General features: G+C 40.6%; 1 protein-coding gene and 1 non-coding gene across 2 annotated transcripts; one reads left to right on the top strand and one right to left on the bottom strand.

Annotated features, from left to right (window-relative positions):
- Positions 1-39,891: 39,891 nt before the first annotated feature.
- LOC123461128 lies at positions 39,892-39,998 on the bottom strand. The gene has a single exon (XR_006637446.1). It is a non-coding gene; the product is annotated as a U6 spliceosomal RNA (small nuclear RNA).
- Positions 39,999-42,425: 2,427 nt separating this feature from the next.
- Positions 42,426-42,977, top strand: LOC101597866 (keratin-associated protein 11-1). The gene has a single exon (XM_004654434.2). It carries the CDS (start codon positions 42,426-42,428, stop codon positions 42,975-42,977), a length of 552 nt encoding a protein of 183 aa, XP_004654491.1.
- Positions 42,978-72,089: the final 29,112 nt, after the last annotated feature.

The raw sequence follows: 72,089 nt of genomic DNA, 5'->3' as shown, positions 1-72,089 counted from the left end.
TGGTCATAAGAACTAAGCAACTAATACAAACTGGTATAAAGAACAAAGTCCTGGAGAATAAACAAGGCATACAGAATGTGTGTAGGACTATAAGGAAACATGAAAGTCAAAACAATGGAATTATATAATGTGATGAAAATGAAAAGAGCAATTTCAAGTAAGACATTAAACAATACTGTCAAATCCTTCAGAGGGTTCCAAGAATATTGAGAAAAGAAATATTGCTTTTTAGAAAATGAGTTATTATTCAACAGTAATGATGAATTAAGTAATTTGATCAAATCTTTCACTATGAACAACTACAAAATCAAGACAAAATGGTTTTAGAAAAGTTTACATATTCTTACTGATTGAATGGCCTCGGGGTCCTGAACTCCCACACCCCCTGTTCCAGAGGGCGCACACGCGCGCACACACACACAATGAGTAGGCCAGACCTCCCAGCTCATCCCCCACCTCCCTGTTCTCTGGTCTCAGTACCCCTGCTGCTGGTGTGGGCAGCCTGGTCTCTGCCTGTGTGCTGTGGAAGCAGGTCTTTTGCTTTGGTTTCCTGACTGACCCTGTCCCTGGATCCCCAAATCCCTATTCCCTGGCTCTGGAGGGTGCATGCGGAGAGTAAGTAGGCCAGAGCTCACAGTTAGGCCCCTACCTTCCAGTTCCCTGGTTCCAGTTCCCTAAGTCTGCCTAGTCCCTGTATATGTGCTATGGAAGAAGGCCTTTTTCTTGAGTTTCCTGATTGACTGCCACTTAGGTCCCCAAATCCCTATTACCCTGAATAAGAATGTGTACAGGCCACAGTGGGACCTGGCCTCTTTCCCCTGGCACCCCAGATACCTGGCTCCTCGGTTTCCAACTCCTGCCCCCCACCCCGGGCTGAAAAGTGTGTACAAATGGAGTGAGTAGGCCAGAGCTCCCAGTTCCTCACCTCCCAGTTCCCCAGGTACCTTTGACGTATTTTCAATCTCTACAATCTGTGCATGTGCATTTGTAACCCCATCACTCCCCAATCTGGTTTACAACAGTCACTGAAAATCCTATAAGGACAAATACTTGCTTCCCCCTCAATAAAATAAAACTTTCCCCAAGATGGGTAGACCTCAGTGCAAAAACCCAGCAAAAGCCAGAAAACTGAGACATCTCCACCAAGGATGCCTAGTTCCACAATGGAAGCCTCCAAACAAATCATAGAGAAAATAACATAAATTGAATCCCAAAATGAAAACACAACAGGCTGTGTAACCCTGATCAAAAGAGGTCAGAAGAACTGCTGAACTGAAAGCAACACATCAAAAATTGAGCAATAGCATAAGTGAAATCATCTCTCAGAGCACTCAGCTTTTGTCACAAGGCTGAACTTAATTGAAGAAAACCATACAAGTCTCAAAGAACATATAAATGAATTGAAGGTGAGTCAACAAATAGAGGATTTCAAGAACAAGCTGATTAAGCTTCATGAAGACATGATCAAATGCAAAAATGAATTCCAGGAAGCATCAAGAAAACCAGACCTTGAACTGAAATTGTACCTCAAAGAAGAGATGGACATGATGCAAAACAACACAACAGAAAACAAGAATCAAATAGCACTTTAAAAACATCTCTCTACAACCCCTCACTATCAGAGTCACTCTTGAGGAAGATAGTACCTCTGAGCTGGAAGACAAGACAGAAGAAATTGATTAGGAGTCCAAAAACTTTGGTAAATTAAAAAAAAAAATCATGAGAACAGAATATGAGGGAACTGTGGGATACTCTAAAATGACCAAACATCCAGATAATGGGTATACCATAAGGAGAGGAAATCCAGGCCTGAGGCAAAGAGAACATAGTCAACAAAATTATTGAAGAAAAATTTCCCAATCTTTCAAAAAAGAGGTCCATCCACATATAAGAATCCCATAGAACACCAAACAGACAGGACCAAACAGGAGGAACTCTTCATGATAATAAAGTGTGGAAAGACTTCCTGAACCAAACCTGTAGCCCAGAAAAAGTAAACTATCACTCAACCAGTGGGATCTCATGAAGCTTTAAAGCTTTTGTACAGATAGACATACAATAATCAAAGTCAGTAGATTACCCACAGAATGGGAGAAAATTTTGATCAGCTTAAAAAAATTTAACAACCCTCTCTGAAAATGGGCCAGAGAACTGAATAGGGAGTTCTCAGAGAAAGAATTTCAAATGGCTAACACACACTTAAAGAAAATATTCACCATTCCTAACCATTAGGAGAATTAAAACAACTATGCAATTTCACCTTACTCCAATAAGGGCAGAAATCATTAAAATATTAAACAAGGGCTGGAGAGATGGCTTAGCAGTTAAGGTACTTGCCTGTAAAGCCAAAGGACCCAGGTTTGATTTCCCAGGCCCCATGAAAGCCAGATGAACAAAGTGGTGCATATATCTGGAGTTCATTTGCAGTGGCTGGAGGCCCTGATGCACCCATTTAATAAAAAAATAATTAAACAACAACAAATGTTGGCAAGGATATAGGGAAAGAGGAACCCTCATTCACTGTTGATGGGAATGTAAACTTGTACAACCACAATGGAAATCAAAATGGAGATTTCTGGAAAGGATGAATATAGGGCTACCAACAGACCCAGTTATTATCTTAGTGGACATTTATCCTAAATGCTCCATGCATCACTACAAAGATATTTGGTCAACCATTTTTATAGCTGTTCAATTTGTAACAGTTAAGAACTGGAATCAACCCAGGTGCCCATCATTGGATGAATGGATAATGAAGTTGTGGTACATTTACACAATGGAAATCTAAAAAAATGATACAATGAAATTTGTAGACAAATGGACAGGCTTGGAACAGACCATCTTCGGCATACTCACACAATCACAGAAAGACAAATGCCACATTTCCTCACTCATTTGTGGCTCCTAACCTGGGTCATCTTGAGTTGCTGACATACCTGACAGGCAACTCAAGGCCCAGACAATAGGGACGGAAGGGCTTGGGGGGAGGGGAAGACAAGGGTGGGGGACACAAACAGAACTAAATCCAAATTAACTGGTACCACAGAAACCTTTATCCTTGAAGATAGACTAAAAGATATAACCTTCAACAGGAGTAATGCGGAGTACCTGAAACCTGAAATCCTGGAGAGGGTGGAATGAAGCCTAATTTTTTTTTTTTTTTTGGTCTCTGACTTGTAACTCCAAACACCAGAAATCCGTTGCTACCCACGAGCTGTTGAATAGAGAGGCCTAGGAGGTTCCCAAAACAAGACAGGCTTCTGTCAAAGCCCTTGATTACCTGCCTGAGGCAAAAAGTGAGGCCCTATTGCTGAGGACACCATATGCGGCTCACACAGAGCATGGAGACACCTGGCTGGAATCCAGAAGAGGGCCAGTCCCCAGACAGCCAGCCTGTCTATTGCTGGAAAGTGCTATGTGAGCTACTGTGAAAAAGTGGCTGACAAGGGTCTGAGCAAACAGAGGTCTAAACTACTCAGAAGCAAACACCCTGACAGGTGTACACGCTAGTGCAATAGTGGCACACAGCCCTGGAGGGTGACCAAGAGCTTTCTGCTTGGCTGGTAGATCCTCTCAGTGTAAAAGGAACTCATGTCTGCAACTGGGAACCAGAGCAGAATCCTATGGAGACAGAGATTATGTTCTCCATTGTCAAGCTTTCACTCCTCTTTGACTAAAAAGGGGTTACCTACATCAAATTATCCCTAAATTAATTTACACTATGCTGACTTCACTCTCTACTGGGGAATGTTTTTCTTTTTCAGAAGGTAGCAAGACCAGAGGAGATAAATTACCCCTTGTACTTCAGTCAAGCCACAGCTTAAACCACAGAGGAATTGGGGAGACAAAGTGCTGCTTCCATGGTGAACCTGACAAGCAGTGCCAGTGTGAAGGACAGATCCTGGTGATACCGAACAACTACCAAAGCAGAGATCCAGATGCTCCTTAGAACTCATCACTGAAGTAGACTTAAAAACAGACTCAACATGGCTCAGGAAATTTTGCAGAAGAGGGGGCAGAAAGACTGTAAGAGCTATAGGTTGAGACATCATGGCCAGGGACATTGCCTCCCCTACAAAACTGACTTCTGCTCCCATAATGCATAACCCACAACCCCAGGGGGAGTACCTGCAATCCCAAGGAGGAGGATTCCCAGTGGAATGGGGGTAATTATGAGGGAAAAGAGGGTACCAACACATGATATATCCATACAAAATATGCTACCAACAATAATTTATAAAGGAAAAAGAGAAATGTTTATATGTTTAAAGTTATTGGAGAAGTAGCTGGGTTGACTCACTCATAGAAGGGGGTTTGTCCTCGAGGCCTGTTTTGTAACTTAGAGGTATCTCCCTATTACAGAAGAGTGGACTGAGAAGGTTAGATAACTGAAGCAAAAGTTTTATAGTTGAGAAAGAAAATTGAAGTTCAGGAGCTTCTGTTGGGAATATGGCATAATTCTTGGCTTGGGAGCTCAAAGAATTATATTCTGGATCCAAGATGAATCAGATCAGCCTTTGAAATGACAGAAGTCATATTCTGAATTATCTTTGTCTTTGAATTCAAAGTGATTCCAGATTGTTAGTCGTCCTGAACATATAACAAAACAATGAAACATTTTATTGTGGAAGATAGCAGAGAAATTATATGTGTATAATTTATTCAATTTTATAACTTATTGATAAACACTGCCTGGCACTTCATAGAAAATAACCAGGTGTCAAGATAACATAGGTCAAAATAATGAAAGAACAGCCCTGCAGGGGCTTCAGATAACAATATTAGACGTGAACTTCCACATAATGATGCTTCATATGCTTCACAAAATAAAAAGTGAGAATGTTTGCAAAAAAAAAAATAAGTATGAAAGCAAAGCATATGGAAAAGTCTATAACTGAAGAATAAAAAAGTGAATTGTGGAGAATTAACATTGTAATATCTACTGAAATAGAATCGGAAACACTTCTACTTCCCCAAAATGTGAAGTGAATCACATTTGAATCATCTCTACTGATTCAGAGTTAAGAGAACAATAAGCTGACTGACTGGGATGTGTTGTAACACAATATACAGAAATCAAAAATGAATAGATAATACTAAACGTCTTCCGTGGAGCACAAGCCAAAGACTTTCTCAGAGCGGGAAGCTGACTGTAGACCAGAAACACCAAGGTCAAGACGTCCTGGCTTGTCATCCCCAGGGGGTTTAAAGTCATGTTAAGCAACTGCTACTGTGAATGCCACACCTGGAGAGAATACTTCCAAAGTAAGCAACGTGCTCAAATAGATAAAAGCTGGAAAGTAAAGAACCTGTAATTTATACCGAAGACAGAAGGGACATTATCCAAGTTCCAAATTTGAAATGCCAGGAGGGATGAAAAAAGTGAGGAACAAGATACAAAAAACCAAATTTTAATAAACAGCGACTAATAAATATTAGTAAAGTGTTGTGAGAAAATGTGAAATATAATGTCACAATTCCCTGCTTTGATATGGAAGGGTGAAAAAAGCTATGAAACGGGCTGGAGAGATGGCTCAGCGGTTAAGCGCTTGCCTGTGAAGCCTAAGGACCCTGGTTCGAGGCTCGGTTCCCCAGGTCCCACGTTAGCCAGATGCACAAGGGGGCGCACGTGTCTGGAGTTCGTTTGCAGAGGCTGGAAGCCCTGGTGCGCCCATTCTCTCTCTTCCTCTATCTGTCTTTCTCTCTGTGTCTGTCGCTCTCAAATTAAAAAAAAAAAAAAGCTATGAAACAATATTGGACTTTAATAAAGTAAAAATGAATACTGTATTCTTTATGGAAACTAATAACAATGAAAAAAGAATAATAAAATACAACAAGAGAGATAAATAATGAAGAAAAGTTAAGGTAAGCAAAAAGGACTGAGTATGTAGTAGATGTACACTCAAATATACCACACATTATTTTAACTGTCAGCAAACCATATTCTCTGTAACATAAAGCTTGTCAAATGTCATAAAAGCTAACTATTTGTAATCTATAAAAGATGCGTCAAAGATACAAAACATAAGATGATACAAAACAAAAAGTAAAAAGAGAAGAAAAGCATCACTATGCCAAACAAACTTTAGCCAAAAGAATCTTTTAATAGGGATGGGAAAGCAGCTCAGTTGATAGTGTTTAACTAGCATGCACAAGTCCCGGGTTTGATACGTAAGGCTGTGTAGAAGCTGGCATGTTAGTGCACATCTGTCATTGCAGCATTAGGGAGTTGCATGTAGGTTACGTAGTGAGTTTCAGGCTAGGTTGGGCTATATGAGACTCTGCCTCAAAAACAAAACAAAACACAGAAAATAGAAAAATCACTCTCTTTATGTATATAGACCAGCTGCCATATCGGGTAAGGTAGAAATGGAATAAAATCAGGTGTTCAAAATAATGAGATAGGCATTTTACCAAAAAGATAAGAGTTAGGAGGATCACTATGAATTTGAGGCCAGCCTGAGACCACATATTCCAGGTCAGCCTGGGCTAGAGTGAGACCCTACCTTGAAAAGCCAGAAAAAAAGTAAATACTATTTTTGTGTATATTTATGAGCATGGACTTCCCCAAAATAAAAAAAAAATTCAGAAGTGGAAATACTTCTAGTTATAATGGAGATTTTAAAACTGCTTCTCTTTTTAGTGACTGAGCAAGCAGAAAAAAGTCAGAAAATAGAATTGCAAAAACATAAATAGCTATTACCAAATTGGATATATAGAAGTATACACAGATAATTGTAAAGCTACCTATTTTTCCAACATACCTGGAATATTTTCATAAATTTATTACATATAAAATCCTAAAGTAAGTCTCATAACATCTCAAAGTTTGGAAATCCTGTGGAAAATTTGACTGAGTACAGTTATTAAACTGAAAATCAGTAACAATAAAGCTAAGTAGAATGTAATCAATTTGTGATCACCAATGGATAAGAAAATCTAGAAACAATAGGGTACAAATTTAATCAGATTTAATTTTGATTTTTATAAATAATAACTCAATGTACAATGGAATATGAATTACAATAAGACAATGTTCATTTGACATTGGGAAATATATATACAATAAAGAAACATCTAAAAAATCATTTGGTCCTCTCAATAGATGTAGAAAAGGCAGACAAAACCAATGACTCATTTATAATAATATGTAGAAACAAAATCTAATAGGATGAGAAAGGAACATGAGTGCATATAATATCATAGATAATATAATTATATGTGTGGGAAATTAAACACAAATATACAAATGACTGGAGTAAATGAAATTAATATTTTTTTCTGTACATAAGGTCTCTGACACAATGAAAAGAATGTTTGCATTCCAATAGCAAGTGGAGCATAAAATAATACTGTGCATGGAAACATAAAGTATAAAATTCAAGAATAAACCTAGTGAAAGATTAGACTGCATGCCAAAAGACCATCAACTATTATGGAAGCAAATGAATAGATGGCTACATCACTCCCATGGATTAGATGACTAACAATTATACAGGTGATAATTTCCTCACACATTGATGAAAATATAAATAAATGCAAAAGGCCAAGAATAGCCAACATATTTTGAAATAAAAGAGGCTGAGCCGGGTGTGGTGCCTTTAGTCCCAGCACTCAGGAGGCAGAGGTAGGAGGATTGCTGTGAGTTTGAGGCCACCCTGAGATGACATAACGAATTCCAGGTCAGCCTGAGCTAGAGTGAGACCCTACCTTGAAAAACAGAAACAAAAAACAACAACCAAAACCAACAAAAAAGTGGATAGTATTTATGTTACCATATATCAAGACATATTATAAATCAATTCTAGTTAAGACCACATGATATTAGCATAAGGAAAATTATCTAAAGAATAGATAAACATTCTAGGAATTAAAGTTTACTTCTACCAAAGATGGCAGAGCAGAACCATGGACAGAAAATAAAAGTTTCAAAAAATAACATTGAGGCAACTAGATATTCACAAGGGAATTTTTTAAACCTCTATTTCACATGATATATAAGAAAATCTCAATTAAAATGAAAAGTGGACCAGAGAGATGGCCAGCCATTAAGATACTTGCCTGAAAATCCTACCTACCTGGGTTCAATTCTTATGACCCAGGTTCAATTCCCTAGTACCATGCAAGCCAGATACACAAACTGTGCATGTATCTGGGGTTTGTTTTCAGTGGCAAGAGGCTCTGGAAGCCTCATATTCTCTCTCTGTCTGTTTGCTTCTCTCTCTCTTTCTGTATCTTTCTGCTTGCAAATAAATAAATAAATAAATATTTTTTTTAAAAAAATTAAAGACATGAAGCTTATAGAAGTTAATATAGGACAATATCCTTTTTTAAAAAAATTATTTATTTATTTGAGAGAGACAGACAGAGAGAGAAAGAGGCAGAGAGAGAGAGAGAGAGAGAGAGAGAGAGAGAGAGAGAGAGAAAATGGGCTCTCCAGGGCCTCCAGCCACTGCAAACGAACTCCATATGCATGCGCCCCCTTGTGCATCTGGCTAACATGGGTCCTGGGGAATTGAGCCTCGAACCAGGGTCCTTAGGCTTCACAGGCAAGTACTTAACTGCTAAGCCATTTCTGCAGCCCCAGTATCCTTATATATTATAGATAAAGATTCATTATCCTTGATCCAAGATACACTAAATATAAAGAAAATGTTAGTAGATAGGACATCATCAAAATGAAGTTGTTCAACTTAAGCAAGTAAAAATAATGAACCATGCATGGAATGGCAGAATTATTTGAATAACATGTGTTGCAGTCCGGTTTGCATTGCTGGTAGAAATCACCCAACCAAGAACAGCTTCTGGGAAAAAGAGATTTATTTTGGCTTAAAGGCTCAAGGGGAAGCTCCACGATGGCAGGGGAAAACGATGGCATGAGCAGAGGGTGGACATCATCCCCTGGCCAACAGAAGGTGGATCACAGCAACAGGAGGGTGTGCCAAACACTGGCAAGGGGAAACTGGCTTTAATACCCATAAATCTGCCCCCAACAATACACTCCCTCCAGGAGGTATTAATTCCCAAATATCCATCAGCTGGGGAGCTAGCATTCACAATACCTAAGTTTATGGGGGACACCTGAATCAAACCACCACAACATGTAACTGGCAAAGAGCTGGTATCAGAGTACATTAAGAATCACCACAAGCCAATACAGGTTAAAAGTTAGTAGAAAAGCAGGCAAAGACATGGAACAAGTAAGTCTTTCACAAAGAACATATTCAAATGTCCATGAACCTATGAAGAAGCTGCTACCATCAATAAATGAGAAATTAGGGCTATTCTGAGGTACAGTATGAAACACAGGATGGCTAAGATCACAGTAGCTGAAGGTACCAAATGTTGAATGGGATATGGGCTTATAGAACTTGGTGGTGGAAATGGAATCAGGGAATTTATTACCTATTAGGGTTAATAGACAGATATTCTTTGTCCTTACAACTTTACTCTTACTTACTCAACAGACATGTGGATGAATAGATTGTGTAAAAATGTACATAGTAGCATTACTTATTGAATCCAAATACTGGGAGTGATTCAAATACTCATTGATAGCAATATAACTTGTGCAATAGTCAAGCAATGAGAATAACTACATAACCACAGGAATGAATAAAACACTGCTGACTGCAGTGTCAGAATGCATCTCGCCATCAGGCTTAGAGACACCAGCCAGATCCTTTCACAGCAAGCAGACATGTGAATCTGTTCATCCATAGAAAACACATAGGTCTGGAGAGATAGCTCCATTGGTAATTTGCCTGCTGTGCAATCATAAGGACCTGAGTTTGGATGTCTTGCATAAAAAGTTAGGCACAGTGGCATGAACTTGTGAATTGTAGCACTGGAGAGGCAGAGGCAGGAGGAACCTTTGAGCTTCCTGGCCAGTCAAGTGATTAAGCTCCAGGATTATAAGACACCCCATCTCAAAAGTAAGGCATGGAATTGTTGAGGAAGATATCTACCACCACCCTACATTGTCACATACATTCACACGTATGCCACACACATACCTAAAAAAAAAACAAAAAACCACCCCAAACCCAACAACAAACAACCATGGCCATTACATTATTGAGCTCTCAGTAGCTATGATGATTCACCTGCATAAGATTTGCACACGAGAGGGCCGTCACATTCTATCATGATGAGGAGGGAAGGGCTCACAAGACCCTGGCCCTCCCTGAGGATTCATAGGCAGGTAACCACTTCTGGAAGAAGGTCTCATGTAGTTTCTCCTTCCCCAGGATCTAAAAGCAGTTCAAAGTTGCTGAGGGAGGGAAGGAGAGGCCTTTTCTTTCAGTCATGCAGCCACTGATAAGTTGTCTGTGCTCCTGCAAAATAACCCTAAACTCAATGGGCTGACAAAAAAAAAAAAAAAAAAAAAAAAAAAAAAAAAAAAAACCAAACCAAAATAAAACAAGACGTGAAAGCAGAAGGGGGACTAATTAGAAAAAGGAGAGGGATCAGTTGGTAAAGAGGGGCTAAGAGGCGGTAATGGGGGTGAATGTGGTCAGAGTACATTATACAGGGTTGGAGAGATGGCTTAGCCATTAAGGTGCTTGTCTGTGAAGCCAAAGCACACATGTTTGACTCTACAGATAACAGGTAAATCAGAAACAAAAAGATGAGGCAAGCACATGCCCACTAGGTGGTGCAGTGTCTGGAGTTTTCAGTGGTTGAGGCCCCTGGCTTGGCAATTCTTTCTATCTCCCTATGTCTTTCTCTTTTTCTCTAATAAAAACAATTGAAAGAATACATTATATAGATGTATGAAAATTTCATAATGAAACCCACTATTAGATATAACTAATATAGGCTCATGAACTTCCTAAGAAAGTGAAAAACAGGGAAAAGTAAACTTCAACATTGGGCATAGGGACAGGACGGTCTCTCTCCCCTAGGAAAAAGAGATGCTTAGTGACTGGAGACAGCCTGAGGGAATTCTCTCAGGGATGCCCATAAGGTTCTAATTCCTGTTCTGGGAGGCTATCTGTCATACAGGTGTTTTATTTGTTATAATTTGTCTGTGTTTATTTTTCTTTTGTCAGGTTTTCTGTTGATGTGTTATACTTCACAATGTACAATAGTCGCTGGATACTCTCCTGAGAGTAATTTAAACAACATTGGGGAGACAGAAGAGAGTTAATAAAGGAACATCTCCAGGCTATATGGCAGTTCCCAGACACTTTCAGATATGTTTAGCAAAGAGAACTATAATGAAAAAATAATCGCTTTTTTTGTTTGTTTGTTTGGCTTTTCAAGAAAAGGTCTCACTCTAGTCCAGAGTGACCTGGAATTCACCATGTACTCTCAGGATGGCTTCAAACTCATAGTGATCTTCCAATCTCTTGCCTCCTGAGTACTGGGATGAAAGCATGCAGCACCACGCTCAGGTTAGTAATTGCTTTTTTAAGTTATTGTGGTCTATTTTAGCATCCAGACAATCCTGCTTTCAAGAACAGGAAAACATAAATGTGTCTCCTTATTTCTAGATACCTTTTCATAAAATTCTTATGATGAAAGCTGCATATCTTCTCTTGAATGTCTATTCAAGTTGTACTAATAGATTGGGGTAGAAAAACCCTTAAAATAAGGCTGTTTTCCTATTTTTGTTCATTCTAGTCTCATATAGAAAACTTAGGGAAGACAGATAATGTCTCTGTTACAAAGAGAAAGATACCTGTAGAACATTTTCCTTTCCCTTTTTAGGGTTCCTGAGGAGATGTTAGATCCTCGCATTGCAATTCTCTGTGGCTGCGGTGACTGCTGGATTCTGGGCTGCCAAAGTACCTTTGCGCTGTCTCAAACAAGCCTTGTGCTGATTACAAGAAAACTGATGAAAGGAGGCCATGGCTGGGAAGATGGTTCTCATGCAGGACTGTGATGTTTCCACATTTCAGTCTAAAAAAAAATAAAAGAAAGATAAATAAAAGGAGACTTAGAATTGAGACTGTAGCAATTTCTTAGTGTTGGGTCTTGTCCTAGATATAGAAAAAAAATGGATCATAAACCAGAAGGAAGTTTTTACAGACCACAGTAAGAAATCATTGAGCCCAGAATAGGGTAAAATTCTGCACCCTGTGAAAGAATTGTTTTATTCATACTCCTTCTGGCTGGAAGTAACTATAATTACCATGACTTTCATCAGAGAGTCAGAAAAAATGAAAAGATATGAAAAAAACCTAATCAGTTTTTGTTTAATGATCTCTAAGAAATATGGCCCTATAAACCAGCCACAGCTGATGAAACAATCAAACCATCTCATCAGGTTGTGTTTATAAGCCATATATAGATAGTTTCAATGGCCAAGAAATGTTTTACTGAATTTAGTACAAAAGCATTAATATTAAGAATTTGACTTATTTAATCACTTTTTTTTTTGCTATGGAAACTCTATTAGTTATTTTATATTTCTGTGACCAACTACCTGGCCATAAACAGCTTAAGGAAAGACAGTTCATTTTGGCTTACAGTTACAGAGGGGTAGAGTCCATTATGATGAGAAGGCATGGGAGGAGTGGGGAGCAGTCATCACACTGGAAGTCAGGAAGCAGAGAACAAACAGGAAGTGAGATGAGGCTACAAAACCTCAAAGTCCACCTCCACCAAGACTCCACCTTCTAAAGGTTCCACAACCTACCTTAACAGCCCTAGCAGCTGAGTGTTGAGTGCTCAAGCATATGAGCCCATGGGGTCATCTCACATTCAAACAACAGCACAAACCTTTATCACATGCAGTCAAGCAACTTGGGCTTCCTATCTCAGCACCCGGAGTGGGAAATACACTCCAGAATAGGACTCAGAAATTCATATAATCCAAAATATGACATTTAGCTCTTCAGAAAAAAAAAAAAATCTCCAATCTTTGCAACAAATAAGACAAAACTACTCATTCTGCTTCCAGCATGGAGAAGATTTTGAAGGGACAGAATTTCTTCCAGTGCAGCCAACCATGAGATGTCTTAATACCACTATCTTCAGTGTATGTTTGATGCATCTTCGAATGACCATTTTGGGGACATATGGCTTTGGTTTCCAACTTATTTTCTCACATTAATATTAAGAATGCTGATGGTTTTTGTTACTGCCCTCAGGATTGATTTTGCATGGTGATTTCTGGGAACCTTGTTTCGTTCTGTGGTTTACACCTATCTTGTAAAGCCTCCCTGGGGCACAGCGGTGATTTAACATGAGCCTTTCTACAAACCCTGCTGCTCAGGTACAGAGCATATTTCACTGTGGGAGACTGGAATAAATGAACCCACCACAACCTCGTGCAACTGGGATATGAGTCCATTTTATTCATATCTATTAGAAAGTAGATTTATTTTTCTGTGTGGCATACATGTGTATATGTGTGGGCACACATGTGTGTCTGTGGAGGCCAGAGGTTGATGTCGGGTGTCCTCTATCACTCTGACTTTTATGTACTGTTGTAGGGTCTCTCCCTTGAACCCAGAGTCCTCTGATTTGGCTAGTTTAGGTAGCCAGCTTGCTTAGGGATCCCTTGTCTCCACTGTTCTGCCTTTATAGATGAGCCACCAGGCCCACCTGGCATTTATGTGGGTACTGTGCATCCAAACTTTGGTCTTCCCACATGCTCAGCAAATGCTTTTTTTCACTGAGCCATCTCCCTAGCCTTTGGTAAGTAGATTTTATTCATTGGTAATTGTAGTTATTCAGTGGCTTGCTAAGTTGGGATAGTTGACTCTATCTATCTATCTATCTATCTATCTATCTATCTATCTATCTATCTATCTATCTATCATCATCATCATCATCATCTATCATCTGTCTATCATCTATCTGTGTATATATGTTCTGTATGAGCTATGTATATGCATATGTTCTCTTTTTTTTTTTTTTTTGAAAGAGAGAGATTGAGAGAAAGAGAATTGGTCTGCCAGGGCCTCAACCACAGACAAGGGTGTTCAAGATCAGCCACCCTCAGAATGGAATACGAGCCCAGCTGAGGCCTGAACTGCTTAGCTGAACTCAGCCTCAGTACACAACCATGAGCCTCTGGAAAAATTACGTGCAGAGTATTTGAGGCTATTGAGATTTGAAGTGGTGCGTCACATAGTATTCTTGGAGACAACTGGTAGACCTGGCCAACATCTAGTTCCTTGGCTTACGTGATGGTGCAGAACTCTACAAACTCATTCGTTTCCTCAGCAGATGTCAGAGCTGGTCAGATGGAAGCTTCTGGCCATCTGAAAGCTAATTGCTCAGAGGTAGGTGCAGGAATATAAGATAAATGAGGTGATGATATGATAAAGATGGTTAAACTTCTAAACCCTCTGCCCGGAACAGATCTACACTTACTTAAAAATAATCTGTAAGGCTGAGAAGATGGCTCAGTGGACAAAGCCCTCACCACTCGAGAGTCAATCCCTAGAGCCCATGCAAGAAGCTAGAAGTAGGCTGTTACAATTTTATCATGCAAATGCTCATGGCGACAAGAGAGACAGAGACAGGAGAATTTCCGAGAAGCTCATGGTGAGCACAGCAAAGAACAGAGTGCAGAGTGAGAATCTAAAATGAGAAACCCCACCTTGAATGAGTAGGAAGGTGAGGTCTGACCTGAAACAAGTCAGTCCTCTGACCTCTACACAAGTGCCAAATCATGTGTGCATCTGCTCTCTCTTTCTCTCTCTCTCACACACAACACAACAAATGCAGGTTAGTAAAGAATCCTGATAAGTCTATTTAGCAAGAACCTTTGATATCTAGTTATCTTGGTTACTTTGATGTCTGCCCCTGCTGCTGATCAAACTTCCCTCCCACCGTCATCCCTCAGGGGCTGTCTGATGATCCTGGCTTGAATTCAACAGGCATCCTGTTAGATGATATATATATATATATTAAAGAATCCCTCTCATACATTGCTGTGATTTGAAATAGAAATGTCTTCTCAGGCTCATGTGTTTGAACAACTGGTCCCCAGCAGGTGGTGCTCTTTTGGGAGGTTGTGGAACATTTTAGGAGGAGGGGCGTAGCTAGAGGTAGTGAGTTGCTAGTGGACCTTGAGGGCTTTGTTCCAGGTAATCCCTCTTGTTCCTGGGAGCTGGGAGCTGGTCCTGCTGCCATACCTTCATGGTGGATTATAGGCTCCCTTATTTTATCACAGCAACAAATACATTCATTGGGTTAGTCTGCTTTCTGTTGCTATGACAAAATACTTAAGACCACAACTTAAAAGGAGGAAATGTGTGTGTGTGTGTGTGTGTGTGTGTGTGTACATGAGTGTGTTCATATGTACGTAAGTGTGAGAATATGTGTGCTGTGGTGCACGTGTGGAGGTGTGAGGACAAATGTTCAGGGTGGCCCTCACCTTTGCATCTCAATGGAGGTTGGGTTTTTCTCTGCTGTTGTTCCTGGCTGACACTCACCATGAGATTTTCAGAAGTTCTCCTGTCCCTGGCTCCCATCTCACCATTAGCATACTGGGATTATAGAAGCCCACCCTGGTTTCCAGCTTTTTGAGAATTGATCTTGGATACTCAGTGCTTCAGGAACAAAACCATCTCTCTAGTCCAGAAAGATTTAATTTGGCTCATGTAGAGCTGGGAAGTGAAAAGAGAGAAGGGAAGGGCCTGGGAAGGACCCACTCCCAGAGAGACCCCAGCTCCTGAAGGTTCTACTACCTCGACCTCCCAGCAGCATCACAGGCTGGTGAGGGAAGCCCTTAGCATCTGGATCTTTGTGGGACATGTGAAATCTAAGTCACAAAAGTTCTGATGCCTTCTTTTTTTAAAAAATATTTTTATTTATTTATTTTTGAGAGATAGAGGCAGATCTATCTCTCTCTCCACAGAGAGAGAGAGAGAGAGAGAGAGAGAGAGAGAGAGAGAGAGAGATTGACAATGGGCAAGTCAGAGCCTCCAGCCACTGCAAACAAATGAGCTCCAGATGTATGCACCACCTTGTACATCTGGCTTATGTGGGTCTTAGGGAGTTGAATCTGTCCTTTGGTTTTGCAGGAAAGTCCCGTAACCGTTAAGCCATCTCCTCAGCCCAGTCCTGATGCTCTCTAATAGTTTTCCATGTGCTGCCCATTACCTTGCTCCTTGGCTATAACTTCACATTTTTCAAGTAGTACTTGAAGTTGAGACCAGTCTCTTTTTCTCACTGCAAAATCCCATTGTCATGGCTCCTGTAACTACCACAGATGTTCCTGAATGAAGCTTCTTTTCTACATCTTTTTTTTTTTTAATTTAATTTATTAGTTTTCTTTTCAGTAAATACAGGCAGTTTGGTACCATTATTTAGGCTCATCTGTGATCTACCCCCTCCCATTAGACCCTCCTTATTATTGAAAATGGGTCGTGCATTGTGGAGTTAGCCCCCAGTTATTAGTATGATAAGTGTCTCTGAAAATCATGACCCAACATGTAACTCTGACATTCTTTCCGCCCCCTCTTCCGCAAGATTTCCCTGAGCCATGTTGGGTTCATTTTTGGTCTGCTTCAGTGCTGAGGTGTTGGGGGCCTCTGAGGCTCTGGCTCTCTGATTTGGTAGGAGTTGATTTTTCTCTGAATTGATCTCCTTCCCCTTTGTGCTGGTATCCAGTTCGCAGGAAAACATTACCCTTGCTTATTTCGCCAGTTGTCCTTAGTTTCAGTTGGGCCCCTTCTGAGGTATGTTGGGGCAGCTCTCTTCTTAGGATCTGCATCTATCTGGAAAAGAGAAGCAGATTCTCCAACGGAGAGTGAGTTAGCACCCAGAAAATTGAGATAACACTTACTTTTTTGATAGACAGTTTGATAGGTGTAGGCCCTCTTATACCCCGTGATTGATGGTAGCTTGATATTGTAGAGTGGGCTTGTGTTTGGGTATGGTTCTGACTTGTTTCCCAGCTCCAGCTAAGGGTCTAGTACCACTGAGTGGATCAGTTAGCCAAATCAAGAGCAATTGATTCCTCACCATGGCTGTGTACCACTATTGCACTTGTATGGGTATCACATCCGGTTAATTGTTGCTACTTAGGTTAAACAATGTGTTGCTTGGACAGATCTTGGTCACTTCCCCCAGTCGCCTATGTAGCGCCTTCTGGCACTAGACACGCTGACTGTCTGGGGACTGACTCTCTCCTGGCTTCCAGCCATGTCATTCCATTTTACGTGTCAGCTGCGTATGGAGTCTTCAGCAATAGGGTCTTACCACGAGCATCATTGAATAGTCTTTGATCCTAACAGTTGCCACTTTTCTTCTACAATTGAGTTCTACATTTGGGAAATGGAGAGCATTGATTTAGACTGTGGGATGATGACAGCATTGCCTTCCATTTTGCTATAGACAAACTCATCAGCCCAGGGTCTTATATAAAGTGGCTGTTCATCCTTTGTGACCCTCAGGCTCTAGTTTTAGTTTTCATTGACTAGCCAGATATATGGTCAGTTACTGGAAAGAGAAAGCCACTAAGAACTATTCTCTCTCTCAAGAAGCTTTTTTTTTTATTTGTTGCTTATTATTATTTATTTATTTGAGAGAGACAGACAGACAGAGAAAGAGGGAGGGAGGGAGGGAGGGAGGGAGGGAGGGAGGGAGGGAGAGAGAGAGAGAGAGAGAGAGAGAGAGAGAGAGAGAGAGTGAGTGAGAGAATGGGCATGCCAGGGCCTCCAGCCACTGCAAACAAACTCCAGATGCATGTGCCACCTTGTGCATCAGGCTTATATGGGTCCTGGGGAGTAAGCCTCAAACCAGGGTCCTTAGGCTTCATAGGCAAGCGCTTAACCACTAAACCATCTCTCCAGCCCCCCTCGCGAAGCTTTTGAAATGCATAGACCATGTTTCTATACTTTCTAAGTGTTTCAAATTGTTCAACAGATCACAGGGGAATCTGGGAACATATATTTTAATATTGCTGTCTTTAAGAACTATGATTAGCCGGGCGTGGTGGTGCATGCCTTTAATCCCAGCACTAGGGAGGCAGAGGTAGGAGGATCAGAGGATCATCATGCATGAGTTCGAGGCCACCCTGAGACCACATAGTGAATTCCAGGTCAGCCTGGACCAGAGTGAAACCCTACCTTGAAAAACCAAAAAAAAAAAAAAAAAAAAAAAGAACTATGATTAATTCCATTGTGATTTTTTTCATAGCACAACATGCACCAATGTATGTCTATAGGCAGGTTTTTATTTAGCAATGATACCTTAATTTTATTTTTTCCCTGGGGGTAGCATTAAAGCTCCATGTGCTCATCTCAGCTAAGCTGGTCAGGGAGACAATAAAAGCAAAAAATAAAAAAACCCCAAATGATAGCAATAAATATTGTCTGGGTGCTTCTGCTCACAAATCATTATATCTTACAAGATTCTGGGAAGCTTCATCGCTATCTACTGCAGTGGGGTCATTTTGCAGTTTCAGTTTTTGGGTGACTCACCTGAAAATTGAACTAAAAACAGACTAAGTAGGATGGTTCACCAAAATGACAGAGGCACCCGAGGCAGGCCATGCTCGAGGTTCTTCAAGGCATTTTCACCTCACTCTCATTACTCCTCATCCTTCAAGACCGACCTGTTCATGACATTTTGGAACCTTTACCGCATTGCCTGATTTTAAGAAGATTTATATTATGACTAAAACAGATACTGTCAGTCTGGGCAATCATGACCCGTCTACCCTTGTTCTTCATGGTAATAACTGCCAATTACTGAAGCACCAGATACTGTCTCTGGGAATCATGGGAAGGATTGTTAAAGAGCTGGGACTACTGTTTACCTTCTCTTATATTTGAGGCAAAGTTATTATTATTATTTTTCCCTGAAATGAAGCCAGGCAAAAATAAAACCAAAAAGACACGGTGCTGTCTGATACTGTCAGAACCCTTCTCCTATGCACAGGTTGGAAGGAGGAGCTGCACAGGCTGATGCATTTCCTGAGTAGGTGAAATGTGTGCACTTGACTCTGGCTGGAAGTGTGCCTCAGCAGCACACGCAAGTGCAGGATCAGGAGACATCAGAATTCATGAAGGATTCATGTCAGAAAGCTGCCAGAGAGGTGAGATGTCTTGCAGATAACTCCAGTGCTTTCTTCCACTCAGGGTGGTAAACAGCAGCCCAGGAAAGCAAATTGGACAAGATTCAGCATGAGTCTAGAATTGTCAAGGAGCCAAAGAGCACACAGGCCAGAAGCCGATCCCCAGTAAAGCGCATCAGCAGGCAGAAGGAGCCTCCGAGACAGGCATTTCAGTACAGAATGGAACTTAGAGCCACTAAGCTTTTGCTTAAAGTCTGAAAATGAAATTTTAAGAAAAACAGATTGAGAGGAATGCAAAGACCTAAGCCATTCTCATAAAATATGCATGTAGCACCAAACAATGCCTCAATGCAGCAACATGGAAGAGGTTCTGAAATTTGAAAGGACCCAGATGAAATGTTTTTGAAACATTCAACTCCTAAGGATAAGAAACAGATTAAAGAGGAAGGGGTGATAGGAGGGAAAGCTAGAGGTGGAAGGAGATAAAGAGTTGGGGAGACAGAGGGAGAGAGTAAGAGAAAGAGAGAGATTGAGTGCAGTAGAAAAAGAAACCAACTATAAGGAGTAGCTGATCTCAAATCTGGGAGAGGAGAATCTGCAGAAGTGCTGAAATGGGGATTTCTGCATAATGCAATGAACACTGCACGGCGAGGAGACGCTTTCCCAGCCTTCAGATGAGGAGGATAAAGCCAGGATAATCACGGGGGAGTCTCTGCCCTCGGATTCTGGAGCTGTGAGGGAGGAAGCGTGACTTGCGGGACAGTGTGGACCCCCCTCCGCCCCAGACTGCAGTGTCTTCTCTGAAACAGCAACCGCAGGAAGACATAAACAGCACCAGAATTCCGAGGAAAGGATTATGTTTGCCTTGACATTTGTACTCTATTAGATTTTTATTTACATGAGCATGCAGTCAAAATACATTTCAAATACTAGTTGGCCAAGACGTATGTCTTTTTTCTTGTGAAGCTAAGAGAAATAAGAAAGAAAAATGTAAATTAAAAATGGGTTTCTATTTGGCAGGAAATAGTAAATATTGAAAAGTATAAATATAATTAAATCAAAATGAGTTTCGTGGTCATGGTTGTGAACTCAATTGAGCAGGTCTCAAGTACTTACTAAATGGTACTAGAACTAGAAGCCGGGCTTGGTGGCACATACCTTTAATCCTGGCACTCAGAATGTAGAGGTAGGATGATCACTGTGAGTTCAAGGCCACCCTGAGACTACATAGTGAATTTCAGGTCAGCTTGAGCTACAGTGAGTCACTAACTTGAAAAAACAAACAAACAAATAAACAAGAAACCAGTTCACACTAACCACAATATCAAGTAGGAAGTTTTAAGAATATAAGTCTTCAAGTATGGGAGGGAGAGGACAGATAGATATATGTTTTCTGGCATTAATATCTTGAAATGGTGAATTTGTTTCATTATAAGATATGATGTTTTAGGCAGTGTCACACAGGTGTGGAACGAGGCTAATACCATCTCTAAGCAGTAGACTTTGTTCCTTCTTGATGATCAGCTCATTTCTTCCAATAACAAGGTGACTATCATGCACATTCCCTGGCCTTCACATAGGATCATTTTGCCACCTAAACAATATGGCTTACTTTGGCATGCTTTTGACATTATGTAAATACAGTTAAACTCAGTATGCATGTTTTCTGTGCATTTTGCTTTATTTTCCATTCAGTTATCTGGGTCATTCATGTTGTCCATCCAGTTCAATTGTTTGAGTTTAGCACTTTATAGGATTTTCTATTCACATGATGTATTTATCCCGATGATCACTGGTGGGTCTTTGGCTTTGATTTTTTTTTTTTTTTTTTTTTTGCGGTTTATACCTGTAAATATTTTGAAAGATGATGATACATAGAATTAAATACAAGAGGTTTGCCTAAGGAATTGGGGAGATGGCTCACTGGACAAAGTGCTTACTGCACAAGCTTGAATTCATACCCCCAGCCCCACATAAATGCCAGGTGGGCATGACTGTTAACTGTAGTCATGTCATTTGGGGGATTCCACAGGCAGCCTGACTTGTAAGGCAATCTGAGTCATGAGTCCTGGGTTCAGGTGAGAGGCTCTGCCTCAGTGAACCATAAGAAGAGGGATGGGGGGAGACACCCACTGTCACCCTCTGATCTCTACATATGCGTGTGTAAACATGCTCCTCACCACGTACACTCACATACATACATACATACACACATGCACACCACACACTTGCACAAAAAGTTGTATGGCTAAAATGGAATCCTTACCTAAAATAATGAGACAAGAAGTAAGGCAGTTTCATAGAGGATCTACAAAATGACAGAACCAAATAGAAATGTGAAATAAATGTGAACACATCACCACTTGTTAAATGATAAACACTAGGATTAGGTCAGAAGCAGTGACTATGTTTTTACTTGGCTGTGGTGCTGGCTATGAAACCCATGGCTTCGTGAGAGGTGAGTGCCCTAACACTGAACTAGATCCTCAGCCCACGAAACAATATCCGAACGTAAGCTATTTATCACAGGAACTCATGAAACAACACAATTCAAGGTGGCCAAGCTTAACAGAGTAGGAAAAAACCGCATTAAAAATCAAACTATAATCTTTAACAACTAGGTTGTAAAGTATAATGAAAATCTGATTAATTAATTAATATCTGGAGCATGTGTGTATAGTGCGTGGTGTATGCACATGGGTATGCAGGTGTGAGTTCCCAATGTACATACATGAGGAGGACAGGGGCATATATCATATGTCCTCTATCATTCTTTTGTCTTATTTCCTTAAGATGGAATCTCTGATCTTGGAGTTCTTCCAGTTAGACTGTTTGACTAGCAAGCCCCAGTAACTCTCCTGTATCTGCCTTTGGGCTGCAGTCACAGGAATGTATGGCTGTGCCTGGCTTCTTATGTGGATGCTGTGGCTGCGATTCAGGTCCTCCTGAGTACACAGGAATCTCGCTTACCCTCTGAGCCATCTCCCTGGCCCTTAAAGTTTTGTGCAAACAATAAAATTATAAATAACAATTAGAAATTCAAGAACTATCTAAAATGTAATACAAATATAATTCTCTTTTCAAAAATATTTTATTTATTGGAGAGAAAGAGGCAGGAAGAGAGAGAGAGACAGAGAGAATGGATGCACTAGGGCCTCCAGCCACTGCAAATGAACTTCAGATGAATGTACCACCTTATGCATCTGACTTTTCATGGGTACTGGGGAATCAAACCTGGGTCCTTTGGCTTTACAGGCAAATGTCTTAACCACTAAACCATCTCTCCAGTCAATCATTCTCTTAATATTTGACAGATTGGGAAATACATAATCTCAAAGACATACAAATAATAGGAGATCAAATTATTTAATAGGTATGAACTTATTTTCCTATAACAAAGAGTGAAATATGATGTTTAGTATATAACTAAAACATTAGATAAATAAGATGCAGTTTACAGTGTAGGAAGGAAAAACCAATAAAAATAGCAGAAATTAAGAAGCTGAAAGACTAACTAATGCCTAGAAAAGGTAAATGCAATGGCAGATATTGAGATTCAAAACTCTAAACTAACACTATTTCTTTTTAAAAAATATTTTATTTATTTATTTGAGGAAAAGACAGATAGAGAGAAAGAGAGAAAGGGTGCATCAGGGCCTTCAGCCACCACAAACTCCAGATGCATGCACCCCTTGTGCATCTGGCTTACATGGGTCCTGGGGAATTGAACTGGGGTCTTTAGGCTTCACAGGCAAACACCTTAACTGCTAAGCCATTTCCCCAGCCGCAACTCACACTATTTCTAATTCTATTAAAGTTTTAAATATCTCATAAATCAATGAAAATGAAAAGTATGAATTATAAAAAGGAAAAAAATGAAAAATCTGAGCGTATGAATAAATAATTCAGGTAAATATTGAAAATACTTTTTTCAAATTACTTTTTGAAAGTATTTTGGGCCTAGCAAACTTAAGTGGTGATGTCTGCTACTTTGCTTAGAGACAGGTACATTATATATGTGAGTATAATTATTCTCTATGAATTTTTACTATATTTGATCTTAGCCAAGAGGCTGAGAAGTGATATTTTTATTTTATTATGTAAAATTCTTTACTTATTTATTTGAGAGAGAAAAGGAGAGGAATGGGTGTGTGAGGGGCTCTAGACACTGTTACCTTGTACAACCAGCTTTATGTGGGTACTGGGGAATCGAACCTGGGTCATTTGGCTTTGTCAGCAAGCACTGTAACCACTAAACCATCTCTCCAGCTTCTTATGAACTATTTTATGATGGTCAGGTGGCTAACATTATGTTACAAACTAATATCACCCATCTGCTTATAAAAGTATATAAAACACCAGAAAATCTCAGTGTAATCTCAACATTCTAAGTGAAATTATAGCAAATAAAATTGCAAAAAATTATTGCATTACATATCAACAACAAGTTTATTAAAACAACTAGTAGAGAATATTGGTGACTTTTTGGAGGAGGAAAGAAGTTTAAGCCAATAGTGAAGGAAGAGGTCATAAACATTCAAGTGTTTGTAAGTTTATGTCCACAGTAGAGTGATCCAAATTAAAACATATGAGCCAAAGAAGAAAAACTTGCCAAACTTGTCAAGAGTCTGCGTGCTTACTATAAAGAAAAGTGAGGGCTTTAATAGGAAATTGGGCATAGATGAAAGTAGAGAGCTTATCAAAAATGTAATGGACATTAGGCAGTAAGTAGCAGTTCCTCTTATAATGAAAGCATTTAAAATTAAGTCAGCTGGGGCTATGGAGAAAGCTCGGTGGTTAAAGTGCTTATCTTGGAAGCATTGGGAACTGAGTTTGAGCTCTGGTGTTCATGTAAAATAGCTTGGCACAGAGGCATGACGGACAGAAACTAAGTAAAAACAGGCTGAGTGTGGTGGCATGCATTTGTAATCGCAGTACTGGGGAGACAGAGATAGGAGGATCCCCTGGGGTTTGCTGGCCAGCCAGTCTGGCAGACTTGCTGAGTTCTAGGCCCGTGAGAAACATTCTCAACAAAAGTGAATGATATCTGAAAAGTGACATCTGAGGTTGACCTTTGGCCTCCACATGCACACGTGTCATGCACCCGTGTACACAAGTGCACTTGTACTCACACGAACATGTGCTCCCACACAGACATAGTGAAATAGCCACTCAGCACCAAGTTACGATCTGCTCATTTAGAATGTGTGCAAGTCCTGATTGATTAGGCTGTAATGTGGACCTAACAGTGCTTCTATTCTCAGCAACCCTCCGACACTGTGTGCCAACATCCGGGAATTGTTTTGGGAATCGATTTAATGCCTGCTCCATTTTGTCAGCATTATGTCAGTGAAATGTGCAAGTCACGCCATTTTCAAGGCATACACATGCAACGCTCATATGCACACAAAGGCATGTATGGACACATACAAACATGCACACACACACACACACACATGCACACATGACTTGCTAGTACAAAGCACCCACATGGCTGTCAGAGGAGAAGAAGGGGTGCACACTGCAATCCCATCTTATCTATACTTGTGCTGTTAATCACAGTCACTGAAGCCCAAAATACTAAGTAGGTTATTTCACATAAACATGAACAACTAGAAGTAACTTGTAAGCTGCCTGCAGTTTGGAACAGCGTAACAAAATCAAATGTCACGTATTCTGTGTTGCTAGAGCGTTTGCCGTCTCTCTATTCAGTGGATGCATGCACAGTTCTGTATTATCCTGCCTTCTTGCTAGTCACTTAGCAGCTGTCTGTGATACCATAAAAAATACCACAATATCCCCTTGCTTACATTCAAGTAACCCTTATTTTATGATAAGCCAAAGAGAAGTTGTAAAAGGTGTTCACTTTAAGTGAAAGATAAACACTGTCAACATGGAAAACGAACAAACAAACAAAAAAATCAGATTCTGTGATGGCTAAAATAAGCTTAATTTCTTTTTCCCTTGCACGTGTATGTGTGTTGTATGGTGTGTTATGTGCAGTGTATGCATGTGTGTGTGCAGAAGTGTGCATCATGCCCATGCATGTGGAGGCCAGAGGGGAACTTCAGGTGTCCTTCTCCATTGTGCCCTGTTGTACTTGCTTGAGATGAGGTCGCTCCCTTAACCCAGAGTTGGCCCCGATCTGGTCTTCACCCCATCCCTCCCACAGTGCTGTCATTATATATGTGCATGGCCGTGCCCAGCTTTTTCACCTGTGTGCTGAGGAGTTGAACTGGGCATTCTTAAGCCCTCCCAGACCCTCACGTCTAAAACAACAAGGGCTCTTAACTGCTGAGTCAACTCCCTAGCCCAAGGTTAATTTCTTCTTGTGTTTAAATCATAGATTAAATTTTTTTTTTGTAAATATAAAGTTATAGGGGAAAATGTTATTGTATACATAAGGTTCAGAATTATCCATAGTTTTAGGCATTCATTGCAAATCTTTGAGTGAGCCCCCTCAGACAAAGGAGCTCTACTGTGTATCTATATCAACAACTTTGACATCTTCACCCTGGGAAGCAGAGATCTCTGTTCTTGAAATTTCCTTCATACCAGTACTTTTGGAAGGTTTTTTTTTTTTTTTTTTGGCCTTTTGCAGTGACCTGTCTTCACTTTGAAATATGGGATTGGCTCAGCACAGTCTTTGTCATTTCTCTCTGTTTTGACACTTTTCCATTTTCCTCCCCAGGAACTCATCTTGTGCCAGTGGGGAACTGTTTAGCTGTCTCTATGCTGCCCTTATTTCTCCTGAGACCAGTGCTTTGAGAACCTTATCTTCCACCCCAAGGAATTTGTCAAAGCAGTTTCCTAAGGGAGATAGTTAGGAGCAAGTCATTCATTACACAGAATCAACTCTGCCATTACCTAAGACAGAGCTTTGGGTCTTCAAAAATGTCTGTCTTTGCTTTGGGCTGCTTTAGGCTACCTTCTAGAAGGCTTTATCAATACATCCTAGGAATTGTTTGATTTCTTGCTATTATTTTTAATTTGGGCTGGAGGGATGGCTTAGTGGCTCAGGTGTTTGTCTGCAAACTAAAGGACCCAGTTCAATTCCCCAGGACTCACGTTAGCCAAATGCACAAGGGGGTGCACGTGTCTGGAGTTCATTTGCAGTGGCTGGAGGCCCTGGCACGTGCATTCTTTCTTTCTCTCTCTCTGTCAAATAAATAAATAAAAATGAAAAATATTAAAAGTACTTTTAATTTGTGTGTATGTATGTGTGTTTGGGGTGTGTGTGTGTGTGTGTGTGTGTGTGTGTGTGTGCGCGCGCGCACGCGCAGAGGCCAAATGTTGATGTTGAATATCTTCCTCAATTGCTTTCCATCTTATCATTTAAGATGGCTTTCACTGAACCTGGAGTTCACTGATTTGGATTTCAGATGTGCACTTTCTCTCAAATTAGGAATCCTGGTTTAGGACTCTAGGTTGTTAAACTTAAGAAAAACACCTTTATTTCTGTCACCATGGTAACTGATAGCCCACTGAGCTGATTGTGGTTAGAGCTATAAAGGTCATTAGCAATTGGATGCACTTAAGTTAAATAGAGGGAAGAATTAAGGATTTGTGTGGTAATCATGAGTCCTATTCATGATTCAAAAATGTCCCAGGCATGACTTAGGTGGTCTTTTTACAAACTCCTTGTGGCAGGTCCATTTGTAGATGAGGGAAGGGTCTTAGGATGATGAATGCTTTGCTCAAGATCACAGGTAGGTAAATGATAGAGCTTATTTTTTATTTTTTTTAAATTTTTTTTCTCTTTAAAATTTTTTTTTAAAAATTTTTATTAACATTTTCCATGATTATAAAATGTATCCCATGGTAATTCCCTCCCTCCCCACCCCCACACTTTCCCATTTGAAATTCCATTCTCCATCATATTACCTCCCCATTACAATCATTGTAATTACATATATACAATATCAACCTATTAAGTATCCTCCTTATTTTTTAAAAAACATATTTTATTTATTTATTTGAGAGACAGAGAGCAAGAAAGGCAGAGAGAAAGAGGGAACAGGCACTCCAGGGCTTTGAGTCACTGCAAAGGAACTACAGATGCAGGTGCCACCTTGTGCATATGACTTATGTGGGTCCTGGGGAATCAAACTGGGGTCCTTTGGCTTTGCAGGCAAACGTTTTAACTGCTAACCCATCTCTCCAGACCCAGAGCTTACTTTTCACTTGTGATTTTCTTTTTTACAGTAAACATTGAGATAACAAAGACACCCAGTGGTTTGTTTGCTTCATCTAAATTATACATATTGCCTGAAATTTTGTATTTTTTATAAAAATATTTTATTCTATTTATTTATGGGGGAAAGAAAGAGAAAGGGAGATAGAGAGAATAGGTGCACCAAGGCTTATAGTCACTGCAAATAAATTCCAGATGCATATGCCATGTTGTGCACTCTGCTTACCTGAGTACTGGGGAATTGAACCTGAGTCCTTAGGATCTCAGGCAAGTGCCTTAACTGCTAAGCCATCTTTCCAACCCGAAATTTAGATTTTTGGTAATAGAAATCTGATAAGGTTTTGAAGAATAAGAAGATTTAATAGTTCCTTAGGAGAAATCCTTTAGGCACCCCAACTTTATTAGCCATCCTTGGTTCAAATCTTCTCTTTCCCCATCCTCCTATCCCCATCCCCCCTCTTCTAAAAATAATCATTCTTGGCTTTGTCTACTTTGTTAGGAAACATCTTTCTCTTTTTTTTTTTTCCATCTTTTTACTTGCTAATCTCTAGTCCACTATTTATACGATGCCCATGACATTGACATTCACCACTGGGTTACTGCAGTTACAGCCCTCTTAATTGGAAGAGGGTGGATGTTAATCATTGTAATTATTATTATGTTATTTTCAGTGCCAAGAGGGCCCAGGTGGCTTTTAATGATGAAATCCACCAAATGGTAATAGGAAAAAATTGACTCCTTCCCTGTGTGGTTAAACTTTAAAGGTGAAAATAAGTACAATGCAGCTAAGTGGAATTATCATTTGATGTCAGTATCATGACTTTATAAGGTATGAATAATGTCTTTCTCCAGTGCCTCCGCTCAAAGTATTTGCAGGCAATTTAAAGTATAGCCAACATCACTTTATTCAATTTAAACTTCAGTTTTAATGTCCTCTAGCGTAGGAAGAAATCTAAGAGGGTTAACCCTTAATTTACTTACCCTTAAGACAGGAAGACCATTGCTCCAACTTTAGGCGACATTGGATCAGTACCAGATTTCAGAAGGTGGCTAAAACCCTGGAAGATGTTTTTTTTTTTTTTTTCGTATACAGTTCCCTTGAGCTGGATTCCAGTGGGTCATTTGAATGTAAAATCTCTTATTGCCAGATCCCTGAGCCGTGGGTTTTGGCCCGTCTCCCTGGGGGTTGCATCTCCCTGCACCTCGGCGTGAGAGGCACTTCCATGTCCTACAGAACAGCTAACTCAGCAATCACCTCTCTTCGCTTTGGACCTCTCCGGAACATCCGGCTGCTCTCGTACCCTTTGGAAGGGCTGGATAGTCGTCTCCTTTTTAAAATAATTTGGGTGAAGATTGTTAATGCTTGATGACACTTTGCTTTCTTGTAGCGCCTTTTATGTGTGAATCACAAAGCGCTGTGCTAACCATAACTCACTTCTTGCAGCTCCGCACTGAGGTGGCTCCCATTATCCATGTTTTACAGATGGTGGTGAAACAGGCCCAGGGAGTTTGTGTGGGCAGACTCCTGTCAGGCCGTGAGTCAGTGGGAAAGCTGGAGCAGGAACTTGAGGAACATTTTCTCCAGTTTTTTTTTTTTTTTAACTGACAGATATAATTGTATGCATTTAACATGTATACCATATCTTGCAGTATACTGTGTAATGGTTATATCGAGCCAGTTGACAACTGCATTACCTCACAAAGTTACCATCCTAGTGATGAAAATAACACTTATCATTCATTCTGAGCATTCTTCAGGAATACAATATATCATCATTAACCATAGTTACCATGATGAACAGCAGATCTCCTGAATGTATTCTTACTTTACAACTATAATTATGTATTCTTTGAGCAATTTGTTCCCCCGCCAACAGCTGTAACCAGCATTCTGTTTTCTACTTGCGTGAGATCAACTTACTTGAATTCCCATATAAGTGGGGTCATATGTTACTTGCCTTTCTGTGCGTGGCTTATTTTCATTGATTGTTAACTGACTTTAGGCATTTTGTGAAAATAACATCATTTCCTTTTCATGGCTGAAGAGTGTACCATTGTGTATGGGTGCCACATTTTGTTTGTCCATTTTAGAGTTGCTAGGTGACTAGAGGCTCAGTGGACATGGGAGTGTGTAGTTTTCTCTTCAACATACTACTTTCATATACACACTCAGTAGTGGGACTGGCAGATCATATGCTAATTCTATTTTTATTTTTTGAGGAAAAAAAATGAATGAAAGGATGTCAAGAGGTATATTATGTTTCTTTTATCCGTATTGTGTCAGTTGTAATTCTTCTTCATCTCTGATTCCATTTCCTTAGTCTTCTTTTTTTTATCCAGTCTAACTAGTTTGTCAGCTGATTTTTTTAAAAACCCATATCTTTGTGAGTTCTTTCTATTAATTTTCTAGTCTATGTTTCATATATTTCTACTCTGATCTTTATTATTTCTTCCTTTCAGTAGTTTGGAATCTCTGCTGGTGGGCGTTGACCTCAGGATTCTCCTGCCTCTACTATCAAAATGCTGGGAACAGAGATGGACATCACCATGTCTGCCTATCTTTTTTTTTTTTTTTTGTCTTTTGTTCTAGTTACTTATTGCTATAAATTTAGAGCTTCCTTCATTGCACCAAACTCACAGATTTTGGTGGATTGTACTTCTGTTTTTATTAGTCTCAATAAAAGTTTTAATTGTTTTGTTAACCTCTTGGTAGTAAAGGAAGTTTTTGTAAATTTCTGAGTTCTTCCTGCAATAATATTTAGTTTTATCCTCTATGGTTAGAAAAATATAATTGCAGTCTTAGGGTTAAGAATTGTTTAGTAGTCTAACATATGCTGGAGAATGTCTCCTGTGTGGTTGAGGAGATGGGCATTCTGTAAGATGCATGTTGTTTTGGATGGATTGGTCTATATTTGTGTCTTGGGTCTATTCATGCTAGCATATAGTTTGAATCCAATGTTTCTTTTGGCCTTTTTGTCTGAATGATCTATCCACTGCTGAATATGGATGGTGAATCCACTATTATTGTATTGTAGTCTGCATTTCCCTTCATATCTACTAGTATTTCTGTAAAAAGCCATAATCCTGTTCAATTTGGCACTTGAACTAATGGCATTATTTGGCCTGAATAACTTCTCAGAAATCCTACCCCCAAATATCCTAGTTGGATTGAACTCTTTATAGGTCCCTACCCAGATTACATTTCAAAATTATTTTGGGAAGGACATTTGATCAATAGAAGAGATGCAGAATTTAAATTCTATTGACATACTATGACATTTAGACTTCTACAATGTATAGTTAAAAACTTTTCATGGAGGTCATTCATTCTTTTTAATCTCTGCTACACTGAAACCATTCAACTTAAAAGAGAATTTCATTTGCTAAAAGTATTTAGGAAAGGAGAATGTCACTAGATAATGTAATAGAATGTTCTTTTAGTGAAATGTGCTCTTCTATTTGTAGTAGGGGCTATTGTTTGGTGACTGACAAAGAGGGCCATGCCCATTGTGCCAGCTGGACCTGGTGTCTGTATTTTGACTGAAACTGAGCAGGTGGTGCCACAGGACCAGAGGCTGTTTGTCTCTGGTGGCTGGGGTGGGGCTTTGCCAGTTCACTCATGCTTTGCAGGCACCGGAAGAGGGTGTCAAGTTTGATAAGTGTAAAATCACATATAAACTGGGCTTAGGGCTAGAGACATGCCTTAACATTTAAGGTGCTTGTCTGCAAAGCCTAAGGACCCATTTTTGACTCTCCAGGTCCCATATAAGCCAGACACACAAGGTGATGCAAGTACACAAAGTTGGAGTTTGATTACAGTGGCTGGAGGCCCTGGTGTACCATTTCTTTCTCTTTCTCTCTCTCTTTTGCATACAAAGGCCAGTCTGTTGGGCTTGCTACAAAAAAAAAAAAAAAAAAAGAAGGAAAAAGGAAAAAGGAAAAGAAAAGAAAAGAAAAAAAAAAACAACGAGGGTATAAGTACAATTCACATTGAGGTCATCCTGGTATACATGTACTGAGTAATAAGAGAATCATTTTTCTAGTAGAACAATAAGAAAACTAAATCAAACACCAGGATATATTTTTGTTGTTGTTTTTAGGTAGGGTCTCACTTTAGCTCTGGCTGACCTGGAATTTTCTATGTAGTCTCAGGGTGGCCTCGAACTCACAGTGATCCTCCTTCCTCTGCCTCCCCAGTGCTGACATTAAAGGTGTGCACCACCACGCCTGGCTAGGATTTTATTTTTGAACAACAACCTAGTTTAAGGCTTGGATGTTCCCAGTGGTATGTCTGAAAATGATGTATTTTCCTGGTGGACAGTAAGAGCATCTGCTCCATCAAGTGCAGCTGCTGTCCTTCGGCAAAGATGACGCCCCCCTGAGGAGTCCTCCTTAGTCAGGCCTCCAGCGCTGAAATCACACTTAGGATTTCGTCTAGGTTCTGAAGAGATATGTTAAAGCACACTCACCTGACCACAGCCCAAGCCTGTCAGCGCTTTTGCAAAGTTGGCTAATTCTGAAGAAAGCACATTTCACTTACTTTATCTCTTTCATTTTCTCTAAATTCTTGTTATTTTCAATGAGCATTCCCATATTTTGAAGTAAAAGTCCAGATTGTAGGTTAGCAATGAATTTTTGCATTATAATATTCTCAATACTTAATACAATACATAACTATGTTTCCTACTGCAAATTCTTTGAGGCATTTCCTAGTCAGTTTGCAATCCTTCCTCCTGCGTTATTTTTGTATACCTTTTAGAATTGTCTCTAAGTCTAGACTATTCAGAGCTTGAAGTTTCTGTGCAGTTCTCAGTGGGCTTTTGGTCAAGGCAAGGGAAGTTGGTGGCTGTGTTGATATCCACAGGGTAAATTAATATTGAAGTTCAGCAGGGAAAGGAAGGATAACGTTGAGCATCCATCCCAGATCATTCTTTTCCTGAAGGGTTGTATCATCAGACTTCTTCATTCATTTTGATATTTAGTGAAAACAATTTTGACATCAGGTTCACTTGATAGCTCATTTACAAAGTCAACTGCAGTAGGAAAAGCAGGAATGAATGAGGCTCTGGGATTGGTATAAGACAACTGACCCTTGACCTTGAGCTGTGGCCAAGTTGCATGCAGGGAGAGACACACTAACATAAAATACAGATGTCTGTGTTAAGCTTGGCCCTCACCCTAAGTGAGAATTCAGTAACGGTGAGTGATATTCTGAGGAAGCCAACTGTCATAAAAGTGATAGAGAAAATGGAAAATATCTTGAGTTGAGAATCACTGTTCTGAGCATCACAACTAGTATTGGCCATTTTTGCAATATTTATTTTATTTTAATGTCGTTTTTTTGAGGTAGGATCATGCTGTAGCCCAGGCTAAGCTGGAACTCATCATGTAGTCCCAGGCTGCCCTTGGACTCACGGCAGTCCTCCTACCTCTGCCTCCCAAGTGCTGGGATTCAAGGCATGCACCACCACACCTGACTGAACCTTCATGATTTCTAATCCAGAATGTCATAGTTTGAATCTGAAATGTCCCCCACAGGTTCATGTTTTGGATATGCGGTCTCCATCTTGTGGTATTAATTTGAAGGTCAGGGACCCTTTGAAAGCTGGATGCTGGCTGGTAGAGGTAGGCCACTGGAGGCAGACCATTGAAGAGTTTTTTTGCCCCCGGTTCTAACCTGATGTCTCTGCTTCTTGCCTGCTGCCTTGACAAGAAACTGCTACGATCCAGGCCTACCGTTCACCATGCCTTTCTTGCAATAGTAGAATAAAGTTTCTTTAGCTGTGCCAGAATAGGCCTTTCTTCCCTTGTTACCACAGGGCATTTTGCCACAGTGACAAGAAAAGTAACTGACACATATACAAAATCGCAACATTTTATCAAAAATATGGCTACATGACTTTCAAAGAATAGAGCCTCCCAGACTTATGAAGTTCTTCTCATTTTAGGTAACTTTTGGGAGCTTCCAAGTGCTCCCCTACTTCACCTGATATTGTACACGTATACCCAAGGGACTTCATAATGTTCAGTAGAGAAACCAAGTCAACAGGGAAGATTATTTTTGTGTAGCCTAAGTCCCCATTTGTTTTATCTGGGACACAGGCTGGCAGATAAGCAGCTGGTATCCAAGTTGAAGTTGCTATTGAGGTCATTCTATGGGCACTTGAAATTCTTGTAGGAATCCCTCATTCCCTTCCTAAATAATGATCCCTCTATTTACTCTGAACATGTCCAATATCATGGGACATCAACAGCTCAGGAAGTCACACTACTGATGTCCTGCAAACTGTGAGAATAACAATAATTTTAATTTCTTGTCCAAAACTGGTTTTTTTTTTCAATATTTTTATATTTATTTATTATTTATTTGAGAGAGAAAGAGAGAGAGAGAGAGAGCATGCCAGGGCCTCCAACCACTGCAAATGAACTAACTCCAGACCCAAGTGCAACCTTGGGCATCTGGCTTATGTGGGTCCTGGAGAATTGAAAGTGGGTCCTTTAGCTTTGCAGGCAAGTGCCTTAACAGCTAAGCCATCTCTCCAGCCCCCAGATAGTTTTAAAACTACATCTTCATCCAGACCTTTGGCCCTTCCCTACTAAGAAGAGAAACTTTCATTTTCCCCTGGTTTTAATGATATTGTGACATATAGGTAAGGAAAGCAGGTATCCTGTAACTTTTGTGTCTAGGATAGGGGGAAAAAAAAAACTGATACGGTTTCTGCTTGGCTCACTCTTTAGGATTCTCTATCTTGAAATCAGTCGCTGTCATGGGGAAATCCTGACCCCAGGGAGAGGTCTCTTGGCTGATAGCACCAACTGCCCAAGAGAGCGGACAAGCCTGGGAATATCCACAGCCTCTTTTTTCTCATTTCAAAATCTATTTATTTTCATTTTTGAAAAATATTTAATTTCTTGGCAAGGAGAGAAAGAGAGGAGACAAAGAGACAAACAGAGAAAGAATGGGTGCTCCAGGGCCTCCAGCCACTGTAAACAAAGTCCAGACACATGCGCCACATTATGCATCTTGCTTTACATAGGTTCTGGGGAATCGAAAAATCTCATCCTTAGGCTTTGGAGGCAAGGGCCTTAACTGCTGAGCCATCTCTCTAACCCTAATTCCACTTTTTTTTTTTTTTTTTTTTTACAAGGGTCTTAGTCTTATGCCCCCACTTTCCCTGAGGGCTCTCCTCAGTAGGGTTATTGGTGTTCACTGTTAGGTAAATTAGCTCTCAGACTCTTGATTGTCTCCGTTCATGCTGGAACAGAGATGGCCACCCCACTCTGGGCTTTGTCCACATTCCTGAGCCCAAGGATTTGTGGGCATGGTAAGTGGCTGTTTTTTAGATTATTTGTTACAAAGTCAGTGTTGAGCAGAAGAAGGAGCAGTTGCTTAGAGGTACAGGCATATGTTGGTTGGGTGTTGTTAACTGGTTACATTTTCTAAATTAGAGTGAGTTTTAAAAATTTTTAAAAATTTACCCAACTACTCGATTTATTCATTTAAATATATATTAAGCCATCTTGTTAAAACAATTAAATGTTTATTTATCCACATGATTTTTGTCTTGACTTTTGCTATGCTTTGCATATTTATATTTTATGCATTTATGTCATACTTCTATCAATTTATTTATTTTTTTTAAATCTTGCTTAAGCCTTATCCTAATAATTTCTGTGAAGGTATGCCATGGATCACTAAACATTAGTGCATTCAGAAACAAACAATCAAACAAATACATGCACATATATATATAAAGCTAAATTCAAGTGTACCTATTCACTTACTGATTTTTCCCCCATTTCATAGTTGGTACACATATCACTTTGGGAAAAAAATGCTTTATTTTCAGAGAACTGTGAAAATCAACAATAATGCAGTCATCTAATCCATTAGTATTTGGGAGGGAAATACTTGATTTCTAATTTTTGTTAAGGAAAAAATGTGATTTGCTGCTTAGAAGATATATATATTTTTGCAATCTTTTCAATGTAGTTATGTTTACAGGCTTTCTGAGTTTTCTAATCAAAACCTGTGTCAAAAGCCTATGACTGAGAAGATCTCAGGCTCTAGGTGGAAAAGTCACTATTCTTATGTGGCTAAATAGGTATATTATGCCCATCAAGTTGCCCTTGAAAAATGTATTTTTATGACCCTATATTAGTGTTAAATTTGATTAGATAAGTTTCTTTTTTCAGGTAGCAGTGACATCTGGAGAGACTCAAAAGTCACCAAAGTGCTGAGAAGTGACAGTGGAGTGTTCAGCACTAACTGAGACATCTCCATCACACATTGCAATGGTTCAGGGACTTCAGTGAAGAGGTGGCCAAAAGAATGTACGAGCCTGGGGACGGGAAGAAGTACTTTGGAATGCTGTCTTCCAGACACAATGTGATTGCTGCATTCACCGCCTTGGAGTGGTTTCCATTACCTACAGAAGACGTGCATAATATTGTCCACATAAATAGGTTGTTGTGAGTGATGGAGGAGGGGGAAAACAACACCAAAATTGAAGAGGGGGTAGTAGGAAAGAAGAAGGGTTCAGTGGAAGAGGGATAGAGGGGGCAACCAAGCATGGCAAGATGCAATTACGCAAATTTTTAATTAAGTTATAAATTTTAACTTAAAAAGTTTTAAAGACTTCATAGTTTCTTATTTGGGCATTTTAGAAATGGCTCTACACATTTAATATTACTCATTTAATGCTCAGAATGCATATAGAGTTTCCTTGGATTGCATGGACAGACACATGGGTAACTTTAGGGGTTCTGAGCTGGGAATCAAAAGGCCTGCTACCATTTCCTTGGTGCCTCAATCTCAAGTTCTCTAAGATCAGAGGTCAAGACAGTTTTAGGAGATATTTTATTTAGAGAATTTGTCACAGAGGGGGGTGAAGGAAAGCAGAAGAAACCCCTATAAGAAAGTATTATCAAGCTTCTCACCATTGCAGGTGACTAGTAACCCATCCTGTGAAATAAATTTCAACAGTCTACCCTGTAGTGGAAAAATGGAAATGCGTCCGATAGTCCCTGTTGATCGAGCATGATCTTGCTTCTGGGTGATTCCTACCCAAATGCAGAGAATATTGTCACGACATCAGAGAAGACCCAGCACAAGGGGCCCTCAAGAGAAGCCCACACTGTCTGGTAGTGCCTCCCGGAATCAGGCTTAGGCTTGTGCCAAGAGTGTCAGTAAGAGCGGGGAAGAGATAACGAAAGCCATATGCAAGAATGCTCGAGACACTGCTAAGTCTTTGCCGAGACTGACTTTCTCCCAGCCCTTCATGCAATCAGGTGAGAGAATTGTACTGGAGAATTTCCAAAACAGCTCTAGTAATCCAACCACCAACCTGACATAGTGACAACTTAAAACGCTGCTCTCCCCTGGACAGGCAGGTCAGACCAAGAAGGGTTGAGCTGAAAGGACATAAAGGTATTATGGAGAGATGGCTTCTGGATGCTTCCTGTGTCTGTAGAGCTTCTAACATCCTTACTCTATGTACTCCATAGGCCTGGCATGGTTCTCCATCAGGGAGTGAGGGTACATTGTGACTCAGTTGGCAACTTTTCTCTTAGGACCTCAATATAAACATGACTTGTGTCTGGTCAGATGGGGGTTTGGCTTAGTCTACCAGTACTAGAAAGGTCAGGGCTGGAGCACGTTCTGGCTAACCATGGACTTTCTCAGTGGAGAGTTAGCTGTGATAAGAACTGCTTACCTTCCCGTGACAGCACCTTCATTTTGACCCCCAGTAAAAGGCACACTTGAAAAACAACATGAATTTGAAAATGGATGGAGAGAGAACGATTGAATTCAATCCAGGACTTCTCAACCTCTACACTATCCTCTTAACCTTGCTTTTAATTTACACAAGTCAAACAGCTCGAGTCTACAGTTCTGAAGGCAGCGGCTATGCACTTGTTTCTTGGGTCTCTCTGACCTTCTGCCTTCTGGCCCTGGGGTTGCCTCCAACTCGTGTGATTCAGGTTTTCTTTTGATTGATTCTTTTTGAAGAGGTTTTTTGGAACATGAATTTCTGTTCAGTCTTGTGATGCAAACCACTGAAGCTTCAAGGATTTATAATGTGTTCATTAGTAGGGATTCTGAAGATTCAACTTAGAGTCTGCATAAAGTTAAAAAATATAGAACTACTCAGCTGAGATATATTTAAATTTTTCAGCAGTCATAATGTTCTTTTGACAAAAATTTGAATTTACTTTTTATATATCTTGAGACAATGAATAACTTTGTTCTGAGAGAGCCATCATTTCCCCAAAAGTGGAGGATGACGAAGCTTCCCTTGATATCTGTCAACTTTTCTGCAGTTCACTATCCCTCCTTTGATAAGGCAGAGAAGTGTTCCCAGACCTGGCGGTGGCCAACGGTATCATCTACCTTATGACGAGAAATGTCCCTTCTGCAGACCAATTGTTCAACTCTCCCCACACCTGCTTAGCTCCTCTTTCTCCCAAATGGTTGGCCTTGTGAGTGATTACTGTAATTCAGTTTTGAGTTAAAGAAGGGCTCATTTGCAGCCTGTGATAATTATTGTATAAGATTTAGATTGTTCTACATAAATGAGAGCAAATTACCCATCTGTGATGAAGATAATGGGCAAGAGTGGCTCTTTGATCTCCCGCATTCGCTCGCCCCTCACTGCACTCTGCAAATGAGAGTAATCTCCACATGTCCTTCTGCCCAGCTGAAGTTTCACGTGCCACGTAATGTGAGAAGACAGTGGCTGGTTGGCTGTGTAAATTTTTTTTTTTCTTACAATTCCAAGGACAGGATGATGATTTATTAATTTCACTTAAGAGCATTATCAAGCTAGAATTCTATAGTTTCCCCAAATAGTACATGTCTGTCAACGAATATGTTAGTGATCATTTGTCATTGCTGTGACCGAGTACCTGAGAAAACAACTTAAAGGGGGATCTACTCTGGCTCATAGTTTGACAGAGTACATCGGTGTTCAGCTAGCTCTGTTACTATTTGGCCGGTAGTGAGGCAAAACATTATGGTAAGTGTATGTAAGTGTGTGTGGCATAGTAGGCTGCTTATGTCATGCCTTGCAGGAAGTAAAGACACAGCTCGAGGAAGACCGTGGACAAGACATCTTTCAGAGGAAAGGCCCCCCAGTGACTCATGTTCTCCAATCAGGCTCAACCTTCCACTTTCTACCTCTTGCCAATAGCTCATTCAATTATAAGTCTATCAGTGGAAAAATCCCTTCATTAAAATTTAGAATCCACATGAGTCACTCATCTGAATAGCCTCACCTCTGCACATTGCATTGTTGACCAAGCCTTCAATGTATAAGTCTTTCTGGAGGACACATCACATCCAAATCATACCTGTTAATATTTACTTCTTCACCTTAAAGTGAATGAAGATGTAGTACAAATGCTTGCATCTGAAAGAAGGTTGCATGCAAGAGTTAAGTAGCTTTCCTAACTACATTGGGCAGCATTTCTGAGGACTGCAGAGAAGTGAAATGATTTTTCAGTTCTAGGTGGCAAGACCTCTCTTGAAAATATGATTCACAAACTCTGAAATCATTTTAAAGATGAGGTTTCAGTATGAGATTTCAGATTCCCACCACAATGTAAGGCAACCCATAGTTTTACTTCATAATTAAAATCTGAGGAATCTATCCAACTGACTGCTTTCTTCTGAACACCTGCAAAATGACAGGTTCTGTGGAAAATAGGTAGGAGTGAACAAGTCAGTCACTGCTCTGATATTCTCTGAAGATTAGTTTTCTACATAGCCATTATAAATGACTGTGAATTCAAGTTTAGTTTCATGTTATTGATGCCCATTTTTGCTTTGCTTAGAGAGACTTTGCACCTTACTCTAGTGAAGTAAAATTATTAAAGTGTACACAGAATCATTTATTATTAATTTTTAAAATTAAATTATGCACTTTACTGTATGAATAAAGTGCATGTTGGTCTCATTCCTCACATGTTATACTCTTTTTTTAAGTTATTTTATTTATTTCAGAGAGATAGAGGCAGATAGAGAGAGAGGATGGGCATGCCAGGGCCTTCAGCCACTGACAAAGAAATCCAAACACAGGTGCCACTTGTGCATCTGGCTCACTTGGGTCCTGGGGAATCAAACCTGGGTCCTTTGGCTTCACAAGCAAAAGCCTTAACTGCTAAGCTATCTCTCCAGCCTATGTTATACTCATATCCCCACTTCCCCATCCCCATTGCACTGAGGACCCTCCTCAGTTGGGTTATTGGTTTTTCCATGGGGTTATGAATGCATCAGTTAGGTTCAGGGGTGGGGGGCATGCATACTTCTTCCCATGCTGTGGCTTTTACAATCATTCTGGCCCCTCTTAGCATTGCTTTCTGAGCCTTGGTGGGTGTGCTACAAGTCTACTTTAGTGTTGAGCTCTTAGATTTTTCTTTTTTTTTAAATATTTCAATGTCACTTTATTTTATTTTCATCTTCATCCTTTTTTACCATATTGGCTGAAACATTTTCTAACACACTGATATCTTTGGATGCTACTATCAGTGGCTTCCACAATCATTCGGTTATGATTCACCCTTCTGCTCTTCCCTTTCAGATATGACTCTGTGCAGGCCTCTCCATTGCCCCACAGTTGGCTACATGGGTCTCTAACCATGTGGCAAACCCTTTGCCATTTGAGGAATACAACAAATGATTCTATTTGAAGTTTCTAACTCTCCTATGAAAAATACGGAATGCTTCATGAATTTGCATGTCATCCTTGTGCAGGGGCCATGCTAATCTCCTCTGTACTCTTCCAATTTTAGTATGTGTGCTGCTGAAGAGATCACAAGCTCTTACATTTCTGAATTTCTGCTTTGAAGAGTTTTGAGTTTCCTCAGTGTCCATCACCATCTCCCTGAAGCAAGTTGTCAGAATAGCAGTGAGATGCACTCATGTTTAAATTGCCACTTCCTCTGTGATGTTTCTGGGGTTTTATTTTGTTGCTAGTCAACTAATGAACCCAGAGTCATTGATGAAGAATTGATTGATTGATTTTAAAAAAATAAATTCTTGCTCACACTTTAATGAAGGTATCTCAGCATGTTTTTATTTAAACCCAATTGTGGGTTGGTTGCTCATAGGTTTTGTTTTATGTGAATTTTAGCTTAGTCAAATATAAGCTACTTGACTTTAATGGTCACCCAACCTCCCTGAACTTTGTCTCTTTCATGGGGCATGATACCTCCTCTATTGACCTCTGACTCACTACCTGGATGAGAGTCCAGTGTTCTTAAAAAAATTCATGTGTGTTTTCCTCCTGAAACTGATGGAACATGTTTTCTAAGGTCCTTTATTTATAATTTTCAACTTTTAGTGGAAAAATTATATCAAAAAGGGAAGATGATTTTAGATATTTCTGCCATTCCAAGAATGTGGCAATAGGTAGTAAAAGATCCCCGGGTCCCCTTTTTAGGCCCTTACAGTGCTGAATTCTCTTCCATTGCATCTTGCAAGTTCTCAGCTGGTAGAAGCCTGTAAACTACTCACCCTCTTTTAAAACAAGCAAACTAGACCTGTGACCAGACACTCTGACCTTCAAACACCATCTGGGACATTCTTGGTGGTGGGAAGAGTGTAGTCACAATGTTGTGGAAAGTAGTCATCTTGTTAAATTCCTTCTCCCTGTTTCTGAGAACATTCTTGGAGTCACTGAGGGCTGATCCCTGAGAACTGTAATCCAGCCCACAGCCCAGCATCCTCTTGTGTGAGTGTGTCAGTAGCCTCCAATTAGATGAATGATGCTTTTGCAAGGGGACTTCTGATGAGTTCTGACATAAAACTGTTTGCTTTGTGGCTTTCTTAAACACAGCCTACCTGTAACCCTCAAATATATGTAAATCCATTATTGTTCCCCATGTAAATCAGGTTATGAAATAAGCCAGATCTTACTGCTGTTTTGAGGAAGAAATATCAGTGACCACTTCAGCCATGCTAAAGTGATTTATTTTGCCAAAGTTGATGGTTCACCTGCATATGGATGGACAAAAGGGAATGCCTTCCTAGTCCCAGTTAACTATATACATATATTTTTTAATTTTTACAGTTGACTATATTAGGCTGAGATGAAATGGACAATCATATCCTTATAGTTTTCCAAAGCACAAAAGGAATAATTAAATATTATAGAAAACTCATCACATATTCATTCATTACCAAGCACTGAATAAGTGCCTGATTCTTTCCCCATCATCTTGCTTATCTGTATCTGTGGCAGACAATGACCTTGGAGTGTCTTTAGTTTGTCCATGATTAAAGTACATCCTATCTATAAGTACTTGTGTGAAAATAAATACATTTTGAATATGTTAAGCGAATTGGAAGAAAGACACGGTCACTTTTTAAATTAACATTGTAATAATTTTCAAATTAACTTAGCCTGCCCCTCTGGCATATTGATGAGGCTTACGAAAATCATTGTTACCCATTGTTACTAGAGTAAAACTTTTAGGAACAGGGCTTGTATAATTTGATCAGAAAGGGTCTTGGCAACACATGCAGTTACACTGAATTTGCCCCTAACATGTTGCCTTGCTGGAGAGGAAAGGAAAGGCTGGGTCTCGCTGTGTTCTGCCTTTCCACTAGGGATCTTGCTCTGTTCGGTTGATCCATGTTGACAGCCAGCACTGAATATGGAGCACTTTGTGTTCTTTTTCTTGGTAGGCCTTGTCCTGGTCATCTGGAAGCATTTGCAAGGAGGCACTCCGTTAGCTGTGGAAGAGTGACTGATTAAGTTATGTTTAAAACATATTAAATGCCAATGACAAACCAAACAGGGTGTGGGCTTGCCATCAGTCCTGGCGCTAAGGGAGAGAGTGTGTGATGGCAGTCCTGTGGCATGTTTGGAGTTGTGGCCAGATGGACACTCATCAGCTGCAAGCCAGATGAATGGGGGATAAAATGTGGGTAGAGATGACCAATAGCTTTGAAGTTATCCCCCAGCGTTCTTAACTCGGCCTAAGTACAGTGCAGAAGACTTATGATTTAGTTACCAAACTACTAAACTTTCTTTACGAGGGGGAAGGCTTCTCGAGAGACTATTAACTCGGAGATTCACAAGATGTTCTAAGGCAGGCTGGTGTGAGCCAAAGAAGCCAGGGGGGATCGGCGCGGGAGCCCCACCCATTAGCAAGGATATATAAAAGGTCTGGAGGCTCAGATGGCATTCACAACTCAGCTTAACTTCAACCAGACACCTGCAGCCTCCACCTGACACCATGTCCTTCAACTGCTCCACCAGAAATTGCTCTTCCAGACCAGTTGGAGGACGCTACACTATGCCAGTCGCGGCAGTTGCCACGGCCCCGGCCCGGGATGCCGACTGTCTGAGCGGTATCTACCTGCCCAGCTCCTTCCAAACTGGCTCCTGGCTCCTGGACCACTGTCAGGAGTCTTGCTGCGAGCCCTCTGTCTGCCAGCCGCCCTGCTACCAGAGGACGTCCTGCATCTCCAGCCCCGTCCAGGTAACTTGCTCTCGACAAACGACCTGTGTCTCCAATCCCTGCTCGACTCCCTGCAGCCGGCCACTGACCTTTGTCTCCGGCGGCTGTCAGCCCCTGGGGGGCATTTCCAGCTCGTGCCAACAAGTGGGTGGCATCTCCGCCGTCTGCCAACCAGTGGGCGGCATCTCTGCTGTCTGCCAACCAATGGGAGGAGTCTCATCTGTCTGCCAGCCAGTGGGAGGAGTCTCATCTGTCTGCCAACCTGTGTGTGGAGTCTCCAGGACGTACCAGCAGTCCTGCGTGTCCAGCTGCCGAAGAACTTGCTAAGCGTGGAGCCACCAGTGAGCGCCTGGCGTTTCCGTGCCCCGCCAGCTGTGTTTCTCGGATCTTCCAGCACGCCGAATTGATGCTCCATCGCCTGCTCCCACTGACTTACTGCATTCCTGGCGCCTAGCCTTGCACCCAGCTGCCTTTGGCGTGCTACGCTTTCTCTGACCAGTACTAAGACAGTTTCAAGGGTTCATCCCTGGTGCTGTGCTGACCTCTTGATACTTCTGGAGGCTTTGCCACTCCAGGCTCAGTCGGATGCTCTTGGCACGTCTTCCTCTTGCTGTCCTATCTCCTGGCTTCTGCTTTTGTGTTTTCTGGACAAGGGAGCTTCTCTCACTGTGGGTTTCTCAATAAACCTGTATTAGTTGGCATGCAAACACATGTTTCAATAGAGTCCTTTATTTACAAGTGTTCTTTAAAAAATATTTTATTTTTATTTATTCATTTGAGGAAGAGGGTGGGAAAAGGGGAGGGAGAAAGAGAGAGAGAAAATGGGCACACCAGGGCATCCAGTCACTGCAAACAAACTCCAGACGCGTGTGCCACCTTGTGCATCTGGCTTACATGAGTCTTGGAGAATCGAATCTGGGTCCTTTGGCTTTGCAGGCAAGCTCCTTAACTACTAAGCAATCCCTCCAGTCCTTTGCAAGGGTGTTTATTGTCTATGAATCGTCCTCTTCTGATCAGGTTCTGAATCCTACCTCCCCTCTCCCCACCCCAAGAGCCTTCCCTAACCCCCATCAAATCTAGAGGATGGGCTCAGTCACTGTGTTCCATGGATAAGCAGGAGGCGACCTTGAAGTTTGGTTTTTAGAGAGAGTGGTGAAGGTCAGTGAGATCTGGGGAGTGATGTGGTCTCTGTAGTGTTTTGCATGCATGTGTGTAGATTTTTGAATGTGTATGCATGTGGGTGTGTGAGCATGTGTGTGTAGGCCAGAGGACAACTTCAAGCGTTATTCCTCATGCACACCATCCTCTACTTTTTGAAACCCTGGCTTGGAGCTCACCACTTAGGCTAGACTAACTGGCCAGCAAGTTCCGGGGACCCTTCTATCTCCCAGTGCTGGGGTTACAGATGTGTGCCACCATGCCTGGCATTTTTACATGGATCTGGCTATTGAGCTCAGGTCCTCATGTCTGCGGAGCAAGCACTTTATCAAATGAGCTGTCTCCCTAGCCCAAATGCTGCTCCAGTTTTTACAGAAAAGCTTCTACAGAAGAAAAAGACAAGCTAACTAGGAAGCATGGCAGCTCACAGAGCTGCCAGAGAGAGACAGCGGAGTAGAAGTCTGGAGTCAGTGAGTGGTTCAGCCGCTGACCTGATCAGAACAGAATGGAAACTTTTTTCCCTCCATGATCAACCATGATGGAGAAAGAGAGAGAGAAAGAGAGAGAGGAGAAAAGAAGGACAGGCCCTGCGATACAGTACATTCTAAGGGCAGCTCCAGCTTTACCCTCCCTCAATCTGGAGCAAATCCATACACCCTAAAACAGGCTCTGAGTATATGAAACTCCCCATTTTCATGTATCTGGGCAGGAAAAACTTCAAAGGAATTTCAGAAACATATTGGTTTTATTAATTTGTTTTTATGTGTGTGTGTGTGTGTGTGTGTGTGTGTGTGTGTGTGTTTGCATCTATGTAGGCACACATGCACATGCAGGGGCACTGGGGCCAGAGGTTGATACCAAGTGTCTTCTTTGATCTTTTCCACCTTATTTACTAAGGTAGGGTCTCATGTCAACCCAGAGCTTGTTGATTCAGGTAGCCTGATGAGCTCATTTACCCGGCGACCCTTGTCGTCACCTCCTGCGTGCTAAGGTTACAGGCAGTCCAGTGTGCTCATCAACCATGTGGCACTTACACGGGCACGTGGGATCTGAACTCCAGTCCTCCTGTTTGTGTGGCAAGTGTTTTAATTACCAAGACGTCTCCTCAGCCCTTATTTATTTTATAAACATTTGTATTCATGTAAATTTATTTATTTATTTTTATATGTATTTATTTATTTATAAACATTTATTTACTTATATCTGTGAATGTGTTGATTTGTGTAAGCCTGGGCACAGTGAATGCCACAGTCTACTCTGGAGATTAGAGGACAATTTGCAAGTCTTTTCTCACCTTTACACCTCATTTGAGGCAGGGTTTCTCTGTATCTCACTGTGTTATTTTTGCTGCTCTAGCTGGGCTTCTGAGGAATTCTCCTCTCTGCTTCTCATCTTGCCTTCAGAATGCTAGGATTATAGAACCAGCTTTTTGTGTGAGGTCTAAGGACTGAACTTTAGTATGCAGGTTTGAGTGGTGATCACTTTATCTACTGAGCCATGTATGGAGTCCTCCCTTATCTATTTTAAACATTTTTATCTATTTATTTGCAAGCAGAGAGAGAGAGAGAGAGAAAGACTGACAGATAGACAGACACACACACACACAAAGGCACACACACAGAGAGAATGGCACACCAGGGTTTCTAGCTACTGCAACCAAACTCTTGATGTAGGGCTGGAGAGATTTCTCCGTGGGTAAAGCACTTGCCTGCAAAGCCTAAGGATCCAGGTTTAATTCCCCAGTACCCATGTGAAGCTGGATGCACAAGGTGGCACATATATAGAGAGTTCATTTGCAGTGGCTAGAGGTCCTGTTGCACCTATTCTGTCTTCTCTGTCTCTCTGCTTGCAAATAAATAAATAAATAATTCCCCAAGACGAATGTGCTACTTTGTGTATCTGGCTTCCCTGGGGAACCAAGCCTGGATTATTGGACTTTGCAGGAAAGCACCTTCGCCACTGTGCAGTCTCTCCAGCCCTCCCTTATTACCACTCTGCTACATCCCCAGTCCCCGTATTGGTTATGTTAATGTTCAAGCCTTGCTTGCTCTTCTCTGAAAATCCATATGTTCATAATGCAAACCACCTGGGTGGATGGGGACTTGACATGCTAACTCCTCCCACCTTTTACTAGAAAGTGAGAACTGGCTACCAGTTTTTTTCTTTTTTCTTTTTTTTTTTTTGCCTGTTTAATCTGTCATTTCCAGAAGCTCATCTCTATACTTTCCCACCAGAATTACTCAAAGCAAAACAGAAATGAGTATTCCAGAAAATAGGCACGTATGAGGTATACACACTGGGAGTGGTCGACACCTTTTCTTGAAGCCAGAGGTGTCTGTGGAGGTTTTACAGTGCAGAATGTTTTTCTTATTTCATTGATGACTTCTCTGAGTCAAAATGTAGAGGTGATTGCTGTATAGATGCAATATTTGCGATTTCTCCCCTTAGTGACTCTTTGTTAACGAATCCCTCTTATCAAAGAAATGCTTGACATGACTCAGTTGCTCACTAAAGCAAGCCATGTCTTTTTAAAAAATATTTTTTGTTCATTTTTTATTTATTTATTTGAGAGCAACAGACATAGAGAGAAAGACAGATAGAGGGAGAGAGAGAGAATGGGCACGCCAGGGCTTCCAGCCACTGAGAATGAACTCCAGATGCTTGCACCCCCTTGTGCATCTGGCTAAGTGGGACCTGGGGAACCGAGCCTCTAACCAGGGTCCTTAGGCTTCACAGGCAAGGGCTTAACCGCTAAGCCATCTCTCCAGCCCAAGCCATGTCTTTTACTACACATTCTTCCCTTGTCTCATCTTTTAAAAGAAATGTTTGGGTTTTCCAGAATGTTCTGGTTTATACTAAACCACAGATCTCTGGTGAGAAGGGAGGCTAAGTGTCCTCTCCAAAGGTGCAGTTTTCACTTCATATGTGATGTGGAAAATTCAGAGGATGATAGCCTTTAGAAATGTTTTCCTATTTTCTATTTTTCAGCTTCCTAGGTTTCAATAAAAAATAAATGTAAGGACACAGATTTATTTGAATAGCTAGTCATCTCTGATAAATCAGATTGATATTTTGCTAATCTATAATGATATAGATACTATGGTCTGATATGAACTATTCCTAGCCTGGGCTGGTTGGTGTTCCGTGAACATTCAAGGACATGACAGTCATGCTAAGGTATTGCCTGCCTTCATTTTAGTTTAGGGAATTAGTTTTAGAATTTTTTCCTATTAGGGCAATTCTGTTTGTACTTGAACTTTGAAAACTCATCCCATACTTTAACTTATTATGTCATAAATTGTAAAGTTTTAAAGTTTGTCATGAAGAACAATTTTTTAAAGACAGAACTGCAGTGACTCCCTTCTCTTCTTAGCCTAAGGCTTAGAAATTCAATTTGTATCTACTACCCCATCTCTGTGGGGAAGAAGTATAGCTTTGCTGCTCTGTCCCCTGGCTGCTGGATTATTTCCCTCAGCCTTAGTTTCTCTGTGCACTGGGGGGCAAAGGCAGCATCTCCTGGCTCTGTTTTCAAGAAATAAATAAACTTAATGTGTAAAATCTGGGTCTCGGCAGAGCCATACTGTCAGGTGATCTGTAAATGCAATGAGCTTTGTCTTCTGTCCATTTGGGTGGGATCTTGGCTGTCCCCAGTATTCCCAAGAAATCTGATGGCAGAGAAGTGGGGGATAAGTGTCTTGTTTATGCTTTTTTAATGGCTCTTGACTCTTTGTCCTGGTTTCTGTCCGGACGGCCATGATTCAGATACGAATCCGCTCCTTCCCTTAATTTTCACCAAATTCACTTATGCAAGACACTTGCGATTCTACCAGATTTTATTGAACATTTGTGGATACAGAAGTCATTTTCCAACTTTTTCTTATTTTTACACATGTACATGATGTATCCTGAGCACAATGCCCTCCCATTACATCTTGCCTTCTTTTGTTCCTCTGTCCCTTCCCCTTCCTTGAGCCCCTCTATTTCCAACTACTCTCTGTCCAGAAGGCATTTATACTCTGGCTGTACAGTAACTTAAATGAAGCTGGGCATGGTAATGCACGCCTTAAATCCTAGCACTTGAGAGGCAGAGGTAGGAGGACCACAGTGAGTTCAAGGCCACCCTTAGATTACATAGCGAGTTACAGGTCAGCCTGGGCACATGGGAAACCCTACCTCAAAATAAATAAATAAGTAAGTAAAATAAACGATTAAAAATTTTGATGTGATAAATACACGCAGTGTTAAGTTACCAGGTTAACTACTCTGCGATGACATGTAATGTCATTCCGTATGTGTCACGGCTTTGTGCTCCCTCTCATTCTAGATTTCAGCCAGTAACCCATATTGAAACAATGCGGTCTTTATCTCTCAGATACTGTCTTCCCGAGTTTAAAACCAAATTTCTCCCTGTATTAGTCAGGGTTCTCTAGAGGAAGAGAACTGCTAGAGTGAATTATTTTAAAAAAAGGGAATTTATTGGATTCGCTTAAGGTAGTCCAACAGCAGTTGTAGGCCCAAGAATCAAGGAACCTGGTAGCCACTCAGTCCATGTGGCCAGATGCCTCAGCAGTCCCGATCACGCCCTGAAGGCCTGGACACTTCCTGAGGAGCAGCTGGGTTTCGATCCACAGGGTCCTTCAGTGGACGCTGGTCTTCATCGGACGCTGGTCTTCAGCCCACAATGGAAGGCAGCGAGCAGCTCCGGCAGCCAAGTGGAAGGAAGGAAGGAGCTCTTTTCACCCAGAGCTTCCTTATATGGAGTCAGTCCCCCTCTGAGTGGGGTCTCCAGCTCTGGGGGAAAGACTTCCTCCCTCAGTTAATCCTTCCTGGGAGCAGCCTTGGAGACCCACCCAAAAGGGATTTCTGTGGATTACTAAACAGATCCAGTTGACACCACCTTCGCCATCACACTCCATTTCTCCCTAGGTCCATTGTCCTCTCCTTTCTGTCAGTCAATACCAAGGAGCCAACCTCCAATGCTGGTTATGGCAGGTACGGGGAAGCAGTATGATGGCTGTGCTCAGGAAGCACGTGGTTCAGCTCTGTAGAGGGGCTCTTCTAGGTCGGCTCTATCTTTCTGTGCTCCCCTTCACGTGTCTCTCTTTACCTGCAAAGGCTGTGGCACATTGTGTCTATAATAGACGCTTTGAAGGTGCCACCGGCATCAGTTGTTAGCAAACTGTGGCTATTATACTTTTCTTACTCGAGGCTTGTTTATCTTATTGTAAATGTATTCATTGCATGTTTCTGGGAGATTCTCCCGTCACTGGCCCTCGTCTCACTGTCAGCTTGTGGGAATCACAGAAGTCTGCTTGCTTCTGGCTTTTTAGATGGGGCCTGCGGCCTGGGACTTGAACTTGGGTGCTCTGGGTTGAGCAGCAGTCGCTTTATTCATTGTGCTGTTGACCCAGTCTGCTCGCTCACTCTAAAGCTTTGACATAAAGTGAAGGCATGGCCTTTCCTTAGGACACTTGGCTTCACAACCAAGAGGCCAAAGGTTATGAGACTCAAAGGAAAGTCTCCAGAGCTGGCTGAATGGCAGAGTTGCAGAGGGTGCTCTGGGGCTCCCCACACAGGCAGACTTCTGGAGGTGGGCCTGTTTTCTGACTTCAGCCTCGGTAATGACCTGTTTGCCCTCTTTAGATTTTTATGAAACCTCTTCCATGTGCTGAGGAACTTGTAAATGCTTTCATGAAAGACTGTGTGTTTACTTTTATGAACCTGAAACCTTTCCCTACTAGAACCCCTAGCTTCAATGTCATAAAATATGTGTTCACATATTTCACTGCAGGAAGAGCATTTCTAGAAAGATGTCCTAGAATAACAATCAAAGGAGTTGTTAAAGCTCAAGTTGGCTATAATTTAATCGGTCCTATCAATTAGGCAGGATTTATATTCTATATTTCATATTATAAAGCCATTATGATTGTGATCTAGCACCCATTAGCACAGGTAAAAAAAAAGCCATTTGAAGCAAATGCAATTGACTTGTGTAAGTAGTTTTATGGTATATGATAAAAACAAATGACAAGGGCAACGAGGGATGTAAGAATTATGATAATGATAGTGCTGGAGTATGTAAGAAATACAGATGATCACTTTATCTGTCTATCAATCATCTTTATTATTGTTATTATTTTTTTATTTCAGAGACAGGACCTACAGCCTCTGCAAATGAACTCCAGACACCTGTGCTACCCTATGCACCTGGCTTACATGGGTCCTGGGGAATTAAACCTAAGTCCTTTGGTTTTACTGGCAAGTGCCTTAACCACTAAGCAATCTCTCCAGCCCCCATTAAGCATTTTTAATGGCTGAGCATGGTGGCACTCTCTTGGTAATTCCAGCACTCAGGAAGCTGGTGCAGGAGCGTAGTGAGCATAGCCTGGGATACGCAGTAAGGTCCTGTCTCCAAAACAAACAAACAAACAAACAAACAAACAAACAAAAAACCTAAAAACAACCAAGAAAACATTTAAAAAAATAGTACTGTATGTACTCCTAGAGATACACTAACTGCTTAATGAGAGTGAAGGCTAATTTGCTAAAATGAAATATTCATTACAACTTCTCAACAGGGACCACAAAGATGCCGCCATTGGTGAAGTTCGTGCCACGCAATCACGAGTACCCGAGTTCAGATCCCCAGGGCCCACATCAAAACCAGGTGGAATATTATACACCTGTAATCCCAGAGACAAGAGGATCCCTGGGGCTTGCTGCCTAGCTAGTCTAGTTGCATCAGTGCTTTCCGGAGGCCGTTGAGAAATCCTGTCTCAAAAATAGGTGGAGGGCTGGAGAGATGGCTTAGTGGTTAAGGCACTTGCCTGTGAAGCCAAAGGACCCTTACACACTAGATGCACAAAGTGGCATGTGTGTCTGGAGACCCTTTGCAGTGACTGAAGGCCGTGGCACACCCAGTCTCTCTCTCTGCCTCTATCTGCTTCTTTCTTTCTCACTCCAACATATAAAATAAAATAAAAAGTTAAAAAAAAATAAGGTGGAAGCCGGGCGTGGTGGCACATGTCTTTAATCCCAGCACTGTGAGTTCAAGGCCACCCTGAGGCCATATAGTGAATTCCAGGTCAGCTTGGACTAGAGAGTGAGACCCTACCTTGAGAAAACCAAAACAACAACAACAAAATAATAAGGTGGAGAGCAATATGGAAAGATACCTGATGTTGACTTCTGGCCTCCACATGCCCACAAGTGCATGTACACTGCACACAAACACGTACGCCCACATGTGTATGAACAACCACATATACACACATGTACATCACATACAATATACTTACATCAAGAAAAAAAATTTCTCATAAGTCAACATGTGTTTTGTTAATGATGCCAATCATTATTTTCCAGCTGTTTATGACTGAAATCTTATTAGATATTACTGCTCTTTCCCCTAATTAATCATACTTAATATAATACCAAGGGCTACTCTTCATCCCTTAGGGGCGATAACCAGTCTTTCAGACTTTTTCTTGGCATTTCCCTCTCCCTCTCTCCAAGAGGCTCACCATGGCCTTACAGTTGGGCATCATTGGGAGAGTCCAGAACTGATGTGAGTGTGTCTCTTTCTTGTCCCAACCTCTCTGCATTCTGCCATCAGATCTACCAGAAGGTTTACTAAGGCTGCCAAGACAAAGTCCTCCAAACTCTGGTTTGAAGGACAGCTGTAAGTAATGGAATGAGAAAGTAAAGCCCACTATAAAGTAAAGTGCATTTCCCTAAAGCTTACTTCAGAGACAAAAGTTACAGTTGTAAATCCTGGGATTAAGGGCTGCATTCATTTTTAAAAATGAATTTAATTAAAATAGAGACCTCCAGCTCTGGGGTAGCTCTAGACAAGATATTAATTCACTGACTCATCTCTTATCCCTGTGTGTGATTTTAGGATAAATTTGGAATATGTTTCTTTTTTGAAATAAATCTTTTGATGGGTCTGTAAACCATATGTAATCTCATGCCAATCAACAATTTTGGGATGGGGGGCACAGGACTTGGAGTCAGAATGTCTGGTATTGAACTGAGTTCTATCACATTGACAATAAGTCACGTGCTTTCACTTCTGAGAAACCCTAGCCCTCCTGTGTAAACTGAGGATGGTGATGGAAACTGCCAACTTCAAGTAGTAGCTAAGGTGAGGCTCACTGCTATAAAAGATAAACTGCACAGCCTTTGGGGCTTAGCCCAATGGGAATTTGTTTTCTGATGAGGAGCTCCTGCTTAGCCAGTAATCTTTCTCTCTATAAGGTCATTTGGGGACCTAAGCCCTTCCACCCATCCTTCTGGCTTCCACACATGGGATCCAGGTAGCTTTAGAAGTTTAAGAATGTGGAGCTTGGAAAACGATCATGTCTTTTGCTTACATTGTACAGGCAAATTGTCAGCCATGTGACCACACATACATGGAAGAACTTAGTGCTCTTCATCCTGTGCTCGAAGGAGGGTAAGAGTCTATTGTCAAAGTACACAGCATTAGGAGACTAACAGATTTCATCTTCTGTCTGCCAAAGAAATCCTGTCTCAGGCATGAGAACACATAGGGAAGACATGGTTGGGCATGAACATAAGGTATTTAAGAATTACTAACAGTTTATAGAGATCTATCTTTCTCAGAGGCATTGCTTTTAAATTCCAAGGAAAATATTTCTAGATAAAAATAAAGATGTAAGTCATTGGCAATCATTTCATTCTGGTCTGGAGAGATGGCTCAGCAGTTAAATCACTTTCTTGCAAAGCCTAACAACCTGGTTCAGCTCTCTAGTGCCCACGTAAATGCAGATGCACAGTTCATTTGCAATGGCTAGGGACCCTGGGGTGTCCATCCCCCCATCTCTCCTGGCAAATAAATAAAAATATCTTTAAAAAAAGCTCATTCTGGCAACGGTTGTAATAATTGGAAATAATTCAGATATCTCTGTGTTGAAATAAAAATAGAGATTAACTAGACTCCAGCTTCATAAAAGAAACTTGCGTACATAACTGTCCTATTTCCTTCCATTTTACACAGGTCACATAATTTCATTTTAAATGACCTTGGCTGGCCCTGATTTTCACTGTGTATAAGATATTTACCCCATAATAGACTTTACATTTAACTCGTACAATTTTATCATTAGCTGGATGAGAAAATAGAGTGACTGTGACTCTCTTCCCTCATGGGACCACAAGGCGACCTCTACTATGCAATCAACACTGTTCACATTTTGTAGTTCCATATTAATCTTCATTTCCTGATGGGTTGCTATGTAAGCAGAATGTGCAGAGATATGATGGTATGCTTTTTTTCTCCATTGTTAGATACCTGTAATATTGGGCAATGACTTCTCTAACCTCTACATTCAGAAAAAATTACTGGTGGCTTTCCTAAAGTTCAAATGTAACAGAGTCCTTTACATATATTTGCTAAATCTGGTCTCCCTGTGTTGGTGACGTTGAAGGAACTACTTTTACTTCATAGGAGTGAGATGGATGTCTGACCATATGGCCTGATTACCCTTTCCTGATATCTGTCCAGCCTGTGTGGCATGACTCCCACATCCCTTACAGTCTGTGATGGGACCATAATGCCTAGCCACCATGTAAATGACTTCCTGGAAATAGTTCCTTATTCTAATAGAAGATTTTTACCTCTTTCTAAACTGCCACCCATCCCTTGCTTTCTTTATCTCCTCAAGGCATTCCCACCAGGGCTTTTTACCCATCTGCTGTATCAAGTTCTCACTACTGATAGCTTTGGAGTCAGAATATTTTTAAAGTATAGGTATAGGTATATCCCATTTGGAACAAATATTTGGGTCATACTTTCACTCAGTGTTTTCCAGAAATGCTAAAGTAACTAAAGTCATATTGTTATCTATGCATGGTGGTTTCAACGTGAATGTATGTCTCCCATAGACTCAGTTGTTTTATTAAGCTTGTAACTTGGCTCTTCAAGAGATGTCACTGGGGATGGACCCTGGGCTCAAGCCCTAAGGTGTCTTTGGGGGCGGTTCTAATTCCAGCCCAAAGATGTTATGAGAGAAGTGTAAGCTCTGGCAGAGTCCCTGCTCTCTACTGCTTTTGGTGTTTGCTGGCTGTTTGGTTGGTTCTCTCTGCTTGGAGCTGTGAAAGAGAGACAGCTTCTTCTGAAGTTGATGGAATTTCCCCTGGATATGTAAGCTTGAAATAAATCCCTTCTTCCTGCAAACTGTGTCTGCTTGGAAGGTTGTCCCAGCAATGTGGAAACTGACTATGACACTATGTAAGTCGTATTTGGTGTGATATGAATAGTGACATAGAAGAAAATGTTCTTTTGGGTGCATATTTAAGAAATTCTGATCCAGTTGAGTTAGTATGATTTGTTTCCCCACTCTGCTCACTTTTTGTTGCTGCTATGCCCAAGGACTGTCTGCTAGAGGTAGACACTATTCAGTATGTACATAAAACCATGGAACCATTTTACCTGGAAATTTCTAGTGGGAAGCATAATATCTGTGAGAGGCCAGAACAAAGTTTCCCAGAAACTAACCCAGAAAATGGGTTCCATTCTTTTCAAACATGAGATAAGGGTAAGAAGAACTAGTCAGTCCCATGAATCTTTTTAAAAATATTTAATTTTTATTTCTTTGAGAGAGAGAAAAATGCAGAGAGAATGAAGACGGGTGCACCAGGGGCCTCCAGCTGCTGCAAACAAACTCCAGACACAGGTGCCACTTTGTGCATCTGGCTTATGTGGGTCCTGGGGAATCAAACCTGGGCCCTTTGGCTTTGCAAGCAAGCGCCTTAACCACTAATCCATCTCTCCAGGCCCCATGAATCTTTTTAAAAAGTTTATCATTTATTTATGAGAAAGAGAGGGAAAATATGAGCATGCCAGGGTCTCTAGCTACTGCAAATGAACTCCAGACATATGCAACACCATGTGCATCTGACTTATGTAGGTTCTGGGGAGTTGAACCTGGTTCTTTAGGCTTCACAAGAAGTGCTTTAACGGTTTCCAGTCCTCCATGAATCTCTTTTAAAATTTAGAACTGGAATCTATTAATGAACATGTATCAATCTGACCATGTTCTTCCTGTTTCTTTAGACATTTTTTGCATTAGTTCTCCTCCACCCATCCTCCCTTGAGAATCCTACTCTTTCAAAACGGTCCTTCTACTTTTTGGTTGAATCATTCTTTTTGTCCTGTTCAGTCCTCCATGTCAAAATGTTGATGAGCTCAGAACCATGCTGGTCTTGTGGAAGAATTGGTAACCACTGTGATGTCGTGAATGCACCAGTCAGTTCATATCCAGAGGACAGGCACCCCAATTTATGCCTATATACTCTATGGATCTTACATTCTTTCCACCTCCTTTTCTACAATGCTACCTTGAGCCTTGGGGTGGTGGTGGTGGTGGTGATAGAAATCTCCTTTAGTGTTGAGCTCCTCACAAACTCTTTTCTTCTACTTTGATGAGATTTGAGTCTCCTCAGGGTCTACCACCATCTCTATACAGATGGTTCTCTGGCTGGCAGTGAGAGAAGCACTCATATTCTTTGTGTGACTACCTCTGCAATGTTGTCTGAGCTCTGGTGTATGTCATAGAGATGACTTGATCTGTGTTAGCCCCTGGGCTTTGTCTTCTTCTTGTCATTCTAATGAGTCTTGAGTATCCCCAGTATTGCTGCCATCTGTGTATCGAAGCTTCTCTAACCAAAAGGGAGAACAGTGTGAATCAAAGGGTTTAAAGAAACACACTTAGAAGACATTATGCCCATCACACAGCATTCTAAGTGTGCCTGCTTAAACCCTTTCCCAGTGGAAGCTTCCCTCTGAAGTTTATGACCTTCCAAGCCATAGGTTTCTTCACTCAGTTCTTCATACCATGTCTTAATTCCCTCCCACTGAGTGGGGTCACCTAGCCAATTAGAGAGCATCTGATTACCTTCATAACTTAAGTGACACTATTGCACTGTTCAGTTCATCTTGCCTGGCTGGTTGATTTTGTAGTTTGTAGGATCCACCACTTGTTCAGACTATACATGACTTTTCTGCCCTAGCACCTCACTTAGCACCTTTTAGCACTGGGCAAATATGCAGCAGAAAAATGGCTTCACTATCAGTTCCAGCTTGATTTCTCAGTGTCCTGAATCATATGAATCTTTAGAGGCAAAATAGAAATATCCCTAAGACTTACACAGGAATGGGTAGAGAAAGATCCCTATGAGTCAATAAATTATTTTATCATCTACATTCTGTGACGAGAGACAGACAGGCCAGCTGATCAAATTCTCTGATTCAAAATCTGGGCTGCCAGGATTCCATATGCACCATTAAATTATTGTGTCTAGACCATGCGTACATGAGTGGCTCTCAGTAAAACCCCATATCTCTGGTGCAGTAGTAAGTGGAAATGAAAAATTAATTTATGAACAAATACAGGTGGCTGAACTTTGTAAGGTTCTGTCGAGAAGCTTGGGCTTTTCAAAGTGATTTGTGATGTTCCAAGGCCAAATAAACCAATAATAAGCATCAGAAATCTTTAGCATTTTAAAAGTAGTTTTCTGATTTTTTTTCCCCCCCATGGAGAACTTACTTTTGAGTAGACTCTTTGTTTTAAAGTTGCTGACTGGTCTTTTTCAGGGTCATGGGGAAATTGATGGCTAAGTTATTATATTTTCCTCCTACTCCTTCCATTTTTTTCATCTCTTAAGTTGATGGCTCCATTTTCTCATTTTATCCCTTAACTTTGCATACCACCCCCTCAAGATGAAATGTGTTAAGATGACCTCAGTAAACATGTGTCAAGGGAGTTTCCAGTAATTCTGAGATGTCAGTGATACATTTAAAAACAGAGGACACTAAAATGATTTTGTAGTATACATCACTTGTTCAGTTCATTCTTCATTCATCCAGAGAAAATATACTGAACATCTGATAATAATAGGATTTTTCTTGCATGAAGATTCTCATAGATTGGGACAGCAAATCTATGAAACCCAGATAATTTGAAATATCACCATAGAGGTATCAGTACAGAAGTGAATGTATCCTGTGGTGGATTTATAGAGCTAGTAGGAGTAGTTTTTCTGTGGGGTGAAGAAATATGGGAGGGTTTTCCAAGAAAAATAACTTGAATTATTTTTTAATGAAACCTGGGTAGGTGTTGTTGTGCCACCTCTAATTCCAGAATGTGAGAGGCTGAGGCAAGAGGATCGGAAGTTTGAGGCCAGCATGATCTATGTAGCTGAGATCTTACTTAAAACAATAAAGGAAACATGAAATAATGAAGCCCCACTAGGTGAATTGACAGTAGTGATTATTTTATTTGAGAGAGAGAGAGAGAGAGTTAGAGCAAGAGACAAATATATAGAGAGAATGGGTGCACCATGGCCTTCAGCCACTGCTCACAAACTCCAGACTCGAATACCACCATGCACGTCTGAATTATGTGGGTACTGGGGAATTGAACCTGGGTCCATAAGAATCACAGGCAAGTGCCTAAACTGCTAAGCCCTCTCTCCAACCCCGACAGTAGTGTTTTGATGTGAATGGAGAGAGACAAAGAAGGGTAGGTTCCCTTAAACTAAGCAGTGAGCCTCAAACTGTGGAGGTAAAATAGCTTACAATGTTCTCAGAAACCCATGTGGCTCTAAAAGTATCATTTTGGGAATGTTAGAAAGAATCAAGAATCTCTACTTTGGCTGGGCTTGGTGGTATATGCCTTTAATACTAGCGCTCAGAAGGCAGAGGTAGGAGAATCACAGTGAGTTTGAAGCCAGTCTGGGACTACAGAGTGAATTCCACATTAGCCTACAGAGTGAATTCCAAGGCTAGAGAGAGATCCTACGTCAAAAATCATTTTTTTTTAAAGTATCTACTCTGGAACTCTGGATACCTGCAATGTCATGCAATGCGTCTTTTCATTAAGTAATAGTCTTGTAAGGGTTCTAAGACTCTCTTTACCAACAGGTAAAGGAACGAGGTACAGAAAGAATTGGAGCTCGAGGATGGCTCTGTGATAACAGAGAACATGGCAGGAGGATAATGAGGTGGGCTACAGATAGAAACTTTTACTGCTGCATTTGCGGCACCTGTGGAACCTGCAGATGGTGTAATCAGGTAGTACCTGGTCCTTTGGGAATGTATGCTATGCTGACATGGGCTTTACATAGTGAAGGGAGAGGTTTGATTAAAGTCACTGAGAATTACATGGACCCGCTGCCATTAACAGTTCTACACGAAGTTGTATGCCAGTAGCCATGGAGGATTACTTCCAGGGTCCCCATGACAGATGCCCATATCTGAAGATGCTCAAGTCCTTCAGTGTAACATTTGCATAAAACCTACACATCATTTTTATCACCTTTTCAATATCGCTAGGTTACTAACAATACTTACTAAAATGTGAAGCCTATGTATACAGCTGTTATTCTGTATTATTTTTATAATTATTACAGGGAACATGTCTGTACATGTTCAGAATATGCATCATTTGTTTTTGTCTTGGTTTTAGCATCTCGATATGTGGTTGGTTGAATCTGCTATATTGGGGCTGAAGGATATGGCGGAGGAAAGGTTGCAGTTTCATTCATTACTTGCTGCATCTAGAAGGAACTTTCCATGATTTCTCGTTCAAATCATCAGTAAATCTTGGATGATATATGACACACAGTAAATGAACAAAGTTGGTGCGTAAGTCATAGGATGTCATGGTCATGATAGGGTAATTAGAATATTCATTATTTTATATATTTATTATATCTCTGTACTGAGGATACCCAATACTCTAGTCTACCTATAAGTTAAACTTTCTTTTACATGCATGTGTGAGTGTTGTGTATGTGTGCTTGTATATGTATGTACAAATATGTGTGTGTACTTGTGGCAGCCATAGGTTGACATTGGATGCCTTACTTGATTGCTCTCTAAAGTATTCTTTGAGGCAGGATCTCCTAGTGAACTTAGTGCTCATTGGACCAGCTAGCCAGCAAACCCCAGGGACTCCCTGTCTCTGGCTCCCCAGCACTGGGACTAGAGGCATGTACCACCATGATCACCATTCCTGACATTTTCGTGTTTTCTGGGGCTCTGAATTCAGGTCCTTATGCTTGCAAAGTGAGCATTTTATCCACTAAGCCATCTCCCCAGTCCAGGTCAAATGTTTTAATGAGGAAAAGGTTATAGCTCACCCTAGAGTAAGGTGACATGAAAGTACAGGATTTCTCTTCCCTTCTCTTCTGATATGGAAGCTTGTTCCTGGACTGTGGAGGAACCTACAGCATGCATGGAGCCTTGTGGCTGTGTTGTGGGAGAATGAATGGGAACACATAGGCTCCTCCTTGGGATCCTCTCTTCTTAACTTCTGAGTCCTGCAACTTCATGAAGTTCTGAACTGGAAAACATGGCCACCGTGTGTGCACACTGCTGAGTGTGGCATTGCCTTTGTTCTAGGCTCAGTATCTACTGAAGAGCTTTCAAGTAGACCTTCATGTTTTCCCTTGCCTGTCTATCTCTCAGAGTTTGGATCTCTGCAATATCATTTCTTAACCTTTCACATGTTTTCCAAAGGATCCTGATGACAGCATAAATCAGAACATAGTTGGAATGGTGATGGAAGATAAAATGTTTTTCCTAAATGCTTTAAAAATATCAGCATTGTTTCTTACTTTTTCAACTCTGGATTGCCTAGATTTTGTACATAATGCTTTATTTTCTGATGACTTCAGTTCAGTTCAGTTGTGGTAGTTGGCACATATTGTCATTTATGTGAATTGTTCCATTTAATGCACCTAGCAACTGCCACTTGTTCAAAGGAAAGCATTTTTCTTTTTCAAGTCTTCAAAAGAATGATTCAGCAGAGGACACGCTGACAAAGCATGTCAGCACACTGTCACAGGCAGCCCTGGCTTTGTGTGGCTGGAAATAATTTTCTTACTTGCTTCTTGGCAATCAAAAAAAAAAAAATTAAGTGAAATAAATTTGAAAAATTGACAGTTTTTTTCCCCTTCTTCCTATAGCAATATACACCTCTAGGTGTGGTGTAGAATGGAATGAATCTTAAACATTTTATGTTGTGTGTTGAAGGACCAGAGACCTGTTAAATATACTTCCGGAAGCCATGATCTTATTATTTTGAGTCTAGCCTATTAAGGAAGTTGATATAGTTGCCCAGTAATCATGCCCAAATTAGTTTTCCTGCTGAATCATTGAGCTCTCAGAATCAAACTGATTAGGACCTTATCTTTTACTAATCTAATCAAGCTATAATGGACAAGGCCATTGGATTTGGAATAAAAAAATCAATGCTTTTTAGAATCACCCATGAATTGTAAAGCTTTGAGATTATTTAACAAATGTAGGTGAATCTGTTTTCACCTAGGCACTTCCTAAATATTTTTCTCATTTTGTTCATAAATATTTGTGAAATTTAAAGAAGATACTATGTAGATAGGTAAGTTGGAGGGTGGAATACTGGAGATGGAAAGGCTAAAGTGGAGTCCAGGGGAAGGGAAGGGTGGAGGGGAGAGGGGTAGGGTCAACAAAAGCTGAAGTTGTTATGGGAAACACTACAGTATAACTCACTTCTTTGTTAGCCAATTACAAGATATAATTAAGAGAGGTTGGGGAGTTGGCTTGGCAGTTAGAATTGCCTTCTTGCAAAGCCTGCTGGCCTGGGTTTAATTCCCCAGCTTGTCCCCTATAAAGCCTGATGCAAAACATTTCCTATTTGCAGTGGCAAGAAAACCTAGTGCACACGCACACGCACACGCACACACACACAAACACACACATACACACATGCCTGTGCACAAATAAATACATTTCAAAAGAGAGAGAATTTGGCCCCAAACTCCTTGTGGAGGTGGACAGTGATGATATCTGAAGCCATTGATTATTACAGGCAAACCCTAGTACCAGAAGTGGGGCACCACTCAATGAGTAATTTTGCTCAATGATAGATCCATCCTGCTTGCTGTAAAACTCACCAGCCAGGCAGGATGTACTTACCAGTACAATAGTGGCAAGACTTATGGAGGTGTAGCAGACGGCTTCAGGTTTGCTAGGATGAACTTTAAGGCCAGGTACAGTTACGGAGCAAGGGATATTTATTGAAGCTTACAGATCCAGGGGAAGTTCCATAACTGGCAGAAGAAGTTGGCTTGCCTTCACAGGACAAAGCAGAGCTAGAGAAGCACAAGCCAAAAGCCAAAAAGCCACACTGCACACTTCAGGAACACCAGCAAGGTACACTTTGCATATCTTTAGATTGAAATCTGAAACCCACCACCACAACTGAAGATCCACCTAGTGACATTGCCTCCAGCCAGGTAGCCAGCAGATGCAAACTACAAACAATAAAGAACTGAATATATTTGGGGCCATCTATTCTATTCAAACCACCTCAGGAGTGTAACCAACTGTTCTTTTGATTGAATTTGAAGCCCACTGCATGGGAGGAAATCCATGCCTGGTACTAAAAACCCAAGTCAAAAGTCTGTGGCTGTGAAGGTCATGGATCCTAGTGAGAGGTTGAGGTGAGGGGAAGTACTATTATTGTTTGACTAAATGGATATATTGTGCTCATCAAACTGTGGTCGCTTGAAAAGATGCCCCCCCAGTAGATTCAGGATTTTATTAAAGCTTCTTATATTTTCAGCTACCTGGCTCAAGGAGATGTCCCTGGGTAGCTCTTAGGGTCCAGCCCTAAGGTGTGGTGGTGGATTGATTTGGAAATCAAGTCTAAAGATATGCAAAGTGCCTGAGTTGCACCTGGAATTCCTACACTTTTGTGGTTTTAGGGTTTTTGGTCTGGGGCTTCTATCTCTCTGCTTGGTTTTTTATGGTCCACTATGGAACTTCCCCTGGATCTGAAACCTTCAATGAATATCCCTTCCTCCATAACTGGGCTGGTTTGAAAGTCCATCTCAGTGACCTGAGGCTACGGCACCACCTAAATTACGTTTGTGCTCATAGATCAGCGCTGCTCTTACCATTGGCCACAGAAGCTTCCTTTCTGTAGAAGAGTTAGGACACTATCCTCTGGACATGAAGTGACTACATAGCAGTCAGCTGTCATTATCTCCATAAGACCTGAACAATACTGAGCATATCAACATTTTGACAAAAGTGACCTAGAAGGGTAAAAAAAAAAAAAAAAAAAAAAAAAATCCAAAACAAAAACAAGACATCAAATAGAAGAGGGGCTAGTTTGAGAGCAGACAGGATTCAATGGAATGGGATGGGAGAGGGGGACAATAGAAGGTAATGAGAGATCATTATGATCAAGTTATATCATCATATATGCAAATTCTCAATAAAAGACATAAAAGAAGGTATAATTGTACCACAAGGGAGGAGCCTTTTTTTTTTTTTCTTTTGGTTTTTTGAGGTAGGGTTTCACTCTAGCCCAGGCTGACCTGGAATTCACTATGTAGTTTCAGGGTGGCCTCGAACTCATGGCAATCCTTCTACCTCTGCCTCCTGAGTGCTGGGATTAAAGGCGTACACCACCACGCCCAGCTGGAACATTTTAATATAGCAAATATATGCGACCATTTCCCCCTTATATCACTAGTCCCCCCAATAGTCCTTGTCAATATATTCATATTATTTGTATATAACTATAGTTGCTGGTATAGCATCAGTATTTTTGAGGACTATTCATAAAGATTTAGCCTTTAAAAATACCAGAGTTTATATGTGAAAAGACTTTGTAAACTATGTGAAAAATATCTATGTAAAGAATTATTACTTTCATCACACTTTACTTTTTAAAAAATATTTGTTTATTTATTTGTGTGTGTGTGTGTGTGTGTGTGTGAGAGAGAGAGAGAGAGAGAGAGAGAGAGAGAGAGAGAGAGAGAGAGAATGGGAATGTCAGGCCTCTAGATGCTGCAAACAGACTCCAGATGCATGTTCACTTTGTGTACCTGGGTTTACGTAGATACTGGGGAATCAAACCTGGGTTGTTAGGCTCTGCAGGCAAGTACCCTAACCACTGAGCATCTCTCTAGCCCCCAAATGACTTTTTTTTAGGCTGATAAATAATGCTTACAAGATCACAACTTACTTCTTTTCTAATCTACATTTGACCACTTGCATGTATGAATAGGACAACTTGTTCAAAAGAGAATGATATTTGTAAATGTCCTGGCCTTTTACAGCAATACATTTTTCAAACTCTTCCTTTTCCTGTTGAATTTCTTACCATCCTTCAAAGTGGCATTGGGGATATTCTGATCCTATGATACCTTCTGGATTAGTTTCCTAGAGCTGTGGCAACAAATTGCCACAAACTAAATTTTTAAGCAATGGAATGTATTCCCTTGGCTGTGTAGGTCAGAAATCTGAAATTAAGAGTGTGTGTGTGGTCGCATTTATGGAAGCTCAAGGCAATCTTCTCTGTGTTCGTGTGTGTGTGTGTTCATGTTTGTGTGTGTTCATGTGTGTGTTCATGTGTGTGTGTGTGTTCATGTGTGTGTGTTTGTGTGTGTGTGTTCATGTGTGTGTGTTGGTGTGTGTATGTTGGTGTGTGTGTGTTGGTGTGTTTGTGTTCATGTGTGTGTGTGTTCATGTGTGTGTGTGTTTGTGTGTGTGCGTGTTGGTGTGTGTGTTCATGAGTGTGTGTTCTTGTGCGTGTGTGTTTGCTTGTGTGTGTGTGTTCATGTGTGTGTGTTGGTGTGTGTATGTGCTGGTGTGTGTGTTCATGTGTGTGTGTTTGTGTGTGCATGTTCATGTGTGTGTGTGTTCGTGTGTGTGTGTTCGTGTGTGTGTGTGTGTTCATGTGTGTGTGTGTGTTCATGTGTATACAAAGGCAGAAGACAAACTCCAGTGTTGCCCTTTAGGTGCTGCTTATATTGCTTTTTTAAAAACATATTTATTCATTTATTTGACAGAGGGAGAGAGAGATAGAGAGAAAGAGAGAGGCAGATAGAAAGGGAGTGGGTGTGCCGGGGCCTCCAGCCATGCAAACGATCTCCTCAGATGCAAGGACCATCTTGTGCATTAGGCTTACTGGGTCCTGGGGAATGGAACCAGGTCCTTCGGCTTTGCAGGCAAATGCCTTAATCACAAATCACATCTACTGAGTTTTTTGTTTTTGAGGCTGTAATAGTCTTGCCAAATAGACTAGACTGGCTGGCCATTGGGCCCCAGGGGTCTACCTGTACCCTCTAGCACTGGGATTACAAGCATGTGCCCAAATGCCCAACTCTTACATGCGTTCTGGGGATTAAACTCAGCTTGTCATGCTTGCAAGGCAAGTGCTTTACTGCACGAACCATCTCCCTGCTCCCCAAGACATTTTATTTATTTGCAAGGAGAGAGAGAGAAAGAGAGAGGGAGAGAGAGAGAGAGAGAGAGAGAGAGAGAGAGAGAGAGAGAGAGAGGGAGAGAAAGAGAGAGGGAGGGAGAGAATGGGCATGCCAGGGCCTCCAGCCACTGTAAATAAATTCCAGATACATGTGCCCCTTGTGCATCTGGCTGACGTGGGTCCCAGGGAATCAAACCTGGGTCCTTTGGCTTTGCAGGCAAACACTTTAATGACTAAGCCATCTCTCTAGCCCAGACTTTTTATTTTTTAAGCATTCTTCTGCTTCTGCTTTCAATGACTTCCTCATGTGTCTCTGTGTCTTCTAGTTTTTCATCTCTTTATGAGAATAACTGTCATTGGACTTGGGGGCCACTCTCAGTCCAGAATCCCATCTCTAGATCCTTAACTACATTATATCTACAGCAACCCTATTTCCAAATAAGAACACATTCTTAAGAGTTAGGACTGGGGTCACTCTTTAGTCCATTACACCTCCATTCATCAGTCCAGGCTGATTTGTTTGAGTAACATTAAGTCTAAGACTTAAGCTTGTGCAATTTTGAAACCACAAAGAGCAGAATTGGCTCATAATAGTAACATTTTATTCTTTTAATCTTGTTGAAACCGTAGGTATACTTCCCATAAAGAAGCAGAATTGTTTAACTTTCTGCCAAAATTCTCATTTGAATTATTATTATTTTTCTTTGTAGTGCTAGGATGTTTTGCTAGTTTTCACAATGTCAGAAACTTGGGAGAAATTTTCTCTTGTTTTAATGGGTAATTGGTTAAGCTGAACTATAATTGTGAACAGAATAAATTAAAATAATGACTTTTCGATTTAATTATTAGGAAACATAATGTTACAACATGTACAACATTATTTCTGTGTTGGATACAGATGAAAGACCAAAGCCAGACATTGGATGTTTTGGGGGAAGGACATGATTTCATTAGAACATGATTCATGGGCTAAATATATTGAGCTCAAGCATACATGATCACAAATTCTAGATCTTGCTGCTTCAGTGCAGCCTTTTACACTGACACTCAGATTCATGGTCTGACCTTTTGTTATATTACAGACTTTTCCCAAGGTAGGGCGAGATAGACACATACTCAAGAAAACACGTGGTATTCTCATTGTGATACATAAATACTGGCCTAAATTCAGGGAATGGTCTCTATCTCAAAAGTTTATCAAAATTTCACACTTTTGTAACACACAAGAATGAAAGGATCAACTTATTCAACTTTTCCCTCTTTCAAATACTTCTAAGTGATGAGGAACCATCTGAATTCATTTATCTAATGCAATTTTACCAATGTGATACTTCCAAGAACATCCCCACGTATGCATCATGAAATATAACTTTATAAATGCTTGACCTGACCCCATGTGACAGATACTCACCAAAACACAGAAAAGTAAATGTAACAAACTTGCTTTGTGTTTAAGATGCATATGAAACATATTTAACACAATTGTGATTAGATTTGGGTCTCAGCTCCAAGATTCCTCATTATGCACATGCAAACATTACAAATTCTGAAAAAAAAAACGAAGGATTTCTGGTCTGCAGTGGTACAAGTGATGAATACATTAAGGTGGATATTTTGCATGCTAGTTTAACTTTGGGCTTATAATTTTGAACATTTATTTATATATACATTATTGCATTCTAAGATGAAAACTGAAGGAAAAAAAAATACAGTTCAGCTGAATGATCCAATGTATTGGAAAATGCTAGTATCCAAGGAAGGGTAGAAAAACATTGCTGACCTCCTTGGGAAGATGAAGGCTGAAAAGAGATTCCCAGTAAAGGACCACAGGTGCTTAAAGAACGAAGGCCAGGGAGAACTGTCAGTTTCCTCATGGATTCCTCAAACATGGAAAACATGGACAAGCATTTAAAAGATTAAAATGCATTGTAATTATGAAAGGACTTTAAGAATGCTAATAAAATGCCTTTAATAGAGACAGTTGTACACTGAGATGATACGAAAAGGAAAACACGTTGAAGCCTAGAAGTACCTGTGACCTTCAAGTTTGATGACATTGAAGCTAATGCGCAGGCTCGTCATGTTCCCCACCCATGGGACTGCTAATCTGTGTGCACGCTCTTGTGTGCTCATATTGTTAAGCTTCCTTCTGCTGGAGGTATGTGCTCTGAAAGGGGAAAAAGGAAAAAAAAAAAAAAAAAAAAAACAGTCTTGCTGTCTTTATATGCCACGAATTGAATTTTATGAAGAAAGATCTCAAGGTAATGGCAGCAAGAATCACTGGTGGCTGGTGCTCTTTTCACTGTAACAAAGGACCCAAACTGGAAAGAAACAAACAAATCCATTAGTTTCACAAGGTGTATTAGAACATGCCTGTAATCTCAACACTTGGGAGGTAGAGACAGGAGGACTTCCACTAATTCAAGGCTTGTATGAACTATATAGAAAGTTCCAGGCCATCAATGAGGACCCATCTCAAAAACAAAATAAAACAACAGCTGTTTCACTGGAGTGTGGGACGCAGTGTGGATGTGCAGTGTGCATGTGACAGACACATGGAGGAACATGGAAATGCATGATGGCTTTACGAAGCGCCGTGAACTCACATCATCTACGCTTCTGCCTCTTGAGATTTTTAACCCCAATCCACTTCTTGGTACAGTGTATCTAGAAATAAAGACTTTCCAAAAAAGCCTAAGTTAAGCAAAAATGGAGGGGATTTTTAAAAAATTATTTATTTATTTATTTATTTGAGAGCGACAGACACAGGGAGAAAGACAGATAGAGGGAGAGAGAGAGAATGGGCGCGCCAGGGCTTCCAGCCTCTGCAAACGAACTCCAGACGCGTGCGCCCTCTTGTGCATCTGGCTAACGTGGGACCTGGGGAACCGAGCCTCGAACCGGGGTCCTTAGGCTTCACAGGCAAGTGCTTAACTGCTAAGCCATCTCTCCAGCCCCAAATGGAGGGAATTTATTACCATCAGACCAGTCCTACAAGGAATGCTTAAGGAAGTCCTAAGACAAGTGCCATCATGAAGCCTCATGAAAGTTTACAGTTTAACAGTGGAGCTGGACCACGAAAGAGAAAGAAGAGAATCAAACTTGCCAATATGAAAGACTAGCAAGCCAAAAAGACATCAACAAGCAGGAAGAAAGAAATAAAGCTGACATAAGACAATCAGACAAAAATTAGCAAAATGAGCTGGGTGTAGTGTGGTGGAGCATGCCTTTAATCCCAGCACTCGGGAGGCAGAGGTCGGAAGATGGCCCCGAGTTTGAGGCTAGCCTGAGACTACTTAGTGAATTTCAGTTCAGCCTGGCCTATAGTGAGACCTTACCAAAACAAAACAAAACAAAACAAAACAAAACAAAACAAAACAAAGAAAACACACACAAAGATTAGCTGAGTAGATTAAAACATCTAGGCCCCAGGCTGGGGAAATAGCTCCTCAGTGGTTCAAGGAGCTTGCTTGCAAATCCTGACGTTTCAGGATTCAATTCCCCAGTACCCATGTAAAGTCAGATGCACTAGGTGGTGCATGCATATGGAGTTTGTTTGCAGTAGCAGGAGACCCTGGTGCTCCTATTTCTTTCTCTTTCTCTTTCTCTCCTTGCACATAATTATAAATCCAATCTTTTAAAAAATCTAGATCTAAGATAGGCGTGGAGGTGTATGCCTTTAATTCCAGCACTTGGGAGGCAGAGGTAGGAGGATCATCTTGAGTTCGAGGCCACCCTGAGGTTGCATAGTAAATTCCAGGTCAGCCTGAGCTAGAGCAAAACACTACCATGAAAAACAAAAAACAAAACAAAAAATCTAGATCTAATGATATGCTACCAACAAAAAAGTCACTATACTAACAAATACACAAATGGATTAGAAGTTAAAGAGATGAGAAATGAGCTGAAAAACCAAGCAACAACAGGTAGAATTTATAAGCCTCAATAGACTTAAATATAAAACTAAAAAAAGAGCCAGATCTTTTATTTATAGTAACTGGTGGAACTACAAGCAATCATGTTAGATGCAATAAATTGGGCACTAGGTGCTTTGCTTATATACAGAAGGCTCCTTGACCGTAAGGAAGAGGCAATACAATAGTGGGCATAAGAACCTGGGGAAGGTCTGGGAGAAGGAGATATGGAGAAAGGATGGTGAGTATGTTCTGGGATATTGTTAGGGTGGGGAGAAAAATTCTAGTATCTTATAGCACAGTGAGATAATTGTGGTTGACAATAACTGATTATTTTAGAGCTACTACCAAAAAGGATTTCTAATGTTCCCAAGGCAGGAAGTTGTGTGTGTGTGTGTGTGTGTGTGTGTGTGTGTGTGTGTGTATAGATATAGATATAGATATAGATATAAATATCTATATCTATCTATATCTATCTATCTATATATATCTATCTCTCTCTCTATATATATATATATGCTGTGATAGTGATGCCAGTTACCCTGATATGATCAATGCACATTCCATATGTGCATTAGAATGCCACACACTATTTCCTGTACATATGTATAATCACTGTTTGGAAAATAAAAATACATACAAAGATTTTTTATGGCAAATTTTGATGACTAGAATGGTTTCTGATGCCCTCATTTTTCTATTGATCAGGAAAGACCTGTCCACTGACCATGACTCATCAATTCTACATGCTGGTGTATAAACCTTCACTATATGTAAAAGACAGCTTCAGGCTCGCTGAGATGAACTTCCAGACCAGGCACAGTTATGGAGGAAGGGATTTATTGAAGCTTACAGATCGAGAGGAAGTTCCATAATGGTAGAAGAAGTTGGCCTGCTTTCACAGGACCAAACACACACAGAGAGAAGCAGTAGCCTAAAAGCCAAAAGCCAAAAGCCACACCACATTGCACACTTTAGGAACTCCAGCTAGGCACACTTTGCATATCTTTAGATTGAAATCTGAAACCCACCACCACACCTTAAGATTTGCCCAGTGAAACCACCCCCAGCTAGGTGGCTGCAGATGCAAACTATAAAGTAATAAAACACTGAATATATTGGGGGCCATCTATTCAAACTACCACATTCAATTCTACATGCTGGTATTTAGACCTTCACCATCTAAGAACATATGGAAAAGGACAATAATTGCTAGCCATTCAAGAGTCAGCCTCATACTCTCTGCATGAATACAACACCACAGAATGCATTTTTCAATATCAGATCAATGTCATGCCCTTCTATAAAAAGATAATTCTTGGGCTGGAGAGATGGCTTAGTCGTTAAGGCATTTGCCTTCCCAGCCTAAGAATCCATGTTAACTCTCCAGATCCTATGTAAGCCAGACACACAAAGGTGAGGCAAATGCAATGTTTCACATGCCCACTAGGTGGTGCAAGTATTTGGAGTTTGATTTCAGTAGCTGAGGACCTGGGGTGCCAATTCTCTCAGCTCTCTCTAAAATAAATAAATAAAGAAATAGAATAAATAAAATAAATATAATTCTTACCCTTCTTAGAAAGTACATTGTATTGTACCTTGTAATACCTGAGTAACTAGCTTTAGAGAAATAAATGACAGTGCAATGGTAATGTAATTTTAAACATGTTTTGATGTTTAAAGGTTGCCTGTTTCACAATTCTTCTTATGGAGGCATTTCACTATTCTCTCTCTTTTGGTATATAAGAGATTTAAAAAGACATAAGGCATAATGAATATTTTCACATAGGTTGCAAACATTCAACCTACCTTGCATTTTGCTCTTTCAGGTATAATCATTTTTTTGTATGAAAGTTGGCAATTTTTATGTAATCAAGTCAAATGCTTCTTTTAAGTTCTTTCATCTGATTTTTGTCTTACTCCAAAGGCTTTAAAACTATTCTCCCTAACTTTCTTCTAAGCTTTAAAAATTAACATAGACTTTATTGTTCTTCAAATGAACTTACAATTTATCATTGTTTATGATATAGAATGGTGTTTTTTCTTCAATGAAATGGTGAGCTAGTTATTTCAGCACCATTGCCCAGTAATATCCCCTTTTGCTGCTGATTGTCAATTTCACTTTTGTTATAAATCAAATTCATAGCTACATGTCAGTATGCTTGTGTATTTTGATGGTTATGCAATTTAATGATGAAGCAATCTTGTTCACATATGTCTTCTCTGTTGACCAATTTTAAAGTAGCTAAAACATTCAAGGTGACTGTTTTTTTTTGAGGTAGGGTCTCACTCTAGCTCAGGCTGACTTGGAATTCACTATGTAGTCTCAGGGTAGCATCCAACTCACGGCAATCCTCCTACCTCTGCCTCTCAAGTGCTGGGATTAAAGGCATGTGCCACCATGCCTGGCTCTCAAAGCAACTTTTAATATAAAGCCACACCTATTTTTCCCCATTCTCAGTCCTTGTTTTTCTAGATGCTAGCACATTATTTTAGATCATTTATTTAGTAGCTACTATTATATTTTTAGTTGTCATAGTATTCTTCTATTTTTGAATTTTCAAATGTACTGGTACCCATTGACTCTAATATGATAATAAACATTTTGTTTCTTCATTTAAATATTTTTATTTATTGATTTGCAAGCAGAGAGAGAGAGAGAGAGAGAGAGAGAGAGAGAGAGAGAGAGAGAGAATGAGAATGGACACACCAGCACCTCCTGCCACTGCAAACCAGCTCCAGATGCATGTGCTGCCTGGTGCATGTGGCTTTGCATGGGTGATGGGGATTTGAACCTGGGCCCTCATGTTTGCAAACAAGTGACTTTAACTGCTGAGCCATCTCTCCAGCCAAAGACTGGTTTTCTTGTTTAACTACTCTGTAGTTAATTAGTAAGCAACTCTTTCCATTATTAAGATAGATATTTTGAAGAAGCAACAAGTGAATGAGGACTAGCTTGCTTATCTTAAACAATATTTCCATATTTGCATGTTTTATTATAATGCATTTTCTTATAGTCTTTATCATACTGTGCATCTCACTTATGAGAAATCTCATGGTGTTCCAGTGACCTTCTATTTTTCTATTTTCTTTTTTCCCCTTCAGACTGAACTGGCTTTATTTCTACTTTTCAGCTGTCACCCTTGGACTCCCCTTGATCACTCTTTTGGGCTGGACTTACTGTGTGATTGATCAGCTGTCTCCCTCTCTTTGACAAATATTTTGTTTTGCTAGGGTAGTTCTCAGGGTCATCCTGAAGGATGCGCAGACTGCAACTTCTGTGAACTTTCGGGTGATCATCTGAAGTGTCTTCCATATCCCATGCCTGAATGATAGTTACAACATTCAAAGTGTGTAATCAAAGGCTGAAACTTGAGTCATAACAATTTTGTTTCTCTGAATTTTGTTTTCTTTTTCTTTTATAGTCCATATTGGATGACTGCTGTGTCAGACTAATTTTCTGTATAAGTAGTCATTTTTTTTTTCTTTTGTGGAGGTTTTTTTTTTTTTTTTTTTTTACTTTATCACTCACATGCAACTGGACAGTAATGTACACAAGAATTTCCATTTTCAAACATCTCACCAAGTTCATTGACACTTCTCTTACTGAGGAATGATGTGCATATCCCATTCCTGTTACTGACTCTGGACTTGGGACTATTTGTCATTGATCAAGATTACAAGAAATGACACTAGGTGACCTCTGAGGCTAGGCTGTAAGGGACCTCGCCCTTCTTCTCTGTTTCATGGATACTTTCCAGAAGCTTGTTTGCTATATGTGTGTGTACATATATATTGTACTCATGTGTGTGTGCGTGTACATGTATACTATATCCATGTGTGTTGCCAGCATGGTGTGGTGTATGTACATATACTATATACATGTATGTGTGTGTTGCCGTCCGGTTCGCATTGCTGGTAGAATTCACCCAACCAAGAGTAGCTTCTGGGAAAAAGAGGTTTATTTTGGCTTACAGGCTCGAGGGGAAGCTCCACGATGGCAGGGAAAAATGATGGCATGAGCATCACCCCCTGGCCAACATAAGATGGACCACAGCAACAGGAGGATGCGCCAAACA

This window comes from Jaculus jaculus, chromosome 5 (assembly GCF_020740685.1).
Source record: "Jaculus jaculus isolate mJacJac1 chromosome 5, mJacJac1.mat.Y.cur, whole genome shotgun sequence".
Taxonomy (NCBI): domain Eukaryota; kingdom Metazoa; phylum Chordata; class Mammalia; order Rodentia; family Dipodidae; genus Jaculus; species Jaculus jaculus.
This window is presented reverse-complemented; position numbering and strand designations above follow the sequence as displayed.

Bases quoted from the DNA above. Each gene is read 5' to 3' on its own strand.
- LOC101597866 (XM_004654434.2), top strand. From the start codon at position 42,426: ATGTCCTTCAACTGCTCCACCAGAAATTGCTCTTCCAGACCAGTTGGA.